The sequence below is a fragment of the Phasianus colchicus genome, chromosome 3 (assembly GCF_987193195.1).
Source record: "Phasianus colchicus chromosome 3, bPhaCol1.hap1.1, whole genome shotgun sequence".
NCBI classification, from domain to species: Eukaryota; Metazoa; Chordata; class Aves; order Galliformes; family Phasianidae; genus Phasianus; species Phasianus colchicus.
In genome coordinates, this window is record NC_143438.1 from 41175521 (window position 1) to 41247609 (window position 72089).

A 72089-nucleotide genomic window follows, 5' to 3' on the forward strand; every position below is an offset into this window, starting at 1 on the left:
TTCATGAATATTGAATTGAGCTGTGTTCATTCTCTATCTGATTAGCAAGGAATTCACTTGTAAAGGTCTGATTGTACTGCTTGTTTCATGTTTGCTTATCTAGTTCTTGAATGGGTATAACATGATGATAATGATTTACTTTAATATGGAACTAATCAGCAAGAAGAAAGAAAAAGGAATGCCTCCGGGAAAAAAAAAAAAAAAAAAAAAAGTATATATATATATATATATATATATATATATATATACACATATATATATGGGTTCCTAATATAGAAACAATATTTTTTTTGCTCATTTCTTGCTGAACCAAGTGGAATGTCCAAGAGAAAAAGAAGTAACAATGACATAAGGGATAAAAAGTCTTTAAAAGATAAAAAAAAATATTTAGAACTCTAGAGAGTTTTTATGGGAATCAACCTGATTGTAGAGGAGAACAGTGTTATGAACTTTGTGTAGAATTCCTATTTGCTGCATTAAAAAGTAATTCCTTTCTCCAGTTTCTCCTTCCTAGATTTTAAGAATGTTGACTGTGTATCTGTCACATATAAAGCATGAGTCCAAATCCTTTACTTTCAATAAGAAATACCTCCTTCACAAAACAAGATCTATTTGTAAAAAGAACGCAGTGAGCTAGATTTCCCAGCTTATCAGCTTATTTATTTTGATGTATTTTACTCTGTTATTTTTGTAAATAATATTGATTTATACTATTTACCTAGTTCATCTCTAAAATTTTATAGTTCTGGATTACTTTTTTAAATTGAAGATGGATGATAAATAATTTGTTGTGTGTGTATGTTTTAAATGATTTTCATGATTTTAATTTTTTTTTTTTTTTTTAATGATAGCAGGAAAACAGCTCACAATTCTTCTTCAGACTCTGAATTCTCCAACTCTCCATTCTCAATAAATGAAAATATCGCTTTGTATTTTGAATGACCTTTTTTATTTCTATTTTTTTGTAAATATTAAGTGTTGTTTCTTTTTTTTTTTCAAATGGGCACTTTCTGAATTTTTTTGAGAGATTATATAGCAGCATAGTGAAGTCTTGGAAGTAGAAATTAAAGCTTGTAATAAGAAATTCTAAGCATTTAATATGTTGATATTTCCCAGAGGAATGTGAATGTATATCCATTATACCATGAATATATAGCATTTCGCTGATCAAAAGCCAGCTTCTTGTGTCTACATAAAAGAAAGCATTTTCTCTCTAGCCAGAGGCAAAAGAATCACTGTGAATTTCTGACTTTCTCTTCTAGCACGTTAATCTGTTTATTAGGAGTATTCAGCTGTTTGTTCTTAAGAAATTACTTGATATTCTGAAAATGGGCCCTCACTGCTATTATTTCCTTCTCACAGAGTATATTCTGTCTTAATAATGAACTTGCCCTGGCTATGAGATTTGAGAAATGCTTTCAGAGTATCGAGTATAGGCAAGAATACAGAGTAGTCTTCTGAAATCTGCTTAATTTAGTGTGCTTTACATGGCTGCCTACAAAGTTGCATGGTGAGTCCCACTGTTAGTGCTCATTAAATGTTGTGTTTAACCCCATTAAACAACAAAAAATATATAATTACAAACAATAAGATAAACAAAATACAAGTTTGTTTACAGTCTTAATCAAAACTGATGAAAAACTATTTAATTATAGGCATATATTTTGGATGTTTGCTTTGAGCCATATGGATAAATTATTTCACTTGTACATACAGAGAAATAACCTCAGGTACCTGCAAAATTTTGAAGGTATGGAAATAAGGATTGAGCAGAACTTTGTAGAGGCTATTAGATATATCTTTCTCACAAAATTGCTCATGAGCGGCTTATATTTTCACTTGCAAACTGCTGAAGAGGATATATCCTCTTCAGTAGCAATGTCTGCATGATTCAGACACTGAATGTGAAATATTAACAGGCACATGATGCATAAGTTTGATTCCATTTTGTAATTTTTTTTTTTGAAGCTTTTATACAGAATAATGTTCTGAGTCCCACCTAAAATTCTTCAGCTTACGTGCGTTTTGACGTGGACTATATAAAGATAGGAGAGTTTTCCCTATTTGTAGCGATGTGTATACAAGAACTGATGTATTTCCTTACAGTTATCTTCAGTGAGAAGAAATACCTGGCTTTTCAGAGAGAATCAGTGTAGCTGGAACCCTAGGCAGATGCTGAGAGCAGAATTTGACAAAGTGCAATCTGCACACTTAGCTGTCTGTCCTGCTTGAACTTAAACTGTGGGTGCCTGACAGACATGACACAGCTGACATAAGTCCAGCACTTAAATGATGCTAGACCTTCAATTATGTGAGCAAGCTCTCTAGAGAGCTCTTTTGCCAGCTTAGTCAGCTTGAAATGAAGCAGGTGAGTTAATGCTTTCTGTCCCAAAGCTCTCTACTACGGCGGAGCTGATTAAGACTTTGGTCCTTATCATTCCCAAGCAGGATTATCTTTTCTTTTAAATTAAGAGACTCTTAGAAGAGTTTTTTTCTAAGCAAATGGTTTCACAGGCCAACCAGATTATAATTATCCCTAATACTTAAAATAGTCTTAATTCCTGCAAAACTCCTCCCAGAATGCCTAGAGCTGGAAATTACCTGTACAGGGCAGCTCTGGCTTTGTCGTATCTCTGCCCTGCTCCTGCTTCTCTTCCCTGCACATGAGAAGTGCAGGGTCTCCCTCAGCTTGAATCATGGAAGGCTTGCAGGCTCAGGGAGTGGACAAAGCTGGTCCCAGACTTCTGGGATAATGAAGTATTATTAAAGTTACACAGGAGAGTGAGGCATATGCTGATTTCTCCTAACAACTCTTATCCTAAATAGCAAACACAGCTTTTATGTGGCACTTTCTTGTCTCTTCCATGAGGATGCTCAAAGGTTTCACGTGTCTTTAGCTTGGGCTTTTATGTCTTTTATCCCAGCTACGTGACCCAGTCTGTTTTAACTGATAAAAAAAGTTTTTGTTACGTGAAAATATTAAGACTAGTTTTGGGGAAAAATGTCACACAACAACCTTTTAGCTTTACAGTTCTAAATAATAGGTATAAATGTGTTTTACATGTACAGAATATATCCAAAAGGTAAATTTTACACTTTTGATCACACATCTAAAAATAATTCTTTTTATATAAACTCTTTTATATAAACATTTTTAATAAGCCTAGGTTTAAAATTTCTGGTATGAGAAAATATCCAGAGAAATTCTCCATCTTGTATGGTACTTTTATATAGCACTGTGAACATAAAACTTTTTCTTCAGCTCATGAAACTTTTCAGTGGTTTCTAGTAACTGAAAAGGTATGTGTTAGGCTATGATGAGAAAAGTATTTGAGGACAATGGTTTCCTGAATACTGTGTTCTAAAGGTGGCAGAAAGACCAGAGAAAGAAGAATGCCAGTGATATTGCCTGGAAAACAGATGGACTACAGACAACATTACTTGGTGAGCCATAAGCAACCTGATATAGCATCAGTATCTTTATATCCATAAAAATAACAATCATCTGAAACAAGGCCATAGACTGCAAGGAACAGTAAGAAAGAAAACTTTTAAATCAAAGTATTTTTGAGCCTTTTAACAGATGAGAATGGAGGCATTCTTTTAGTTTCTTGTATCACGTGATATCTGTTTTTATAGTTCAAAAATATCTTTTAGGAAATATTTCATGTTGCATATATTAGGAACAGATTGTAGCTCCAGGGTACCGTATGAAATGTGCCAACTGCAGCTTCTAGAGTCATTTAGATTGTAAAAAACTTGAAGTTAGTATGAATTTTATGTAAGCAAGAATGAAAAACTGGACATTATATGGTATTCTGATGTATTAAGGCAGCAAAGAAATTAATAGACCCTCTAATAAAAATTTAAATTGATTTATCATCACTCCCAGTAAAATTGCCTTCTGGATTAAAAACCTGTTCTGAAATATGTAGCAGCTGGTGATAGCATAAAATTCATTGCAAAAAACATCATTATTTTCAATATAATTAGCTATACAAATGAGTCAAATTCAGTTGACAATTTTATGTAGAATCTCTAAGAAGTCAAAAGCAAGAGAAAAAGTTAATCAGATCCATTGTTTTTCTAAAGATATAGCATATTATCCTTATTGTGTAGACTATAATTCTTACTCAGAACTAATTTTTGGTAGACTAACTCCAGTTTCCATCTTAGCTGTGGCAACAGTTCCTTTTAGATTTTGGGTTGTTAAGTTTAGATTAATTAAAGCACACTGAAATGTAATTAGGTAGAAGTAAAATATCAGGAACTCAAGAACACCTCAAAATTCTCAGCATGTTAAATAATAATGTCTGATGTATAAAAAATGATATTCTCACATTTTTATAATGTGTCCACATGCACATATACAAGCTTATGCAAAAATATATGCACGTACATGTAATATAAAAAGTAAAACTTTCATCCAATGTAGATATTTTAAAATACTTATTATTATTAAAATGTTTAACTAAAATGTAAAAGTTGCTTCCCTGTATAATGCAGTGTTAAATGGTGTCATTATATAATGTGATTAATAGATGTTTTCACAGACTTGTAGAAAAATTCAGTTTGAGTGAAAGGTCTTGACACTGTCTCTAAATTGGACAGTAGTGGATTTAACAGATGGACTACTTGGTGGATAAGGAATTGGCTGTATGGTTGCACTCAAACAGATGTGGTGATTCTCCCCCTCTACTCTGCTCTCATGAGATATTTCTTGCTGTACTGTATTCAGCACTGGGGCCTCCAGCATAAGAATGTGGATCTGTTAGAACAAATCCAGAAGTCCATGAGGATAATCAGAGGTCTGGAAAAAGTCTCCCATCAAGATAGAATACTCAGCCTAGAAAAGAGAAGTCTCTAGACTTCCATGAATAGATCCTGCAAAAAAGCTAGAGATACACTAGCAGTTGATAAGAGCAAAAGGAGATAAAGGAGTGTAGTCATAGGATAAAGTGTAATGTCTTTAAACTATGAGGGGTAAGATTTAGATTAGATATTAGGAAGAAATTCTTTATTATTAGAGTGGTGAGGCAATAGATTAGGTTGCCTGGAGAAGTTGTACATTCCCCTATCCCTGGAGAAGTTCAAGGTCAGGTTGGATGGGGCTTTGAATAACTTTGTGCGGTGGGAGATGTCCCTGCCCATAACAAGGAGAGCTGGAACTAGATGATCTTAAAGGTCCTTTCCAACATAAAACATTCTAAGATTCTATGATCTTGCTGAATTCATCTCTAGGTTGAAAGCAGGGATGGCTCCATTGCTGGGGTGGGTTACTCAGGACTGTGTCCATCCAAGTTTTGAATAACCCCATGGACAGAAACACTGCAACCTCTGTGCAATCTGTCAGTGTTTAACAACTTACCCATGGAGTTTACACTTCGAGGCAGTTAATTGAAAATGCATTGTTAGAGAGGTATTTGGAGCATTGAGGGATTCTAGGGGGGTAGTTTGTTTATTTTCTTCAATAATTGGATAAATTTTAAAAATAAATTTATCTTGAAATTAAGAGAGATTGCTGAGAAATTAACTATGCAAGTAAAATCTTTTCTCTTTTAGAAGTGAGATGTAAATTATTATAATGTGCTGGGATCGTTACCACAAACTGAAATGAATACCCAAGCTGTTATTAAAAATAAAAATGTTAAACTGATTATGGTTCAGCAACAATATATTCCATCTTTGTAATCAGACCTGAAGGAGAATAAACACTACAGAGTGACTTATGTAACTTGGAAACCAAGCATTTCTGATCCCCCAATTTGTTTTTATTATTGAATGTTTTATGTTTTAGTCATTAAATGCTCATTACAGTAAATTAGATACACAGATGTTTATCCTAGTAATGTCTTATGTCAAAACCAAATTCTTTTCTTTAGGACTGAATGTTGTAGCTTATTATTGCATATCCACAATATAGTTTAATTAAAAAAAAAAAAAAAAAAAAAAAACAACTGGACTTTATTTTCCTTAACAAGTTCTCAGCAATTCTTCATTTATGGAGAATTCACCCATGTGTTTGGAATAATCTCCTCACAGAATGTCTAATAAATGCCTTGCATCATTTTTATGACACCATTTAATTAACTCTAAGGCCTCCTTTTAATGCAACCAGGTGGTAATTGTTGAACAAAGGAAAATTCCTGCTATTTTTTTCTCAGGGCTCACCTAGACACAGAGAAGTCTTAGACATATGAAATGGACACTGTAGCTCCTCTGTAGAAGCAATACTTTGATATTTACTTTTTCTGACCAACAGATTTCTCCAGCTACTCAGCAGGTTAGTATGGAATGATCCTTTCAGAAACATCTAATAGTCAAGATACCATGAAATGGTGAAGATAGAACAGACAGAATCTAACGCCTCCCAGCAGTTTTGAAAGTAAACTTTTAACAATGTTTTGAGAAATAAGTGCTCAGTCCTTCCCTGGAGTTTAAACAAGTGTACCTTTCCAATTAAGAAACTACTCCAATGACATCAGTTAGATGTATGAATCTGTGTGCAATAACTCACTGTGATCACCAAATCCCCAATGCATATGCAATAGAAAAACAGCATGAGGAAGCTCCAAGTGGAATGAAAACTCCACATTCAGGTATTTGCATTAGGATTTGTAATACATGCTCTGCAGCTGACTTTTTAGAGAATTTTGGCAAAAAAAAAAAAAAAAAAAAAAAAAAGGTGAGAAGTTTGGGCAGGGTTGTACTTTCTTTTGGAATTTTTAAAGAACTATGTGATTCACTACCCTCACATAATAATACCTAGCCAGAGTCATAGTTATATTCTTCAGTTTATGTATCCCTTTTTGAAATACATGATTGGCATACCTAGGAAATAGGCCCATGAGATCAAATTATTCTTCACTTCAGAGTTTCATACTGTTTGCAAAAGTTTATTCAGTGAATGTAATATATTTTCCTAGTTAACATACCATTTCCAGCCAACCGAAAGAGATGGAGATTGGTGTCACTTAGTAAATAGCAGCTCATATATTTGTAGTGCTTATTAAGATATGACATATGACTGGAAATGATCTGGGCAAACTAGCTCAATCTCCTGCTATTCTTTAATTCTTTTCACAAACTTTTTTAGATCCTTCTTAAAAATATCAGATATTTTTCTCTCTAAGCCCTATGGGAGTTTGTTCCACACTTCAGCTCTTCTAATAGTTAGAAATCTTCTAATTTCCAGTCTAAATTTATTCATAGCCTTTTACTAACATTGTCCTTTAGCTTAAATAGCTTTTCTCCTCCTGGGTATTTTCCTGTCCATGTCACTCCTGAGGTATTTATAGACAGCAGTCATGTCTGTTCCCATTATTTTTTTCAGTATTTGCATATTTTTATTATGCTGTAAATCACATAGTGTTACTGCTACTCCCTTTCTAAATGTAGGAGGTGGGCTGCTTGATCCAGTTAAAAATTTCTATATTGATGTTTGGGGAATGATCCTGTAGGCAAATATCTATTTGCATGAAGTGCTTTGAGACTGAATTCTGTGTTATTCATTTTATAGGTTTTGCTCTTATCAACAGCTGCTTCATTCTAGGAATGAAGCACCTGCTCTGTTGCAACAACTGGAATTGAAAATCATCTTGTAGCAAACAGCCCTCCTTGGCATCTTTCTTTGCTGGCAAAGAAGTAATGTGGGGAGAGAAAAGGAAAGATAAAGGATAATATTTCCTGGGTGTTAAATACTCTTCATTAGGATGATCAACTTCAGTGCATTTTAGTGACTTTTAATCCTTTTAACTCTTTTTTGAGCATGTTTCCCTACTATGCATTTCAGTGCTGTCTGTAAAAAGTTGTTTGATTGATGTGTAAAGAAATCTTACCTAAATCCTTAAAGTAAAGTATTGATTGAACAATTATACTTCATTTATACTGAAGTGTTATTTCTTCCTTCATTCAGTCCTCTCTTCCTTGATCTGAGATTCTATAAATCCTTGTTATGACTCTATTTATAAGAACTAACACCGTTAAACTGTAAATCAAATTTTCCATTTTCATTGTATTGGAGAAATTGAGTTTCAATATGATTCAGCTCCCTCAAAGGGCAGGTTCAGTGCATCACTTATGCGTAATTGATCCACTATGTTTACTTTTGAAGAACTTGCCAAGGTGCACAGATGGAGTACTCCGTCATATTCATACTGCTGAAAAAGCTATTTCAATTTAATATTTATGTTGAACTTTTTTACCAAGAAAATGAACAGCTATTAGGTTGGTTTGTGTGATAGTGGAATCATTTCCCTGTTCAATACCATGTTGTTCTTGTACATCCTAGTTTGTATTGTTTGTTCAATTGTTATTACTTTGTATTTCCACTCTGTAAAACAATTGGGACCAGCCACCATCCTGCAGCCAAGAAACATTTCTACTGCAGATTAAACAATTAATATGAATAAGTATATTTGTTAAAGGAAAAGTCACAGTCACCTGGCTGTTGAAACAAATGAAAGACGTATTTTTAAATTGTAATTCTTCTGGCTGGTTTAGGTAGTGTGTATCTATCCTGAGTACCAACTTCAGCAAAGCTCTAATGGAGCACTAGAATTCATTCATGCTGTGCTCTGTACTTAACTTGTCAACTTTGTTTTCATCCTGCTAACTTTATTTTAATTATTTATTTGGAAGTCAACAGATATGATAAAAAAATCTAACAAAACCAAATGAACTAACAGGGAAACAAACTAAAAACCACTTTCTACAATGAACAGGGTCACCTATTGATAGATCAGGTTGCTCAGAGCCTATCAAGCACCTGAACTTGAGTGTCTCCAGGAATGGGGCAACCAGTACATCTCAGGGTAACCTGTGGAAATGCTTTACCACTTTATCATAAAAAAAAAATTCTTTATATCCAATATAAATCTCCCCTCATTTAGTCTGAAACCATTTCCCCTTGTTCTGCCCCTGCAGACCCTGCTAAAGAGTCTGTCTCCTTTCTTCTAAGCCCCCATTTAAATACTGAATGGCTGCTCTCAAGTTTCCTTGGAGCCTTTTCTTCTACAGGCTGAACAGCCCCATCTCTCTCAGCCTTTCCTTGTAAGGGAGATGTTCCATCCCTTACATCATTTTTGTACTACTTCCAGACAAGAATTTTTCTTACAACCAATAAATAACCTCAGCTTAGAAATTTCCATGTATCCCTGCTAGGATGCACAGAACACAGATAAACTTGAACTCATTCACACTTAAAAAGATGCATTTGCAAATTGGGAACGTGTACTACAGTGAGTACTGGAATATAGAATATCTCTTTTCCTTGCATGCATATAAATGGGTAGCAGTGCTGTTCATGAGGTGAAACAGGCTTGCTGTTGCCACAAAAAAGGTAGCAAGACATTATATTAGAAACTATAACTCAACAAGAGGATTTTAAAATTCCCATGAGTTAACACTTAAACATAGGTCCTCAACACCTTCTTTACATTTGCCTTTAATAGCCAGACCAGTTATCCTCCGGGCATTTTATGCCCTGATCTGGAAGTCTGGGATGATACTCAGAATATAACCCCAGCGATTCAGGTGGAGACGGTTAGAGAGCTCCTCCTCCATCTGGACTGTCACAAGTCCATGGGACCAGACAGCCTACACCCTCAGGTGCTGAGGGAGCTGGCAGGGGTGATTGCCGAGCCGCTCTCAGCCATCTATCAGTGCTCCTGGTTAACTGGAGAGGTCCCAGAGGATTGGAGGCTTGCTGATGTGACTCCCATCTACAAGAAGGGCCATAAGGAGGATCCAGGGAACTACAGGCCTGTCAGCCTGACCTTGGTACTGGGGAAAGTCATGGAGCAAATCATCTTGGGTGAGATCACACGACACATGCATGGCGTCCAAGGCATCAGGCCCAGCCAGCATGGATTCATGAAAGGCAGATCGTGTTTGACCAACCTCATCTCCTTCTACGACTGGGTGACCAGACTGGTAGATGAAGGAAATGCTGTTGATGTAGTCTACCTAGATTTCAGCAAAGCCTTTGGCATGGTCTCTCACAGGATTCTTCTGGGGAAACTGGCTGCCCGTGGCCTGGACAGGTATACCCTTCTTTGGGTAAGAAACTGGCTAGAGGGCTGTGCCCAACGGGTAGTGGTTAATGGAGTGAAGTCCAGCAGGGGTTGGACAAAAATAATAAAAGGGAACAATATACATGATACAGCTTAGAAGGTTAACTGTAATTGTTACAATATTTATTCTTCTTCTGGCAGATAGACAGGAAGGAGATGGCTTCCCCGTATGCCTCATGCCCTCATAGAAAACAGTTTAAAAGATACATCAATAAGCAGATTCAACAAAGTAATAGGGTAGATAAGCTACAAAAGATATTCAGACAATATTCTCAAACAATCTAGAACTACAATTTTTTCCCACATTTCTTTCACAAATCCTAAATCCTGCTTGCTGCAGTCATGTCTCATTATCTGTTCTAGCTCTCAAGGATCTTCTTCTGTGCAAATAATTTACAATGTCAGCTTAAATAAAACAAACTAAACTAAACCAAAATAAATACAGGGGATATCTGCCCACATGCAATCTTAGAACTTGATGGCAAATTGTGGCAGATATAAAAATTTAACATTGGGAAAGTAATACATGGTAATTTTAAGTACATAAAAGCCTGCTGAGGTTTACTAGAAAAATACAGAGATTATACATTAAAAAAAAAAAATCCCTTTACTTGAAAGTTTTTGGATAATAAAAGAATACTGAGGAATAACAGTATTATTCTGTTAATATTCTTTCCTCAACATTTGCCTATAGAGAGTTTCACAAATAGCATACTGAATTTTGCCTAGACCCAGTATGCTGTTTCATATGTTCAACACGGCTATTCTATTTATATTTTCTTCGTACAAAATGGGCCTACTGATGAAAGACAAGAAAAATGATAAGAAAGAAACTAAAACAAGCTGATAAACTTGAGTGCAAGACAGGTGAGAAGCATTAGAAATGAGACAGATGTGCTCTCTGAGTGAATAGAGGCAAGAACTAGGAGGAAGATGTGGTAAGAATGTTAAGAAGTCATAGGTTGATTAAATATTTCAAAAATAATGGCTGTAAGGATTGACTAAGCAGCCATACTATCTTTCCCAATATACCCATACAGTGATAGACTATCCACTAGATTTCAGAGATGTTGTCTTTCCCTCCCTTTCACAGAAGACACGGGCATATGAAGACATTTAATCAATTATAAAAGTAAGGCTCTTCATCTGATATTATGGTACAATATTTCAATTGCTTTCCTTTCCACATCTGATCAAGACTACCATTTTATGTATTGAGTGGTGAGCCATCCCTCCATGTTTTTTTGTTTATGCCTGTGAGCTTAAAGAAGAACAAATAATTGTCCGTCCTATGACACATTGAGGAAAAAACCTAACCTTTTCAGATTAAGCACTGTGGTTGCTTTTATCTTGGCAATATTCAGTGCTATTGTTTTATTACACACTGAAATCTATGCTTAGTCATATGTACCTATTATTCTCCTAAATTTGAAGAATACTTGAAGCTTTCTCTGTAGTTCTTGAAATTAATCCTTGAAACAATAATAAGACAGATATTCTGATGTCAGCTAGATGTCATTATGATTCAGTAAAGAGGAAGAAGTTGAATTACAGACATATCAAGCTTAGATGGCATTAGAGGGAGAATGCTAATGGAGAGAAGCCTGTAAGAAATGTAATATAAATAAGACCTTGACTACATCTGCTTCTCTGTCTCAGTCATTTGATGGAAATCCTAAAAAAGCACAGCTAGTTATTATACAGGAGGCTTACCCTAAAGATACAGACTTTATCTGTGATACGAACTTTATCTCTCCCTAAAGATACAGACTTTATCGGTGAGGGGAATCAACTCTTTGAAAGGGTAGACAACTGCAGGAAGAGGGAAGATGGTTTTAAGTTGAGGGAGGGAAGATTTAGGTTGGACGTGAGGGGGAAATTCTTTACAGAGAGAGTGGTGAGGTACTGGAACAGGCTGCCCAGAGAGGTTGTGGATGCCCCATCCCTGGAAGTGTTCAAGGCCAGATTGGATGGGGCCCTGGGCAGCCTGGTCTAGCATTAAATGAGGAGATTGGTGGCCCTACATGTGGCAGGGGGGTTGGAGATTCATGATCCTTGAGGTCCCTTCCAACCCTGGCCATTCTGTGATTCTGTGATTCTCTAATGGTTTAGGTATACGTGGGAAAGAAAGAAAAATGAGCAGGTCAACTGTTGACAATTTTTCATCCATGTCATACATCTAGTGCAAGTGAACAAGAGATGATTGTAAATTAGGTAATAAGTGCTGACTGACTTTGGATATGGAGAAGTTAGAGATTGCCTTGGGGTGATGTAGCCAAGATCTCTGGTGGTTTGTGCAGAACTTGTAGGATAGAAAGCATTAAATAATGAAGTCAGTAGCACCTTTAGACTCACTGTGGGTGTGTTCAGCACTGCCAGTGGCTGAAGTCAATTTCCATGCATGGCTTGGATACCGCAACCAGATACAGCAGTTGCCGAGTCTATGATGCTGATCAAAGCTAGATTGCATGCCTTGTCTGACGTGGGCATCCTGTGCAGATTGTATGTTTGCATTTCTGAGGTAATTCAGAGAAACTGCCATCCACCTGCTAAACCTATCCCACTTTGTAAACAAATTGTAGATTATATGTCACTGAGTAGCTTGGTTCCATCACCCCTAGTTTTCCTGTGATTGAGGAATTAAGAAAAAATAGAAAAAAAAGGAAGCTACTAGTTTTGCAAAAGGTGTGGATATTTTTCTCTATTGTTGGATCTTTTGGTCACAAAGTGGGAATCTGTGCAGATCTTGATGCCTTAAATATGGATGATCTGAATTCCAGAATAAAGAGTGAGAAATGTTATGAAAATTACAGAAAAAGTTAAAGACATTCAACATAATTAAAAAGAAAAAAAGAAAAAAATACCCAGGAAGATAGAAATGGAGTTGCTAGGTTGGTAATAATAACTCAAGAAATTTAGAGAAAAAAATGCTAATTTTGTTTATTTTACTGTTTAAAAATTCCATGCTGGAAGACAGCAACTCAGCAAGGTGGAGGATATGTCTGTACCATGGAATAATACAAATCTGTAACCTTACAACTGGTCTGACCTCAGAGATACATTGGATGCCTTCACTGAAAGAGGTGAGCTTAATTGTGATTGGCTTTGCAGTATGATAGTCTTAACTGTATGTTACATCTTTTAGCCTGTGATTAAATGATGTGTTCATGTAAATTGTGTATAATTCTGCTTACAGTCTTTGAGTTCAGCTAAAGGTTCCCAAATGAAAATGGTTTAATAGAAGATTACACCCCCTAGCACTAACAGCATTAACCACAAAATCATTCCCATTCACACTAAATGAAGCCGCCCCGCAATGATGTAGTTTCTCTCCTTCCTATCCAGCCCTAAGGTTATGGACTACAATATTAACAAACACAAATTTAACAGTGGTTTTTAATTTAGTTTGGAAATAGATCATCAGCCAGCACTTGAAAAAATTCCAATACTGTATACCTCAGATTAGCTTTATATATACATATGTTTAGAGGAGTTTTATTATTCAATCATATTAACCTGCAGTATCTCATAGCTCTGAGTTTAATTTCTTTTGAACTTCAGCTATCTTCCTAGTTTTCTTTAAATTCTTTCTCTCAGGCTCATTATAGATGAAAGAAATATTTCCTTGTGCTTTCTTCAGACAGTATTCAGAAATCAAAAATGGTGTTTTCAGCATTATATATTAGTATTAACTTTTTGATCTCTTCTGAAATTGCAGCATGATATTTATTCTTTTTTTTTTTTTTTTTTTTGTACCATCTGTGAGATTTTCATAGAAGAAATACTGTTATTGCTGACATAAATGAATTAGTTGATTAAGAAAAGAAAGAACTGTTTGTGTTCAGAAGATTATATCAGATTACAGGTTTCTTTTCTGCATGCAAAGTAAAGAATGATGTGTATAAACCCATTTTCTCTAAAACCAGAAATATTAACCTCTGGCTTTTAAATTAAACTTGACTCGCACTGCTCTTGCCAGGAAGCCCTAACTCTTTGAATCCATTGAAAGCAGGTTTTCATTTAAACAGTTTTTAAGAAAAGTAAATCAGCCTCAGTATAATGATAATACAGTGATTTTGCACTTCTAAAGGGACTTTTTACTTCAGGCATTCAAAGCTGCTTAAAAGCATTAATGATGAGATTTTTAAAAGGAAGCATTATTAGCTTACTGATGCTCCTATTGAACTCTGGAAAATTCTCACTAACGTATGTCAGAGTGAAACCAAGCCAATTCAGAATGGTTTGAAACACTCCCCACACCTTCTATACCCCTCAAGTAATTTGCATAGCTGATGATTTCAGAAAGAAAATCTTAGTTATTCATACTTTGTACTGAGACATGAAGGCTTGATGCATTTCATCAAGCATAAGGCTGTAGTCACCTTGCTTGGAGGTCTGGGCTCAGGTTTTGAATAGTACCATAAATGAAGTGTGATACTTGTCTGTTGCATGGTTCATCCAATAGTTGTATGGCCTCTGTTTTGCACTGAGGGTAACCCTCTGTTAAGCACTGAGGGTACTTTTCAAAGTTCATTTTTAGACTCCCAGATAAATACCAGTATACTGCAGTTGAGCAGAACTGAGTAGGACTCTTAATTGCTTACCTTTGGGGTTCTGTTATGCTGTTCTGTCTTTTTTTTTTTTTTTTTCTTGTTTACTTTCTGTCTCGCTCCAATTTATAGGAGGGAGAGGAGGTTCTTTTAATATCTGTATACCTGGCGTGAGATTAAGAAACAATGGTTCAAATGTTGGTCCATCCAGTTTATTACAGATCTAAATCAGGGAGATGGGGAAGGGGAGGACGGACACTATTACGAATTAGGGTAATGGGGAAGGGACAGAGGGCAATAGAAAAGATAGGAAAGAAGAAACAAGGAGTCTTTATAGGAAGCAAGAGGGAGATAGTCACCACCATGGATCCAGCGTGGTTCGTAGTTTAGTCACTGATCTTCAGTAGTGGTGGGTTGTCAGGCATTGTTCTGTTGAGGACGACGATGACCACGGTGACAGTGGCCCCTTTTCAATGGTTCCACTTTGGAACCATTGAGCTGTCAGCTCTCTTTGGAGTGACAGCTCAAATCCAAAGTGGTTGAGTCAGCTTTCCTTGGAGTGGCAGCTTCTGGCTTTGGGATCTCAGCAGAAAGTCCTTTATTCCTATCTTTCTGGCCTTGCCAGCAGATAAGAGGGAACAGGGAAGTGCCAACTTGTATCTTGCTTTCACAGGATACAATGGCATCATCCCCCAGTCTCCCATAGCAAACAGGAGTTATTTGGTCACAGGCTAGATCTTCCGCCAGTAAACAGTCCTGAGCACTATCTTCCGAAGGCAAACAGCTAAAATTGTCCACAGAGTGATGTTGATTGCCACACAGCAACACCCATCATTCATCTTCTAGACAAGTCAGTCTTATCACAAGAAATACCTCAGGAAGCAAGCTTTGAGACAAAAAACGAAGGATTCTCACACTTTCCCTGGGGAAAAAAACAGGTAAAGAGTAAAGCTTTAAAGAGTAAACTTGCTCCAGGAAAATAGAAATAATTTCAAATTCAATAGGATCAGAAGCTTGTGACTTCAAAAACTGTATTTTGGATGTATTGAAAATTTCCAATGAAAATTTCACAGCCATTTGCCCAAGGGCTTCAGAGGAGAAAAGAGAAACAAATGATTTCTCACCCTTCCCAGCAGATGCTGATTAAAACTTCCCGGTAACTCAGATCTGCTCTGTTTGGGTCAGGGGATACAAACAGAGCAGCAGTATGAGTAGCATCCTGGTGTAACCTTCCTTTCTTCTGTCTCTTACAGAGCAGTACATGGGGATGCTGAAGAGTCCTGATGCAGCATGTGGTCCTCCAGCTCCTGAGCAAGAACAAAGCAGGTCCAGTGAGAATGGCCTCAATATGGTTATGCAAGGCACTTTAAATGCCAAGCTGGGAAAGGTAAGGGGCAGTGAGGAAGTGGTATGACGCAGGAAATGTTATGTGAAGGCTATCCCATATTTCATCCCAGGTCACTGCCATCCATCAGAGCCAGCTCTACCGCCTGCACCACAGCCCTGGGAGAGGAAGGGAAATGGTTGCATGAACCATAGTTTTGCTCAGAGCCCTGGCAATCTTATTATGAAAATTTGTGTTAAAAAATCAGTGTTTGTGTACATCATTGCCTTTCCTCTCTCAAACAGAGAGGAAAAACTTTTATACAACTTGTTATGCTTCTTGTGACTGTGCTCAAATCCATGTGTGTGTGTTATCTAAGCATTACATACAATCTTAGACATTCATTCATGGCAGTTAAAATTTGGTATCATTACACATATACAAGCATTATTTAAGTGAAGTTTAAGTTTGTTGTATTCTATATTCTCCTGTCTTTTCCCTAACATTTTTGTTAACTGTGATACTCAGCTCCAAATGTCAGAAGAATCTTTTTCAGTCATTGCCAATTAGAACCCTCTGATCATTGACTTATGTGCAGATGGCTTAATGGATGTAGTTAGGTAATTAACTTAACTATCCGAAGTACATTTCTTGATCATAATAATTTGCACTTCTTGACCAATTATACTTTGTTTCAGATACTTCATGGGACCGTGGGTTATACAGACTACTCACCATATGTGTAAGATGTCAGTCCTTTGCAATACTCCCATCTCTCCAGAAGTATTTTCTAGTATATTATCCCAAATTAGCACATTGAAGATACTGCATCTGGTGAATATTGCTTTGGTGATTAACTAGAGCGCTGGCTAGTGTTCTGATGAGTTACTGAGGAAAAAAAAAGATAGCATAATCTAGCTGTCAGATTTTTTTTCTGCATCTCAATAAATCATTTGCCTGTTGACGCCAGAAGCATCACTAATTGTCAAGGAGAATGATGGCACAAAAATGGAGCTCTTAATATCTTAATACAATTAGAGGATGAATTTTTTTTCATTACCAGAGCCAAAGAGGAACCAGTGAAAATCTTAGTGTGGCAAGAATATTTTTTTCCTCAATTACACTAATAGTGAAATATCGGGGGAAAAAAAGCTAGATATGGATTTTTATGAATTGTAGATTATCATTGACTATTTTTCAGGTTCACATTTTGAAAACAACTTTTGATGCATTTTATCTAACAACTCCAGCATTTTGAAAATCTGACAATCAGAGGAAAAATTGGAAGAAATAATCTTGTTAGAAACTTGTACAATGAAATGTGAAAATGAACCTTGGAACAACAATGGACAATTACATTTTTTGCAATAGGAATATCCCAAATGAAAATAATAAAAAAATAATAACTTACAAATTGTTTTATTATATTATTTTTATTCATTATTTTTATTTATTTCCATTATCTATTTTATTTTTAATCATTTTATTTCAAGTTTTCCAAACTTGAAAATATTCAAATCTCTTCCCATTTTTCCTGTTATTTAAAACAACAACAACAAAAACAGTAATTTCCATAATTCCCCAGTATTTCACTACAGGTTGTAAAGTTTTTTTCTCTCCATTTTCATCCATTTTGTTTCCTATAATTTTATATTCAACATTGCAAAACTTAAAAAAAAAAAAAAAAAAAAAAAAGTTTACCTGAGAGCAGAAAAGATAATTAATGAAATTAATATTCTTTCATATTCATATCCTTATCAGTATCTGCTTATCTTCATAAGTGAAGAATTAAAGATGTAGCTTTCATTACTCAATACATGTAAAGGAGCCAATTGTAACAAATCATGTGTATATGTTCCACCTCTCTATTTCTTTTTCTCCTTGATTATAGCAAATATTTCATTGCCTTTTTTTTTTTTTTAATCAGTACACATATTTTTATTCTAACATAAAGACTTATTATATATATAAATATATATTCCCCTTCTGTAATGTATGCGAGAGGTTTATTATAATTAGATGTCCCATGATATTTCCTACCTTGAAACAAAGTCAGAAGAACACCCTGCATCAGCTCTGTTTGGTTGTCAGTGAGCTACATATGGAAAACGTGCAACCTCTGAAGTCCACAAAAGAACGTTCACATTCTTTCACATAGCTGCAAACAATACAAGTAAATATTGACTTGAAGACAGACAGCAATTTCATAAAACACTAATTTGAAGCAGTATATCCACATATGTTTTCATCTTCACAAAATAAGGATACATATATCATCTGTCTATGATTTGTGTAAATATTTAGTAACACAAAGTAAAAGACTCAAACAGAGTTTGTGCACCTGGAAGGCACTTTACAGTCTGTGTTTTCTGTCTCCAGAAGAAGAAAAGAACAGACAACACATGGTAGATCTTTGTCATTCCTTTTAATGAATGCAGGGAAGATTTTCAGGTATTTTGGTGATAAAATATTTTATGGATGATAAACATAGTAAGTGAACAATGAGTAATACAAAATAAGTACTTTTTGTGAAGCAAAAAAAACTTGCTTCTATACTGAAATGTATTGCTTCTGTGTTGCATTCTCAGCAGTGATACATGTTAGCTTGAGTGAAAAATTTAGATTGCAAACAGAGGTGTAAAAGTTTGTAGGGTTCTTTCCTGTCACCGTCTAACTACATGTAGTTTGTTGAAGTGGGGCCTGGGGTTAGTAATAAAACTCACCTCTGCTCTTCCTTGCAGTCACTGAGAGCATGTAAAATTCATATCCCTTCACTTGGTCATGACGTTCATAGTCCTTGTGCCACTAGATGTCCTTCTATAACAAATTTTTGAAGGTCTGTTGCCGGGTACCAGCTACTTGGAGAGGCAGAGTAGCGCTGACAGAGTATGTAAGGACAGTAATAAAATCGGATTGGATAGAACTTATCCCTGTTTTTAAAGATAATTTCAATAACAAGCAAAAACACTGAAGATTACCCTCCCTGCAACAAATGTTATTATTCATTGACACAAGAGTAAGGTCTGTGGCACATTACTGACAGTCAGGATCTTGGCTATGAACTGTCTTCTCCTGCAAGAGTAAAAGTGAGGTATCAAAACCAGCTCATAATGCCTAGCTAACCTACCTATTTACCCAATAAACCTGAAATGCCCTCAGTGCTCCTGAAATAAGACAAATTTGAAGTAACAGCGGTCACACCTATTTCAAAAAATAGCCATGGTACTACTTTCATTAAAGAAAACGTTAGCTTATAATGATTTGAACATAAGAAAATAATTATTCTAATTATTCTTAAAAAATTGGAATGGCATATTTATGAAAAGCACCTTTTTAAAATTACATTCACTTCAAGCCAAAAATATTTCTCCTTTGATAAATTAGAGTTGTTTAAGGATTAGAAATATGTCAAATGTTTGCAAAATAATTTGGACAGTAGTATGCTGCAGGGATACTCCTGTTTGAGCAGCACTAGAAAGCTGATGTGCAAAATTATTTTTTTGTCTCCTGGAGGAACAAAACTTGGCATGAAAATCACTACATGAAACCAAACATATTAGATGTCTGCTTGTTGCGGATACAATTTTATTTGTTTTCTTGAAGAAGGGATTTAGGTTTGGTTCTTTTCTCTCAGAAACACTAGAATATCACTTAGTACAACGTGTTTCATGTAGATTCCTGAAGCAGGAATCCAGCATCAGGAAAAATAGCAGATCACATTCAGAGGCAATTTTAAAACACTGTTTATTGCACTGAAAATCAAAGTTAATTTTGTTTTGAAGACAAAATATTAGATCAAGATTCTGATGCAAGTTCGTTTTACATCTAAAAAAAAAATATATATATATATAGGAAGTTTTCTAGTTATTTACACCCATCAGACCACTTTGCATCCTCTGTACTTGTTTGCTATTTCCTTCCTTCCTCCACCTCCACCTGCAAAGGATATGTATATAAGGAGATGCATTCACCCTCAGTCACTATGTCTTCCTTTAGGTACTAGAAGCATCATATAATTCCAATAGTTTCTAAGATACCTTCCACAAAGCATGCACCAAAAAACGTGTCTTGAGTGGACTCATCTGTCAGAGGTCATCTGCAAATAAACACTTGCTGTGTGTGCATTATTTGCTTTTTTTTTTTTTTTTTTTTTTTGAGTGTAAAAAAAAAATAAATGAATAATTGTCTAGACTATTTTTCCTCGCATATCTCTAATGATCTCCAGTAAGGCATTGGCAAATATAGAAATAGAAACATCCATAGATTCCTCTCATGACTTTGAAAATGTTTACCGTTGTGTACATCATGAAATCATGAAAAGCAACTTACAAAGACTCAGCAGACCAAAGGTCAGAACAACATTAAGTGATGGTTTAAATCTGGTCTGTCACTCTGCCTATATAATAGCAATCAAAACAATGCCAAGAAATGTTCCCGGACACTGGTACTTGATCCTTCCTATAATTATTTGCGTATTTCTGGGCATCACTTTAATATGGGTAATTATAGATATCAAAAATTGAGTTTTAGAAACAATTTCTAGCTCCATGAGAATCAGCATGAAAGGGACCACTCTTCATAAGCAGTTGTAGGATATAATAGACTGTACTAGTATGGATACAATTCAATCTGTCCAGAAGACCCATCCATTCTGGTGTGCATTAAAAAGAACTTGGCCAGCAGGTCGAGGGAGGTGATCCTCCCCCTCTACTCTGCCCTGGTAAGGCCTCATCTGGAGTACTGTGTCCAGTTCTGGGTTCCCCAGTACAAAAAAGACAGGAATCTCTTGGAAAGAGTCCAGCAGAGGGCCATAAAGATGGTGAAGGGCCTGGAGCATCACCCCTATGAAGAAAGGCTGAGTGAACTGGGTCTGTTCAGCCTTGAGAAAAGAAGACTGATCCAGGTCTATAAATATCTAAGGTGTGGGGGGCAGAGTGGTGAGGCCAGTCTGTTTTCAGCAGTGCGTGGAGACAGCACAAGGGGAAATGGCCAGAAACTGCAGCATAGGAAGTTCCGCACAAATGTGCACAAGATCTTCTTTACGGTGAGGGTGACGGAGCACTGGAACAGGCTGCCCAGGGAGGTTGTGGAGTCTCCTTCTCTGGAGATATTCAAGGCCCGTCTGGACACCTACTTGTGCGACCTGGTATAAGGAACCTGCTTTGGCAGGGGGGTTGGACTCGATGATCTCAGGAGGTCATAGAATTGTTCAGGTTGCAAAAGACCTTAAGGATCATCGAGTCCAACCATGACCTAACCATACTGCCCTAACAACCCTCTGCTAAATCATGTCCCTAAAGGTCCCTTCCAACCCCTATGATTCTGTGATTCTGTGATTCTGTGAAATGTTGTGATACTTAGATTTATACTGACCCTGCCCTGTTTCCTTTTGATTACATACTCTTTTTTTTTTTTTTTTTTTTTTTTCCACTTTTATTTCCCTCTGGTAAGAATTCATTTTAGTTACTGTAGTTACTGTATAGAAAATAGTTATTGTAGTTACTATCCCTTTTCCCTTCAGGAATGGAAGAGATGGAAGGGCACTAGGATTTCAGCAAAGTTTTTTTGAGTCCGAATCAGCAAAGCATAAAACTGACCTCTAGAGTCTGAAAACACTGCGGAAGCATCACAGCATATTTGTTTGGATTCTTTCCTAAGTAATTGTTTTCTATTGGTAGAAAATAAGGGGTAAATATAGATCTAGACAGACCTTGCATAATTCTTCCTATGTAATGCTATATATACAACTTTATTTTTTTAGCTCAGAGAACACTTTTTTTTCCCCCTCATATCTAATCTACTTGAAATATTTTTATATTGCAGATGTGAAAGTTGTGTAGGTATCACAAATGGCTCATTTGACTTTCTGATGCACACTGAACAAACCATGCACTTAGGATTTTGGGGTTAAGCTCAGATTGGAGGTCAGTGTGAGCTTTCATTTGAAATGCTTCAGGAAACCAGGGCAAAGTCTTATATGCTCCAAGGGAAAAACGTACAGTGAAAGTGGGAGAGTCTACAGAGAGAAAAAAAATAAGAATAATATTTTCTTTTAATGAAATTCCCTACTCAGATTTAGAAGAAATCATTAGTTTTGTTCCCTCCTATTGCCACATGACACATGCATGGATCTTCAGTGTAGCAACAAAATTCAGTGTTACTAGACTGCCAAGCTGTCTACTCAGTTTTGTTTTAGGGAAGTTATACACAGCCAGAGTGCTATATTTATAGTTAATACTGAATGCACTGTTTTTGTAAGGTTTTCTTCTAGTTACTACATCCTGTGTGAGCAGCAGGAATTGTGGAGAGATCAAATGAACACATGACTCTGGGTTAGGTTCCCCACTGACATGTGTATGCCACTAACTCAAGCAATTGAGTAAGTGACAACACTCCTGTATATTAGGCAGGAGGGAGTGAGAATAAACGACAGTTCTTTCTCCCTTATTCCTTTTCTCAAACAGCAGAAACTGTGTTACAGGTATGTATACAGATTTATACAACAACTAAATTGTCTGAGAACATTTAATTACCATTCTTGAAGGACTGGGAATATGTAATTTTTTCTTATTGCTTACTCCAATAATTTATATTTATTCTAATTCCATTTTTTGACTGATTTTAATGTTTAGTTTGATAACATAGGAAATTTGCTGGAGTTACACTGGTGAAATGTTAAAGCTAAGAATCTTTGAAGCAAAATAATATAAGGCTTTAAAAATTATGTTTGAAATAGAGATTGAAATCTATAATTGATATTATCTTAAGTATATCTTGTAAGTGCAAAGATTTTAAGTAAAACTACCATGGAATTACATAAAGTATCAATTTGCTGCTGCTGTCATACCATAGTTTCTGGAGGGGAACACAATAACTGCTCAGTGGATTACAGCAGCACTAAGCAGATCAGAAAGTCAAAGTATATAGATGGAACACAAGGATGAATTTTATATTGGAAAGGTAAAATTATCTACCCCCAATCTGGACAGCCACTAGGTACTAATATTGCTAATTTTGTGAAAGTGCCTGGAGATGTTTAATACCAAAGTGATGAAGACATTAATTTCCCATCTCATACAGAATATGTCACTTCCAGCAGCATAGCATACAGTGATTGATGATAACTTGCTAAATAGAAATATTCCCACATGCTGAATCTCCCAGAAGTTTCACAATTACTCTGAAAGCAAATACCTGAACTTCCCTACAGAAGAGAAAGATGCTCCTCAGGCTGACTGAAAATCAGCTATTTAAGAAGTTAAAAGATGTCACAAACAATACCCTTCTCTCTTAACTTCCATCCTGATTACCAAGGGAACAAGAAAGTCTAAAATAGATCTAACTGAGGTCACAGGTCATTGCAGCAATGACCGTAGCTGCAGGAACAGAGCTTTAGAAAGAATATTTAGAAATGGAATTCTCTGTGCTGTCATATCGCCATAAAAGAGAAGCTCTAGTCAAGTCATGGCACTATATTGAAAACTGTTGAAGGGAGCAAGAAACCACTAAACCAGGAAATAGCCTGGGGGAAAAAAATCTTCTTTTCTCCCTCAAACACTTTGGTCTGCTGAGTGAGTCTTGGCCTGATTTAATTTTTAAACAGAACACATTAAAACGGAAGATGCAAGTTTCTTTCTTTGAATAATCTATCATGAAGTTCCACTTTGTGGCCTCCCAGAGGGCAACTAGCTCTTGAGGTTAAGACTTGTCAGTGATCAGCTGTACCAGCAAATGGAATCATAGCTCCTTTTCTTCCTTTCATTTTATTCTTCTCATTTTTACACTGTCCTTTACAATGAGATAGAAGCAAACACTGATTTTTGAGGGACACCTTGCCTAAGATAACTATGTCCGCAAAATATCATACTTTCTAAAGATTTTTACACACTGAACATATGCAAAGAATATTCTGGGGAAAGAACAGGGAGAAAACATCTAAAAGCATGATTTTATTTTTTCTTCTTTATCAGTGGGATGGTAAAAGCATTAGGTATTACAAAAATAGTTCATGACAGATAACTTATAAAAATGCAGACACATGGGAAGTTAGGAGCTTCAAAGCTTGCAAAGTTTAATGCTTTACTTTCCTAAATTGGAGACTTTTGTGGATCTCATCTCAAGAAAGGGCATTCAAGGTCTTTATATTTTCTTTGTCATAGAATATGAAGCCCTTGGATTGCTTTTAGAAAATAGGAACAGCAAAGATTTTTTTATTTACTTGTGTCAGACTCCTTCAGAGGAACACAAAATATGTCCAGATCCTTTACTCCAGTGCCAGCCAGAGACATAGGCCAATCCTCCCCCCATATTCTTACTACTCTTCTGAACCGTTTTATCATACTGCTGCTTTCCTTTATTGAACAGAGAGAGAGAGAAAGAGACTGAGTGAAAAATCATGAGTTATAGTTTTATTGAATGTTAAGATGAGGATATATGTCTCTTGCCACTCCTCAGCTATCCATCTGAATATCAAGGATATGTAAAAGGCACGTGCTCTATATTTTTCAAAGAGAAAATGTGTTTAGATATCTTTGGATGTCAGCTTTAAATTTATTAATATTTTTTTGTGTGTTTTCAGCTCCCTTGTTATTCTGCTTTGTCATTAAAATGTAAACCAACAAAAGCAGTCACAGCTATCTCAGAGCCATTTACTTCTGCATGCCGCTTCTCTAATTTCTTTTTAAATAAATAAATAAATAATAAAAATCAGAAGTCTAAACTGAGACCTCTCCATTCTTGATTATGGTAAAATAATGTTCCCGTTTTCTTTAAACATTCTATGGCTAAAAAGGCCATTAAAATGTTACTGAATATCTAGAAAATATATTTTTCTGTAAGAGATTCCATCAGATTTCCTTCCTTCCTCTTCAGTAGATTATTCAACAATATCCTCATGGTGACATGAAAATGATATGTTGTGTTGATATGTAATCAGCATGGTATTTCTTCAGCAATGTATTATATCAAATGATCAACATAGTGGCATTACAGTGATATGACTTTGACAATGATTTAAACTAGCGTATCATCAGTCCTACTGTACATCACTTTAGTGATAGAGTATGTTAATGCATCGTCAGATTGATGTTGCTGTAGCATGAAGTATTAGCATAATGCAGGGGTGATGTAAGTTAAGCTTTCTGCTACTGTTGTAATATTATGTATTAGCATAATGCAGGAGTGATGTAAGCATGGCAAGTACATTTTCCCTGTTAATCATTTTTCCAATTAATTTATCTGTGCAAAGCCCATATGCATTTACTTTACACATGTAGGTCAGATTGTGCTACTCTGGCACTTGCAATTAATTTAATTAGGAAAAGAGAGCATTATATTTGCACAGCCCAAGTGAAAGAGAATTTTGCTGTTGATTTAAAAGCAGTTAGATAAAATTCTACTTGAGAAACAATGTCTTGCTCATTATAGGGAATCTTGAGACTGAGAGAAAATCTAATCAAATACATTGGATGGAAACTCAAGGAGGTATCTTCTGCTTGTGGTAGTTTTGCTGTGTTATAACTGTGTTTATTATTTGGTGCAACAATAAACTCATTTAAGTGTAATCTTAAGTGTGGCACTTCTAGCAAAACAGAAGACTTCCTTTCATATTACATCTGTTTTCCTTGTTTTCTGAAAGCTTTATGTTATGATTTTTTTGTCACTAGCATTAACAAAACACCTAGCACACCAGAATTGCTATCTAGCTTCTATCCTCTTCTAAATAATACCTTTATTACTCTTGATAAAAACTTAATTAAGTTGTTAGAAAATAAATGCTTGCTTTTTACAGTATTTTGCTTTTTACAAAAGAAAATTACTGTAAACTATGCGTTATCCTAATCCTTTCTTCTCCGACTAATTTTGTCTTTACAACAGCAAAGTTGTTTCTACAATAACAAGAAGGAATTTTTAAGTTAAAGGAAGATGTGCACACAAAGATATCTTTTGGATTTTTATGGAGAGAAGAAATCTTACCTCATGCTCCAGAGAAAGGGACGTAAAAGTGACCCTTCTTAAGAATGGGAAAGTGTGAAACTGAGTTAATAGAGTACTGCTACGAGTCAACTGGGAGCAGGACCAGGGATTGAGGTGGAAAGACTAAAAGAAATAAATCTTGATTAAAGGAGGAAAGAGCATCTCTTGACCCAAGGAAAAATAAGAGAATTGGAAAGAGGAAGACTTGAATATGCAGCAACAATGAGATCAAGATAATTATCAGCAGCAAGATCAACAACATCAGGATTTTGAAAAGTGACAAAAAAACTTCAGAGTTTTACCACTCCAGCAATTTATTTTAGACTCTTTAAAACATTTGACCACCTTGACCTTCTTGTTGCCCTAAGGTAGAAGCCAGGAGCACACGGCAAAGCAGAAGGGTTTTGTGTTTATCCCTAACCAGAGTTTACAATTTATTACAGCTTTCTTCTGATGTGATCCATCTCTTCTCATCATTGGCATCTGAGACCAACTGTGCTCTGAGTTGTTACTTAACCAGAAATGTAAGATGGCAATACAATAAGGCAATGTGGTGATTCTGAATAAGTTGATAACAAAAATTAGCCCTAAGAGTTTGTTAGAATAAGATAGGAATGAATTAATTATTTGCACACCATCAATAATATCTTCAATTTGAACTTTTATGCCTCATTTACAGTACATTACATCCCACAAGGTTTGCAGAAGATAATTCAATTTCTTTACAACCATTTTATACAGTAGAGTTAGTGCTTGATATTTATAAGAAGCTTACGTAACTTAAACATGTCTATATGAGCAGACAAAGGTGTATCAGTAACAGATACCCTAGAGAGTTCTGGTTCTTCTACATGTCAGAAGACAATTCTGAATAGAGAATTATGTTTGTTCCTTCCGTTTTGAGATTTAGAGTATGGGAACAGGTTTGGAGGCAAGGTATGACAGAACCAAAGTAGAGAGGGCAGAGATACCTGATAAATATGCTTTAGAACTAGCCTCTGTGACTCCTCACATCTGCTTGCTATGTGATAAATATTACACATGTAGCTCAGTGTACTCATTCTCCTTCTCCTCTTGCCATGGAGGGAAACAATTTTAGAACAACATTTCAACAGACTGAAATCAGGTCTGCACTGGGAAACAGCTCTCGAAAATTCATTAGCATTCCAAGCCACCAAGCAACAGGGCAATTCTCAGCCTCCTAGCAAAACACGGACAAGTGATTTAATGTTAACACTGAGAGGCTTTATTGTGGCTAAGCAGCTCCATGAGTGCCATGTCACCTACCCCACTACCCCCAGATGATTTAAAACAAAGCTCCTCTCTCTGGTCCATAAGCAAGCAGGCCTGCTTGCAATTTGACCTGCTAAATGATTATACTCAGCCTTCTGTATTTGCTGCAGACAGGCAGGCTGTAGGATTTAACATTTTACCTCTCACTCAGTTTCCTGTTAAGGCTGTTACCAGGCATGACTCAAGTGCCTGGCTGCTGTGACCATCACAGTGAGATGACACTAGCATTTGTATGTGAACTGCAATATTGCCAGTGTGAGCTAATGGGAGCCTGTCAGTGCATGCAAAGTATAGGAGAGCAGGGATGTTCATTTCTACATTTTTCTCTTTTACTGTAACAGTACATGAGTTTCAAAAATCAAAGAGTGATAGAATCATAGAATGGCTTGTGTTGGAAAGGATGTTAAAGATCATCTGGTTCCAGCACTGCCCCCATTATCTGGGACATCATTATACCAAGTTACACAAATTCCCATTCAGTCTGGCTTCTGTTCCTTTCATCCAAATACCTTTCAGTTGGATGATGATGAATAAAGTATCAACCTTCTTTTCATCAGAGACTATGAAAAAATTAGAATATCCATTAAAGATCTTAGCAGGACCTAAGTCAAACAACAGGTCCTAGCAGCCATCATCTAAACAAGATCCGTATTAGTGGGTATCCATTCTCTGAAGTTATTCAAGACTAGAATTCAGTCTCCCATATCAGAAAGGCTTGGGAAGGCTTATTTTACAGTCTGACAGGCACCATACCCTCCTATAACAGAAAGAGATCATGTAGTGCTATCATAAGAGCAAATGTTAGATAGATGTTTGTCATATTAGCTATCAAACCCCAGTGATTAGTAAGTCAGAAGTTAATGTCTCACCTGACTCAACTGACTCCAATTCACAAGTTCTGAAGTTAGAGGAAAATCATTTATAAATCTATCTATTTGTCTATCTATCTATCTATACTACATATATACACAGACATCATATTTAAATCTACCTCACCTGAGACAATGAGCAGTGGAAGGTCAGGTAGACAACTTCATTCTTTTGCTTTCCCTTCTATGCTGTGATTGGTAATGTATATAGCTTACATGGGAACGGTGTCCTTTATTCTTCTTATGTGACATTACACCGTGTTGTCTGAAAGAACCATATTGATCAGTGCCTCTGAAATTTCTCTTGTCAGCTGATTACAAGAACAGAAGATTCTTTGACATGCAAGAACTTCAGAACACCTCTTCATTTCAGAAAGCATTTCCAAACCAATTTTTTAGGTAGAGCAAGGAAGAAGAAGTAAGCAAAATAACTGTTGGGATTTTAATAAGATGAATCCTAGCCACACTTAAGTGTTCAAATATAGCATGTCTGCTATCATTTAAAATGAAAAGTTTAAGTTTGATTCTTCGTTTTACATGCTAGCAAGCCTGTAGGGCTCTAGAGGAAAAGGTAACTTTCGTACTCTTCATTTATTAAGGATGTTTCTCTGTGTCTGGATTGATTAATAAAGCTCACTTTGACAAGGAAGTTTGTACTGAGGAAAAGTAGTTACAGGGGAATTTATAAAGAGCTTCTCTCATATGCCTACTTTCTTTTTTCATTGTTTTATCTACTACCATTTACAACCAATCTGAAGTAGCAAATACACTGAAAGACTGTATCTTAATTTAACAAAAACAATTAAAATAATTCACCACTCTAGAAAATATATGCAGCCTGTGTATACCATCCTGTAGATGAGGAGATTCTATTACCTTTTAGTTACAATTTTGAACTAAATGCATTCACTCTTTGCACTCTAGTCAAATAAAGTTACAAGACGTATAAATTCAATGTTCAGGCTGCACAAACACCTGAAAAACCATACTTATGTGCTCCATCTGACAGTATCAATAAAATGAATTATAGATTTGCAACAGATCAACTGAGAAGCTTTATGAAATGTTCTACTTTTGTTTACTGTTTCACTTCCTCTAGTTGTGTAGGGGATTGGGCTTTGCTTGAATTTGCATTTTTTTTTGCTCTGTTTAACCACCATCACCAGCACTTCAAGTGCACTGGACAGTCCTTCTATCCATTAGCTTAAATTCCTTGTACATCATAAGAGTTATGCTAAAGATAGCAGAAGGACTAGGTGGCAACTAAAACTCTACTACAATAAATATATAAATAAAAACTTAGTTTTAAAAATGTGAGACAGAATATTTTTAAGTTACTCTAAAAGTTGTTCAGAGAAATCTTGTAAAATGTAAAGCTCTTTGGACTGTCATCAATTCTAATAATTAGAAATTTTAAAAATATTTTTTTTTTCCGAAAGGCTATATTATTATTTTAGTTATACTTCGACTGAAAATATTCAAATGCTTTTATGTTCCTGATATGAATTTATTTCAGAGCGAAAGGCATGGTACTAGTATTTTCCACTTAATTAATCAGAGCACAGTCTCATTTGCATCTCTCACTATTTAAAAAAAAATTGATATGGGGTTCATGACTGAAGTAATTACATCAAAGGAAAGATGGACATAAAGCTGCAGAAATATTTGTACAGAACAAAGTACTAGAATAAATGGATAACAGATTTCTAACTATCATTTGTATCCTTGACTATCATTGTAAAAATAATACAACATAGAAAAGTTTAGAAACATAGAAAGGAAAATGAACAGTTCAGTCCAGTTCAGACTCTATATTGTATTCCAGAGTGCATTCAGAGAAGAGCAACGAAGATCCTGAAGGGACCTGTTAGGAAGCAAAACATAAGAGTAGCTGCTAGTGTAAGTAGAACTATTTAATCTGGAGAAGAGATCACATCATCACTCTCCATCACAACCTGAAATGAAGTTGTTGCAAGGTGGGTGTTGCTCACTTTTCTGAAGTGTCAAGTGATAGAAAGTGAAGAAAAGGCCTCAAGTTGTACAGGGAAGCTTTAGATTAAATATCAGGAGGAATTTCATTATGGAAATGGTGGCTCAGCATTGGAATAGGCTGCCCATAATAGAGTTGCTTATTCACGGCATTTAGGAGAAGTGTGCATGTGGCACGTAAGGACACAGTATAATGGTAGACTTGATGATCTCAAGAATTTTTTTCCAACCTGAATGATTCTATTATTGTTCTAATCTGTGAAACTATTGCACTCGTATTTATGATCATATTAGTAACTTTGTTCTGTATGCATTTGTATTAGAAAAAAGTCAATTTCCTTTGAATGGCTTTTGATATATATTTTTTTCTTTTTATGTTCACTAGTAATGTAAGTAATGTTTAGCTATTCACTGAACACTAATTATTTCATTTCCTTGTAGACCTCAATTTATGACAAAAATAAGTTATATCTTTAATTAGGGGAATTTCTAGTGACAGTGAAGATCAGACATGTCATGTCATCTTTATAACAAATTATCAAATTGTCAAAAAAAGTAAGGCTGAACACAACATTTTTAGCTTGGTTACAGCAATTTAGCAGAAATAATTCTCACATCACTACAGTATATCTTTAATGAAAATATAGCATTTCATTAACTAAATAAATTTTTTCACTCCACATGAACATTGATATTGTGAAAACAGACACATCTCACGAGGAAGCAATATCAATTCCAATAGGAAATGAATAGAATAAATGGATATGGATTTGAATATATTGTTTAACTAAGAGTGGCAATATATTAAGATTTTTTTTTTTCTTCTTTTTAATCTCTGTGGAAAATCTAAGCATTTTTAAAATCTGATGCTGGTCAAATCACAGACTATTTTGGTGTAACTTTTTGCCTCCTAATTTAGGATTAATTATCACTTTTCAGATAATATAACAGTATATAACATATACTATAATATATCATATCATATCATATCATATCATAGTGGTGAATATAATATAACATTCAGTAGTGTTTGGCAAATTATAGAATTTGAAGATGCTAAATAATTTAATGTACCTTATTAATATTTGTGAGAAATAGTTAATGCTGAACGATTTCTATACATAAACATAAAATTTAAAACTAAGTAGAACTGTTTGCCACAAGAGCTGCTGAGTAATGGCTGCATTTTTCACTCTTTACTGTTTTTTTCTAACATATCCATATTCAAAATTTCATAGTTCAGCGAAGTGCATAAATAAATATAGAACATGAAGTTATTTCGTCTTTGCAGGCAGAAGTGATACGCAAAGATGGAAGTAATGAAGCACTGTCTACAGATGTCCAAAACATCAAAAACAAAACAAAAAAACAACCCCACCACAACAATCTCTGTTATAAATATAACCTTTTTTTTTTTTTTTTTTTTTTTTTTTCATCAAGTTTGCACTGCAATTATTTGTATTGTCACTTCTCAAAAAAAAACCCCAAGTTTTTGTAAAGTTATCTGGCATACAGTCAAGCCTGCACCAATTACATTGGCAAATAGTCATTATACAGGATGCCTCTATGAAGACTAGAAATCTATGTTGACCTCACTCATCTATTAGTAAGCATGGTTATTTCTCTTTTTCCACAGGTATGATATTATTAATTTATTGATTTTGGTTAGCTTTATTTATTGAATAATTTCAAAGAATGAATTGCAAGCAGTTAGCTTTCTGTATGATATTATCTAACAATATTCTTCATGACTCTATCTAGTGTACACCCTCATTTAAAAGTTGGGCTCCTGGAGAAGAAGCACACTGGGGGCACCCAAAAGTTTGTCTCTATTTAATCTGATTAACAGCTTGACCACTGGCCTTGAAGGTGAACTCATGTAATTGAAAATCATTTCCTGAATCTTCCATAAAAAAAACTGTTATACATGGAAAACTATTAACAGAAGATTTCTTCCATTAAAATATTGTAATTATGTACTGTTGTCCTATGAAATTATACAAGATGTGTATATGAACAGGAAAATAAGCAATTAAAAAAATGTCTTGACTTATACTGAGCAAAACCATCTTTCAAATTTATTTTTTTGCTGAAGTCTATTCCACTATCATTCTGCAAATGATTTCACACTATTTTATGAGTTTTGTCACTCATCACTTATCATCATGTATGCGATCAATACTGATTTCTGTTACTACAGATGAAGAATATTCAGAATAATTTAAAATCTAACTTCCAACATATTTAATGTTTTGTGCATGACTTTTACTATGATTAGCCTTTTGTTGGTTAATTAAAACATTAGCTGTTTTAAATAGACAGTTACAAATTGTGGAGATTAGCAGAAGATATTCTTCCATTCATGTGCATAAAGCCTTTGCTCTGACCTTATAAGTTATGGATTTGTCACAGCTAATAGTCTTTAGGGTCCACACACGAGACCAGTTGGCCTGTCCATTGAGCAAAAGGCTTCATCAAAAAAAAGATAAATTTTTCCTTCAGTCACTTAGAGTGCTTTTACATGGACTCATTAATTAATGACATACTTTAATGTATCCTTTAGTCCTCTGCTGTGACAGTTATCCAACTGAGTTATGGTTCTCAGATACCAGGGGATGGCAATTGAAGGTCTCTGCCAGGAAGTGAGTCTACAGAGTCCTGAAAATCAGTGAAGCTTTCCTGAAGAGGTATGTCATCTAGAAAAGTTAAGCTGTTTTTTTTCATTTATCAGTGAAGTGAAATTAAAGCATATCTATCATTCTTAATATTAGTTTGTCATTCCCCCCCTAAATATTTGCACAATGTTTTGCTGATACAAAAGAATTGTTAGAAGATGATAGGCTTTCTCTCATTACTATTTTGTCTTTTTGTCTGTGCCCACAATCAGATATTTGACTCAAGAGCTCACTTCTTTAGTCAGAGAAGCCTCTTTGCTGTCTTTGACTCTTCTACAGGATAATGAAATCATACATCCTGCATTAGAGATAAGAAATGAAAATACATAATTTCATTACCTTTTAGATATTTTATCACTAAGTGATCCCATTAATTTCCTTGAACGAATAAATACAACACATGTGAAAGATGTTTTTTTTGGATATCTCTTCAGTAGTGGGCTCTGAAAAAGATATGGGCCAGATACACTGGTGTCAATGGTTTACAGGGTGGTTCGGCCCAGTTCTGTGACTAGCGGGGTGGAGGGATCTGCAAATCCACGCCTCGGAAAAAGGGAACAGGGGACCCCAAAATAATTGAAAACAGCGGTAACGATCTGAGGTGAAACAAACTAATTTACTAAATATAGCATCAGCAAAATATAATGAGAGAGAGAGAGAGAGAGAGAATGTGTGCAAAAGGTGGATAGGCCTCACCACAATACTGAGGTGAGATGTGCAATCCAGTTGAGCCAATGAAGAAAAGCAGATGGAGAAGAGGAGACGGAGAAGCACGGGTGAAGAAGAGCAGGCAAAGAAGAGAACATCAGGTGACCTTGCCAGGAGTTGCATCTCCTCGCTGACTGCAAAGCCTCCTGGGAAAGGTAGTAGTTCTTCTCCTCTGGACAGGCACCCAGAACTTGAGCATCGACAGTCAAACCCCCATTGCATTACATGATGTTATGATGTGGAATAAACAAAAATCATAAAACCGTGACAACTGGGTAATCTGTCAAAGCCCTGTTGCGGCATTGTTCCTGTTGAATCTAACTTTCAATAAAGACACTGTTAAGGTACTTCAGGTCTGATCCATGAATGATTTTCCTTCTTTAGAATAGGATGTAGCCGGCATACATAAAATGTATTCCTTTTACTTTTTTTGTAAGTCTTAAAGATCTAGACACCAGAATTGTATGGTAATTTATTTCTTTGTTCTGAAATGCTGTATATAGCAGTTGGGATTTACAGCAAATCTTAAAACTGAGTATATGCTCAATGTATTGAAGTTAGACTTAAGACCAAATATAAATGATGCTTTTGTCTGTAGCATCATCAAGCACAGACCATGTTCCAGATGTTCATGAAGATTTTCATGATCTCAGCATTCAGGCTCTTGTTTGTCAGTGGCAGAAATACTGGTGACTATGTTTAAAAATAGTGTTTTATAGCTAAAAAATCACTGTGTCAAATAGTGTTGTCTTGCTATTTGTATTTATAGTAGTTTCCATGGAAAGAAATGGGAGACATTACTTTCAGAGGAAAGAATCACAGAATTACAAAATGGCCCGGGTTGGAAGGAACCTCAAGGATCATGAATCTCCAACCCCCCCAACACAGGCAGGGCCACCAATATTCACATTTAATACTAGACCAGGTTGCCCAGGGCTCCATTCAACCTGGCCTTGAACACCTCCAGGGAGGGAGCATCCACAACCTCTCTAGGCAGCCTCACCACTTTCATAGTAAAGAATTTCTCCCTGACATCCAACCTAAATCTTCCCGTCCTCAACTTAAGACCATTTCCCCTTGTCCTGCAGTTATCTACCCTTTCAAAAGAGTTGACTCCCCTCCTGTTTGTAGACTCCCTTTAGGTACTGAAAGGCTGCAACGAGGTCACCCCGCAGCCTTCTTTTCTCCAGGCTGAACTAGCCCAGCTTCCTCAGCCTGACTTCATAGGGGAGGTGCTCCAACCTTCTGATCATCCTCTGGACCCTCTCCAGCAGCTCCCTGTCTTTCTTGTACTGGGGGCCCCAGACCTGGACACAGTACTCCATATGGGGCCTCACAAGAGCAGAGTAGAAAGGGACAATCACCTCCCTGTCCCTGCTGGGCACCCCTCTTCTGATGGAGCCCAGGATACCATTTGCTTTCCAAGCTGCAAGAGCACACTGCTGGCTCATGTTAAGTTTTTCATCAACCAGGACCCCCAGGTCCCTCTCTGCAGAGCTACTCTCAAGGGCTGTTCCTTCCAGTCTGCCTGGGATTCCTCTGGCCAAATGCAAAATCTTGTACTTTGCTGTGCTGAACCTCATTAGATTCACCCGGGCTCACCTTTCAAGCCTGTTGAGGTCCCTCTGAATGACATCCATTCCTTCCACCATGTCAACTGCCCCACTCAGCTTGGTGTCATCAGCAAACTCGCTGAGGGTGCACTCAATTCCATCATCGATGTCATTGATAAAGATGTTAAAGAGCACTGGTCCAAAGACAGACCCCAGGGGGACACTGATCGTTACCAGTCTCCACCTGGACATAAAGCCATTAATCACCACCCTTTGTCCGCAGCATTTCATCCAATTTCTTGTCCATCGGGTGGTCCACCCTTCAAATCCGTATCTCTCCAATTTAGAGACAAGGATTTGATGGGGGACCATGTCAAAGGCCTTTCAGAAGTCTGGATAGACGACATCGGTTGCATTCTCTTTGTCCACCAGTGCTGTCACTCCATCATAGAAGGCCACCAGGTTGGTTAGGCTTGACCTTCCCCTGGTGAAGCTGTGCTGACTGTCTCGGATCACACGCTCATTCCTCATGTGATCAAGTATGTCATCCAGGAGGATCTGTTCCATGATCTTCCCAAGTACAGAGGTGAGACTCACCGGCTGTAGTTCCCTGAGTCCTCCTTGCTTCCTTTCTTATAAATGGGAATGACGTGATCCTTCCTCCTATCATTTGGGACCCCGCCTGACAATCACAAAGATAGCATTATACTATTATCTTTCACTTCTCCAAGACCTTTTCACTCTGGCATTTCTATACATTGGATACTGAAAAGAGAAATTACAAGGCCTTTAATTTGCTTATTTCGCTGTTTTTGACAGTTGTTTTTTTTTTTTTTTTTCCCCCCAGTGTTTTCTGAACTGAACAACAGTCTTTCATCAGTTTTGGCCATTATAACATTTTGTCTAACTACATATTTGAAAAAGCTGCAATGCAGGTTAACTCACTTATATTATTCTATGTGCTCCTTAAGAAAATCCCAGAACACTTATCTTTCAGTATATGATGCAGAATTACAACTTCATATATTTCATAATGGATCCTTTCTCATAATTGAAGCATCTTTTCAAAACTGTAAAGATTTTTTAATACTTCCATCATAACATTGATGCAACTACCATTGTACCCTTTTTTTTTTGGCAAAAGACAAACAAGCATATACATCAGTATTTTTTGAACTACTGTAATATAACCTTGTGCACTCAAAAATTTTAAGCATATTATCTATATTTTTAATTTGAGTAATATTATTGAGGAATTGATGATTCCTAAATCTTTAAGGATTTAGCAATTTAAAACAGAAAATGAATGCTCCTCCATTCAGCTCTCTTTTCTTCTCCACTTCTGGCTTTTTTAACAAAGAGAATTTATAATATTTTGTAACAAATTTTGCTTGCATATGTATGTACACCAAAGTATAATCTCTAAGAAAAGTCAGTCTCTTCCAAAAAAGTCACCCAAATTGAACATTAGAGCAACATCCTTTGCTTGTGAACAGTGAGGATAGTAGGAAATTTCTACAAAATGGCCCTAAGAAAATTGTATAGAAAGAAATTGACAGATTTATCTATCTGTAACATTCATGTCTGTGCATAGAATGAATAAAGTCAACCTACTTAATTTCTGAATTCAGAATGCTTATACAAGGACTTCCTATATATATAAGGTCATCATAATATTTTATATTTAAATTAAAATTGTTGGTATTAATAAATTAAGACTTGGATTCTGCTAACATTACTCCATGTGAAGATGTTCCTGTATAAGAAGTTTTTTTTCTACAAGACTTACCTCTGAGCAAATAGTTAAGGGGGGAAAAAAATCTAAACAGTAATATGTACTGAAAGCAGCTCTCTACTTTTCCTGTTGCCTTCATTTTATTACTTATTTTTGTCTTAAAAAATATCATATTTCCAGATGTCTCGATTCTGCTGCTTAATTTTTCTTTATTAAAATTAAAATTCTTTATTAAAAATTCGTCATTACTGTGTTAGCAAATTAAGTTTAAAACCTACTGAGATGAGGTTTCGTTGCCATTATGTTCAATAGTCTGCTTGATAAGGTCAGATCTGATCTTCTAGTATGCCTCTTCACAGCTCTGCCAATTTAAATGCAGTACATGCTGATTGTGATAACTGACATCCACAGCAGACAACTCTGTGAACATTTCATAGACTTGTTTCTGTCCCACAGTTCCCACCTCACACTCAGAAAAAAGCTCAGAGTTACTCCTAATTAAAATCAATACAAGTTAATATCATTAGAGTTTATTTGAGCCTCAAAGCGTGAAAATCTGGAATGTACTTCTAAGAACATAACACTGCTAAATATTTCTCCCATATCTGTGGTTTGTCTTCCAACCAAGACCAAGCACTGAGAGGAAAATTTACTTGGGATGGTGCAATATATATATATTTTCAATTATGCATTGTTGATAAACTTTAAGCTTTAAAACGGAAAAGGATATAATGCTTTTATTGAACTATATTATGCTAACATTTTTAAATGCTTTCTGCATTTTATCTGTACACCTACGCTTTTTTAGAAACCGAGGCAAAGTATGGCCACACCAGTTTCACTTTGGTAAGGAAACAGGACTTCAAAAAATGATTCTATCTACATTTGAGAGCTTAAGAGTATTCTGAACTATACATTATAGTTCATAGAGTTCCTTGCTCCACCCCCAAGTCCTGTGTCTCTAAGTGGCTGACACTTCTGTCTCTGTAATTAATTTAGTTTATGATAGGATAAAGTGGGTGACAAAAATGAATTGTCTTTTTGTTCCCTATGGATACAAAAGAGCACAAGGCATTTGTGATCTAGCCCATCTGTAAACTTTCATCTTACTCTTGTAAATGTATTTATTTCTTAAATAGAAGTAATTATTTTTCTTCTCCTGCTGGAAGCTTCAAATTGAGCCAAATGTTTTTAGCATTCTGCTAACAGATATAACATTTTATAATAATGCACATATGTTCAATTGTTTTTATGGAAGAAATGGCAGGTAGTAACAATCAGTTGTTTAAATATGTAGATTCAGCTTTTAGAGAAAGAAATTCTATCCAGTAGTATGGTGATAATATGAGCAAACACTCAATGAAGACTCTCTTTAGAAATACAACTACTGTTGCACTGTGTCATGCTATCATTTTGAATTGCTTTTATCACTGTTTCATTGATACACTGTTGTTTCTATGACTGTCATATATGAAGTCGTGTGATTACAGTGGACCTTTAGTTTTTTACTGAGTTCTATGAAAATCATACTTAAATTCAAGAGGAGAGAATACACTAATAGATTATGCAAAAATTCTGAATAGATGAATATGTTTTCTTCTCATACCTGGGCTAATTATCAACAAAACCATTCTGCCTTTAATAACTAACAGGATATATTCTACAGAAGGATCTAAATACTTCAGAATATACCTGCAATTGGTTCCCTGTTGAACCTGGTTCTAACTTGGTTTCAAACTTAGAGGAAAAGCCAAGCTTTCATTAAGTGACTTTCTTGTTCCTTTTTTAAAATAACTGTTTATTTCATTTCCGTTATAAACTGGTTCAGATTCTGGACATGAAATATGTTGTGCAGTAAATTAAGTTATAACATACGTTCCTATCTGCTAAGCTTGGTCAATAGCATCACATCTGCAGACTACCCATTGGAAAAGACAGGATGGAGCTGGCTTGAAATTTTAGATCAGACACTTAATCATAGATGAATAATTGGAAAGGTTGCAATGTTGACAGGAGGTAAGTATAGTTGCTTGGAGAGACAAGTAACTTTAGGGACCGATCTGCAGCATTATGAGGTGAGCACTGATTTCAGTGTATCTACTGTTTTTAGCAATTGATCCTCCAGGGACCTAATCTTCCCTATATATCAGATAAAGCATGATGGCAGTTGCTAAAATGGTAGCTGCATATGTTTGACTTCTTTTATTACCTTTCTACCTGTCTTTTCAAGAGTGAAGATTAAACTGTGTTAATATACAGGGGATTTTAAAGTTGATTTAAGCAAGACCAAGATTTTATTGCTTGAATATTTTTTTCTTTTTTATTCTTTCCTGTGCTTGATTTTATAAGAGCTGCCTTTTGAATGTCTTCAGCTTGAATATCTTTCATTATGGAGGCTTTAGTTTGAGTGATTTTACTGAGAAAGTCTTCTGGGCTTGAATCTTGTGTCATTTTTTTATTTGTTTGTTTGTTTTTGTTTCAAATTGTGTTTTCATAAGAAATAGGATCTCCTAATTTTCTCGACTAATCTGGTTGATATCCATAGATAATCTAAACTACAAAGCTGATCCTGATATTACTTCCTACCTCTCTGCTTCGGTTTATCAAAGGACTAAACTGCCCAATTACTTGTTATTTTAGGCATGCTTAAAAAGTGGAAAAGCAAAGGATATTCCATTTTTTATTGAACTTTCCTGGCATGAATTAAAACCTTGATAACAGTATACAGTGCTATATTGTGGTTTAACCCAACAGACAGGCATGTGCCGCAGCCATTTCCTCACTCCCCTGAATTGGGATGGGGGAGAAAATAAATAAATAAATAAATAAATAAATAGATAAATAAATAAATAAAGGTAAAATGCACTGGTTGAGACAAAGACAGTTTAATAGAACAGAAAAGGGAGAGAAAATAATAACAACAATAATAAAAAAAAAGAGTATGTAAAACAAGTGGCACACAATGCAATTGCTCACCACTTATTGACTTGTGACTGGCTTCACCCTGAGCAGCATCCCCCAGTTTTATTGTTCCACATGATGCCATGTGGCATTAAATGTTTCTTTGGCCACTCTGGGTCCTGATTCTGCCCCCTCCAGGCTCCTTCTGCATGCAACCCCAGCTCCTCACTGTCAGGACAGCATCAGAAGCTGAAAAATTCATGACTCAGTGTAAGTGCTGCTCAGCAACAACAAAACATTGGTGTGTTATCAACATTCTCATCCTAAATGCAAAACACAGCACCAAATGCAAACCAGTTACAAGGAAAATAATTAAATCCATCTAAAATTAAGTCTGTCTAAAAATAGGACAACCAATAAAGTTGTCTCAGAGTCTTTCCCTTGTGCACACACTCATGAGCAAGGTCCTCTACTCTCTTTGTGCCTCTGGAAAATAAATCTACCGTATGATTGAAAAGAACTACCTTTCTTCAGGATATGCTTTATTACACTACCCATGGTAGTGTAATAGCAATGGTACTGTAACAGCAAGTTTCACAGTCAGGACTTTATTCCACTGTGTAAAATTAGAATCTACAGGTCATTTTCACCTTGCTGAGGTTGATAAAAGTCATTGTTTTTGTCTAAAAGTTTTCAAGTGGTTATTATATTGTGTAAAACTGTAAAGTCCCTGTAGACAGAAAGCCTCGAAGCTGTAAAGGTTACTATCTCTCATGGTAGTTTCTCAGTAAACATAAGTAATTTTTAAAAGATAGCAGAAATTACAGTTCAGAATCTCTAGGGGCTTTTCTGCAAAGAAAATGATGATTTGGAGCTTTTTCCACAGTCTTCATTATTTAAAATACTACTGAAATCAGAGTCATGTCTGCTCAGGTTTCTCCAAGCAGAAGACCCATTTTAACTAGTTTTAACTGGGATCTCTTGAGAATTATATTCTCTCCTTTCACTCTCACCATTCATTTAAGATATGTCCCATCTGTTTAATTTTGCCTTCATAGTAAGTGGAGACAAAAATTACTCCCTTCACAGGAAATTAAATTTCATGTCTTTGGAAGACTTTACAGACCATAAGAGATCCTGGAGGAATACTAGAAAGAGGAGGAAAAAAAAAGAAAAAGAAAAAGAAAAAGAAAAAGAAAAAGAAAAAGAAAAAGAAAAAGAAAAAGAAAAAGAAAAAGAAAAAGAAAAAGAAAAAGAAAAAGAAAAAGAAAAAGAAAAAGAAAAAGAAAAGGAAAAGGAAAAGGAAAAGGAAAAGGAAAAGGAAAAGGAAAAGGAAAAGGAAAAGGAAAAGGAAAAGGAAAAGGAAAAGGAAAAGGAAAAGGAAAAGGAAAAAGAAAAAGAAAAAGAAAGAGAAAAAGAAAAAGAAAGAGAAAAAGAAAGAGAAAGAAAGAGAAAAAGAAAGAGAAGAGGAAGATATCCTTGCCTTACCCTCCATCTTTATGGAGTCTGTAGCAGAAAGATTGTTGGCAGTTTCAATGCTGCAAAACAGTGGGTTATTAAAAATCTTTAAATGAGAGAAACTATAGGTAATTTTCCCCACATCTTTCATTAGTGTTCTTCTTTACTGTTACCTTCTCCTTCTTCACTCTTTTCTGTTACTTTTTTAGATGACTTCATTAATTCTGAAGATTAAATTATTATTTAAATTACTATTTTTTGCTTGTTAAGAAGATTCTAATCATTTAAAGGTGTGACTTCACTAGTGCAGTCCTCTGTATTCATCACTAGTGAGGCCACACTTGAGTACTGTGTTCAGCTTTAAACTCCTCAGTAGAAGAAAGACATTAAGGCACTGGCATGTGTTCAGACAAGGGCAACGAAGCAGATGAAGGGTCTACGTTTTGTGCGGAGTGGCTGAAGGAACTGGAATTGTTTGGTGTGGAGAAGTGGAGGCTCAAGGGAGACCTTATAGCTCTCTACAACTCCCTGATGGGAGGTTGTGGCCATGTGGGAGTTGACCTCTTTTCCCATGTATCTAGCAATAGGACTAGAGGGAATGGTCTCAGGTTGCGCCAGGGGAGATTCAGGTAGAACGTTAGAAATTTCTTCTGAGAAAGGGCAGTTAAGTGCTGGAATGGACTTCTCAGTTAGGTGGTTGTGTCACTGTCCCTAGAAGTGTTCAAGAAACGTTTAGATGTTGTTCTGAGGGACATGGTTTAGTGGGGAAATATTGGTGATAGCTGGATGGCTGGACTGGATGACTTGGAGGTATTTTCCAATCTCAGCAATTCTCTGATTCTGTATTTCATTCTTTATACATTCCTTGTGGAAATGAGCAATAATAAAGATATATTTTATACATGTATGTATGACTATTCATTTGGATATATCAGATAAATAGACTAAGACAATCATAACCACCAACTCATATTCTCTCAGACATTCATTACATAGAATCCAGAAGGTACCTTTAGAAATCCAAAGTAAGTAATAAAGTGATTTGTCATATTTATCATTTTGTCACTGATGAAACATGACCCATTTCTCTAGTTTTCCAAGAGGAGAAGATCTTTATCTGAAAGGGTGTGTTTCTGTTTTTCTTCTGCAGCTATTCCTTCTGTTGGCTACTTATAACATGAGGAAGAGGGTGAAAACATCTATCTTTTCCTGTTCTTTCTCCTCTGAAAGCAGCTGAATAGCAGCCCTACATTCCATGTGGCCTCCAAGCAAAAGTTCTTAGAAATCCTGACATCCTACAGTAGCCTTCAAAGAAGTAGTAAGAGATTATTATTTTACATCATCATTGTCTCAGAGCTTGCTGGGGGACATAGATGAACAAATCCAGGCAAGTCCTGGGCAGGTGTTGAGAAATCCTTTGTCTGGAGAACTTTGGTGGACAAGTCCTGGGCAAGGGCTGTGAAATCCTTTGTCTGAGGGACACAGATGGACAAGGCCAGCGGCAACGAGAGAGATAAGCTGCAGCTTAATGGACATGAAGCGGTCTTTTGTGTGGGCTTATCTCGAGGATGATGGCCATCTCAGGGGGTACTCACATGACTCCTGCTCAAGCACCCACGAATGTCACATAGGCAGGAAAGAGAAGGATAAAAGGAGACCTACAATCATAAATTAGTACGTGAGGTTTTCTGGCAACAGATTCCTCAGGAAGAAGAGGAGGTTTCTGCCATGAAGAAGCCTCACGACCTGCCTCTCTCCCTCCCGGATTTGCTCTGCACTCTCCCTCCTGGACTTGCTTTGCGCTCTACCTGCATGCTGAAGAAGAACAAAGGTGTCTGCCATCAGATTCCTCGCTACGGAATTCCTGCATGCTGACGGACTCTCCTGAGCCTGTTACCTGAGTCCTGCTGCTTCCTCCTGGATTGGCTCTGTGACTTCTTCCTGCTACCTGCTTGTTGCCCAAGGCCAGCCATGCTGCTGCTCTCCCCTCCTGCTGCTTCTGCCTCGGACCTTCGAAACGTCGTGCAACGGGACCGCTGCTGAATCTGGTGGTGACTCTCCCCACTTTACATGATTCTTCCTTCCTATCTTTTCTATCGCCCTCCTTCCCTTCCCTGTCTCCTTAATTAGGATTTATAATAAACTGGTTGGACTAATATACGAACTGTTGTTTCTTAGTCGCACGCCGGGTATACAGATATTAAAAGAACCTCATCTCCCTCCCATAAATTGGAGCGAGACATTTATTTAATAGTGTAGTCGGCAGGATACCCGCTGTGAGAGTGTTGTCCTTCCAGATATAGTTTGAAACTTTTCCGTGTGTATCTCCTGGAGTTGCAAGGAGTGACATTTTTGACAATTTAGATGTGAGTCCTTCTCCAGGAAGACCTCTCCGTATTCTGAAACCTTGCTGTGTACCTCTCGGGGACGTATTTTGACTATTTGCATGTTGTTTAATATGCGTGTGTCTCCTCGGGAAGACCTCTTTGTAGTTATCTTGTAACTGAAGTACGAAATTTGAACCTTTTATGTGTGCCTCCTGGGGAAGTGAGGAAGTGATATTTTATGACTTAAACGTGTGTGCCTCTCCAATAAGTTTTTATTTACTTTACTGAAACCTAGAAAGTGTTGCTTTAGCTTCTTCGCATTTTTGTTCTCCCTCCAAAGAAAGTGAGGAGTGGTTTGAGCTGCGTGCACCTCCTGGAGTTCCAAGGAGCGAACTGTAACTTAGGTGTGGTGTTTACGGTTTTTTCCTCACACTGAAAGCTAATAGGTGTCGTTTTAGCCTCTTGTCTTTGTGTGCTCCCCTCAACAAAAGGGAGGCGTGATTGGAGCATTTGCATTTGTTTAGGTATTGTGTACCCCTTTTTGGGAGGAGCGGTAAGGAGTAAGTGAGCTTTTGAACACGTGTACCTCCTCCTCCCTTAGTGTAGATCTTTCATTGTATTAAGAAATGAGTGACAATATTGCCAGTATGAAAAGTGAAGATGTGTTATTTGACCTTTTAGAAAAGCATGGTGCTTGTCTCTCTTTATCAGGGGTGGACTGGGCACGCCAAAATTGGCATAATTTGCAGTGTTTTGGACCGCATTAGTGTTTTACAGAATGAGGCTCGTACACGAGCTGGAAAAGGAAAGTTGTTTATTTGTGCCGTACTCGGGGCTACTTTAAAAGCTGCCGTGGAGTTCCAAAATGAAAAGCATTCGGCAGAACTCCAAACCATACAATCACTACGGGAATTGGTTAGAGTTACACAAGAATTGATAAAAACTCTGCAGAATCAAATAGTTAATCTCGAAGAACAATTAGAAAAAGAGAAATGTAATTTGGCTTTGATGCAGTTGTCTTTCAAGGAACTGTTAACATGTAAGGATACTACCAATACTGTCAACCGTAGTTTGCCTCAAGGAAAAAAAAAAAAAAAACTTTTCTTCAAGAGGGACTACAAGAAATAAAGGAAAGACTCGACAATTTAGAAGTCCCAATAGCCCCAGTGCGTCCTTTGATAAAAACCGAATATACTTTTGATAACGGCGAGGATCTAGATCCTCAAATGAAGGTTAAGGAAATTCCGTTCTCAGCCACCGAGCTAGCAAAATTGAAAAAAGACTTTAGCTGCTCTCCAAAGGAATCAGAAACAGAATATGCATGAAGGGTTAGTCTCACTGGTGGCGACCAGATTCGATTGATAGAAAAGGAAGCAGAAGGTTATTGGGGACCAGGAGTATTTCTAACTACCGATAACAATCGTGCTCCCTGGTCATTAACACAGAGGGCTACCTATTGGGCAGGTGGTCTCAACCCTTTAGAAAGGGGAGACCCTCTTGCCATTACTGGAACAACTGACCAATTAGTAGAGAGCGTTCAAAAGGCTGCTTGTCTCCAACTGATGTATGATAGAAAGTTGCAGCCACATCATGAATCACCCATGATGATGCCCGTTGATCCTGAGAGGATGACCCCTTTAAGTAGAGGGCTTCCGTAATCATGAATCACCCATGATGATGCCCGTTGATCCTGAGAGGATGACCCCTTTAAGTAGAGGGCTTCCGTAATCACTGAAACCCATAGGCATACAATTTCAAGCAAGGATACAAGCTGTGTCTCAGGGAGAAAGAACCCGGGCAGTGTCAGAAGAAATTGTAGACCCAACCATCTGCAGTCAGGATGCAAAGTATGGACGTGGGGGGAGATAGCCCAAGAGTTAATTAACTATGGGAGAAAATATGGGCTGGTGGTTTCTTCTTCCCCTAGTAAATTTGAACCAAGAGAAGTAAGACTCGCAGCGATCAGCCTTGCTCCCAGGCCACCTAGCCCAAAGCTCAGTGGGTCTGGAAGGGTCTCAATGCCAGTAAAAACTGGTAGGTGGAATATCATTCATAAATGTAAGTGTCTCTGGACAGTCAGGTTAAAGAAATTAGTTAAGTGGTGGCCAGAACAAAAGCTCAAGAATCTTGAGGAAAGCAAAACGCCAGGTCCTAGGGCCTCTCCCAGGGAACCTGAATGTCTGTCCAAGCCAGAAACCTGATGTCTTTGCCCCTCCCAAGTGAGCGGGGTTGGGGGGGGGGGGTGAAGGGTGGATGCATTAGAAAACTCACAACAAAGGGAAACACTTATCTCCCGGGCCAGCCTGTGTCGATTGGCTCAGCTAACCTGAGGCCAATTTCCCTAACCTTAATGGAATCCCTTAACAAATATCCTTAGAAGGCTAAGGACACCCCGAAAAAGGAATATAAAATTAACACTTGCTGAATTGTTCCCTCATTTTTTAACCATATTAACAAAGCCCCCCAAAAAGGGCAAGTCGGTGTCTTGCTTTATTTTTACGGAACACTCCTGTGGATCTTTACTGAACACAGAGAGGACTCCTAATAATTTGTGTTTTGTGACAGAAATATTGAAAATTTGATCATGCTAGAATGCTGAATATACCTCTTGATTACATTTCGTATTTTTGTTGCAAAGGCACTATGTTTTGTGTTGTTGTGGGTGTTAATGTTGTACCTCTATTTGTTATATTTATTTATTGTTGTGTGTTATTGGTTATTGTTAAATGTATGGTTATTGTCAAATGTCTCTTTTCACTTTCTACCTTTTATTCATTATATAATATTCGTGTCATCAGTCCTGTAGAGTCACGGGATGGTGTCTGTAGCAAGTTGATATTGTGTGCTGTTGCAACTCTTATGTTTGTTTCTTGTATGGTTCCATGTTTTATACAGTCTGTAGTATCATCTATGTACTTTGTAACTTCCTCTACTGATGGGGAAGTCAAGCACATCAGGGCCAAGCCTGAAAAAAACAGGGATGTAACTTTAACTGCACATCTTCATATTGCCTCCAGGCTTTTCACTATTTTATACTGAAGTACATAAATCTATAAAATGTTTTCAATCCTTAAAGAATGAATACTAATAAAATAATTATTATGTGTTCAGCAACTTGAGTTTAGAGGCTAAAAGTGACAAGTTCACAGTACTTTTTATTATGAAATCACCAATTCCAACTCCAGGAAATAGTGCAAATGAGAATTATTATAAAATATTAGATGTATGCAATGATATAACCTCATTTCTCTCAGTATGAAAATAAACATTTTCTAAAAGAGGGATTCCTTTTCCAGCAAAGTGAACATGTAAAAAAAGCTAAAAGTCTGTGGCATTTATTGACAATCTTTTGAAATGAAGTAACTTATTTAGCTAATGACACAAAAGCCTCTCTTGGTCTCTGTCCCATCTTTAAATTGTTTTAGTTTTTCATTCTCTCCGTACAGAAGATTATATTTTACTCTGTGTCAAAAAAAAGGTTTTAGGTGAGTCCAGACTAGAAGAAAATGAACTCATGTGCTCTGTGTAGAGAGAGCTTCCAAAAATGACAGAGAAACTAAGAGGAACAGAGAGGAGGTAGCAGGGATAAAAAAAAAAAAAAAAAAAAAAAATCTGATGGAAGAAATGCACAAAATACAAAGTGTGGGAAAGATAGGAAATATGAAGAAAAGGAACCATGAAAATAGGAGAAAAGAAGAAAGAAATGCAGATTTTAATGGAAATTTTGATGAAAGAAACCCGAAGCATATCCTTTCTTAGGTCTTCTATTATAGTTCTATGAGTAGGCACTGAGGACAGAATTACTTTGATATTAGTATTTCATGTTTCGCCTTTATCAGGGAAAAATAAAAATATTCCTAGAAGTACTGAATTTTATGAGCAATGAAGCCTAAGTACATTGGCTTTATTATTTAAAAAATCCCTGAAGCACACTCTGGATCCAGTGCTGAGGCCACACTACTTTGTATGACCCTACCTTCTTCTCCAATTTCTTTAGTATTACTATTTCATCTACACTATGAACAGTAAGATTTTATATACATTTTTGTTTCAGAGACACTTTATGGGGTTTGTTATGCTTGCTTTTAAACCCCAGGCCAGCAGCTGTTAAGATGAGAAGCAAATTTCCTTTTGTTTCTGTGGAGTAGGACTCCATTCCCATAAGGCTTCCCCTACTCCCAGTCAAGGCATGCTGTAGCCATCACATTTTAGGCTGCTGTATAGCATCTCAACCACACACACGCACAAAAAGAAACTGAACATATGTGACAGATTTTTTGGGGCTAAGTGACAACTTGAGTCAGTTCATTATCCAAGCTTAAGGGAAATTTGAGTTTACTTTTTATTTCAGTGTTTTCATTTTCTGGAACTTGATCAAAAAACAGATTATAAATATGAAGGCAATTTATCATGCAGATCATCATCTTATAGCACAGTGTAGCATTTGTTCAAGTAGTTGATTCTTACTTATTTACAATCTTTCTGTAGAGCCAGCTTACACCTTGGGACTGGCAAAGCCTTCCATTGTAATGTTCAAATTTAATTATGGAAAGCAATGGTAAGACACTATCATACACTAAAAATCAAGATCACCAATGGCAACTAAGAAAAGACTGAAAGAATTACCAGCTCAAATGTCAGGAAAATATAACTATAGAACTTCGAACCAGCAAACATACCTATAGTGTTATCTATTTTTAATTCTATTTTAATGAGGGATGTAATAGAAAACTCATCAGTGCTTAAAGCAGCATCTTTTTCATTGTCTTATGCTAGCTAAGCTTGATGGCTGAAGAAAAATTGTGCTGAAATGGACCGGATTAGAAAAATACATGTGCATATATAACTACTCAAAGTAAACTTAAGTTTGAATTATAATGACTGAAGGAAAATAGCCGTAGGCTGAAAAGATTAAAACAAACTGAAATCTCATTCCCCAAAAGTGATTAGTTCAGCAAGAAAACAATGCAGTTATTGTTTACTGGCTAGGAAGCATGGATTTATAGTGATGATAGAAATTAAAACCCTGTAGGGAGATCAATATGAACTAAAAAGCACATTTTAATTGCTAAGTAATGCAGACAGCTTACCATGAAACTTTGCTGATATAGAAACAAAAAATTTCTGTGGAGATGTGCATTCAGAAACAATTTTCTAACCTTTTGAAGTGATGTTTTGCTAAATATGTATGTTAGAAGGCTGAGAGTTTTTGAAAAGTAATAAAGGAGAAGTGGTTTTGATCATTTGACTAGTCAGATGTTAACACTATGTCATGGATGGCAATCCTGATTACCAGCACCAGTTCACTTTGATCCTCTCATGCCACAAAATATTAGTAAATTATGTGTCAATAAACAAGAATTGAATTTACTAATTATCTATGTTTGCTTGATATTGCACTGATATTTCATTAGACCTTATGAAGGACTTAACCCTTACCTCTCTGTATGTGGCTTTAGTATAAGACATCACTTATGTACATACGGTAGAAAACTATGCAGACTACACAGTGCTATTAATATGCCTACTGATCCAAAGTGTTCAATTCACCTCTAATGGCTTCATGTTGCAAGACTAGAAAGCAAATACACTCTGTATTATGCAATCTGTGCATCATTACTCTAAATTTCTGGTAGTTGAGAGTTCTGAATTCTAATATTTCCTTTGATATTTTCAAAACTGAACTTTCATTGAACAAATTTTCAAAAGTGAATTTTAACAACTGGAACTCCTCAATCATGAGGGAAGGAGGGAGGGAGGGAGACAGGGAAGGAAGGAAGGAAGGAAGGAAGGAAGGAACGAAGGAAGGAAGGAAGGAAGGAAGGAAACACAGGCCAGGAGGGAGAAGATGAAGAAAAAAAACCGAAACCTCTCTGGTAGATAAAATAAATATATTTTAAGAAGAGACAGCAACAGTAGTTCTTTGAATAGATTTAATGATTCTAAACTGCACAGGCAACTCAGAGATATTACTGTTAATAGGTACTTTAGAAATGATATTGTTAATATACTAGTTTAGGCAATGACAATTTTCTGATCATTACTAGTTCCCTGTTTAAGGTAATTACTACAAGTGACCCTAATCCCTGTAAGGACTTACTTTGTTAATATGAATCATCCAGCACCATCAGCAAACATGTCCCATATTCCTGTTGGTGTAATCCCATTTATTTGTCCAAAAAAAAGGAAGAAAGAAAACAAAAAAGTGAGAAAAAATCGTTAGCTGACATAAATTACCTCAGCCGGAATTACTTTTTTAAGTTGATTTACCCAGTTCATTGAAAGTCAATATTCACTTATTTATAAATTGGAAAATGCACTTGCTGTGGGAAAGAATAAATCATGTCTTTGGTTCTTACTTGAACAGATAAAAAAAAATGAACTAGATTCTTCCATGTAAGGGTATTGAGTCATGTTGCAGTGTCATTTGCAAAAGAATCCTAAGGCTGTGGCAGGCCAGCTTATCTTACTGTTGCCAGGTTTATTACTGCATAGTTTTGAATGTTTGACACTTTCTGAAGGATTTTAGAATGTCAGATCCTGACTGACAGATTTACTTGGTGACTTCTTTGCTTGTGAGTATATGACAGTTTGACAGGCATCCTTGGGGTTCATTTAATTATCTTATGCAAGTCTCCATACTGAATAATATTAATAACCATTTTACTTCATATGCACTGCAGCAGCAAACTTAAGCTGCCACATTGCATTCTATCCTACCTCCTCTGCTCACTAGCTCCGGGCACTTTTGTACTTTTCCCATCCCACATCCTTCAGCTAAAAAAAAATATTGGAAATAAAATATAGACATATATAGGCATAAAAAAAGTAACAGAGACAAGACAAATATTTGCATGATTCCTAAAGAAATTAAAATATCACCAAGTTTTGCAAAAAAAAAAAAAAAAAAAAAAAAGTGAGCAGAAATTCATAATGATGTTGAAATATTATTATAGAAACCCATTTTTAAAGGAAAGTAAAAGAAGCAACGTCACAAGGACAGACATTTTATTTCTAAATAAAAATTTTTTATTTTTAATTTTTATAAAAATATTTTATTTCTAAATAAAATGTGCATAAAACCATTGCTATTATTATGATTATTATTGTGTTATTATTGTTATTGTTAGTTACTGTTTGCTACTATGAGTTCTGCAGCAAGTTAAAAGAGTATACCTTTGCCCAAATTTAGGCAAATGCAGACTTTTTCCAATTATGGCAGGTGTGTTACCTTTTGTAGTGTTAACACACTTAGAACAACTACTGTTGATGAAGTGTGGAAGATGTGATTTATAGAGCCATTACGTAGTTAACATGCTTTTGAAACATGTAATAACAATTCTGAAGTACAGAATGCGGAAACCTTGCACCCACTTTTGCTGGATGAGAGTTACGTTTTGTCTTTTCCAGCAACTCACTTATTTCTCCCTTCTGCAAAATCCTTGCTGTATTTATAGCAACACTTCAGAAAGCAAGGGAGGCTTTAGTTTAAAGACTCAAAGGTACTCAAACACCAAGCACATCACATGAGCTTTCCTAGCTAGTGTGGTGGGAAGTGAAGATGAGAATAGTTAATAATTCAACATTCAATTTTTTTCAATCACTCTGAGAAAACATTGTCAATAAAGAAGAATTTGAGAGGAAAAACAATTCTGTTCTCATAAGCTATAAATACTTGTCTTGGGAAGAAACTGTATTGAAATGGTTATAACTGCTACTCTTCTTCAGAATACCTAACATAAAAAAAACTAACATAGGATGTCCTAGTAACAACCTCCTGTTCTTGTTTTTTTTTTTTTTTTTGGCTTAAGAACAAAGCACTTAGGATTGGATGTTTGCCAATGCTCTTTTAAAAACAAAAGGATATTTTTCTTGTCGTGATAAGGACCTATCTTTTTTTTTTTTTTTCCTTTTCAGAAGTGTGATCCAGTTCCCACGTCCTGATCCACAGAACTTCTATTTCTGTGATTTACTAGAGTGGTGTGCTGCTACGCCAAAGCCCATAGAATGAACCACCACCCAGGAAATGTCACAGTTGTGCATGAAATAAGGTATTAGCAAATCTATTGGGACATAAGGAAAAAACAAACAAACAAGAAAAAAAAAAAAAATAGAGGGAAAAAAAAAAAAAGTGACTTTCAGTTTTACTGGCTAAGAAGTAACTAGAAAAATTGGATGGTAAATGGCAATTTTGCCAGCTAACTTCATGATTTAGTAGTCATTTATGGGGAATTACTGAAGCATTTCTAGATGTCAAGGTCAGCGTGTTAGCATTCAATATTCATCACCTTCACTTCTATCTACATTTCTTTTCTCTAAAAGACCATAATTTAAAAACAAAACAAAACAAAAAAAACCCCACACAATTAATACAGCTTATAATTTTATGATTTGGATCCACTCACTTTAAAATAATCTAAATATTTGTCGTAACAAAATGGATTCATTTGCAGTCTATAGGTAGTGCTTTAAGTGGGAGGCCATTGCTAGTAGTTCTCAGTAAAAATTCAGTGAATGCATTTTGTGGTGAAAGCAGGTAACATGATACTGAATGTCACTGTTTAATCAGAAATTGATGTCAGAGTTTGGGATGAAGAAGACTATTTTCATGCCAACATTCTTGAAAGAGATCTTCTACCCTTTGTTCTGTCCCTTGTCCTCTTTCATGGAGAAAATAAATCATTTGTGTGAAAATAATGGGTTATGCAGACTATTCATTACTAACATAACACTTTCAGGACTTCACTGACAACTCCCATCTTGTGATTATGTTGTGTGGAGGTAAAAACGTCTGCTGAATTAATGATAAATCTGTCAGTGCCTTTATCTGCTTCCCTGTTTGAAATGATTAAACTCATCGAGTGTTTGCTTAATCTATTTTCCTTTTTCATATACCATGCTCTATGCCTGGGGCAAACCCATCTAATAATTTTCAATTGAATAAAACCATAAGTCATGACCCAATAAATTATTAAAAAACCCTGAGTTGCATCAGATTCATCATTCATCTTACCACAGTGGCAGAAAGCCTACAGAATTCCTTAAATGTTTTACTGTGATAAATAGTTCTATTAAAATTTATGAATAGTGTAGTATATATTAACACACATTTTGTTACTGAATTATCTGTCATACTATTTTTTTTCATGCATCAACATGTTACATTAATAATTTCATTGGTCTGAAAAACTCACAGTCAGCTATCGTTTTTTTGTTGTTTTTTTTTTTTAATTTTTTTTAATCTTAGCTCTGAAAACGCCTCAAAATGTAGCAACATTGCTGTTTTGCATTGATTTTCTCATGCTTTCAGTTTGTCTCTGACAACTACTACTACATCCATCTAAGTAATTAGTTGTACAATAGAAAGAATAAATAATGATTTAGTAAGTAGCTGTAATAAGACTTCCTGATAGCATAGATTAGGAGATATCTTTTTCAGCAGACAAATACATCAGAAATCTATTAATTCCAAATTTAAGTGCTGTTTGTTAACATTTTTTTAAGCTGGGCAATTAAATAGTGGCTATTGCACATAGATGGCACATATTTCTTCATTCACTATTTTTTTTTCTGATAGAAAATCAAAGTTTTTAGTAAAAAGTAAACATAATGGCATCCATATTTTTTAATCAATGAAGTGAAGACATCAGACTTCTTCAGAATAGAGATGAAAGGATAAAAAGGAATAGTGAGGGATGTGGAGAAAAAGTCTGTTCCTGCAGAAATGAACAGACGCAATTAGCCAATAAAGTGGATCCACACCTGTGCTAAAGCACACTGATGAGGATTTAATGAATCCTTCGCTATTGCTTCCACTATTCAAGGCATCAGATGACAACTGTGTACAAACAAATGTGAATTTCTTTCTTCCATGAAGAAGAAATGAAATCCATCTCTTCAAGTGATACTCTCTGTAATGTACTGTTTTCAAATATGAGACTTCCACAGTAGATTTTGAAATAGGAAATTTACAGATTGGAAAAATTTTTTGAATTGAGCACAGAGTTGTTCAAAAGGACTGATGGATGGCAAGTGGGACAAGAGCCTGCAATGTGCCTAGGCCACACCAGAAGTGTGGTCAGAAGGTTAAGGGAGGTGATCCTGCCCCTCTACTCTGCACTGGTGAGACCTCACCTGGAGTTCTGCATCCAGATGAATAGTCCTCAGTACAGGAGAGACATAAAGCTGTTGAAGTGCATCCAGAGGAGGGCCACAAAAATGATCCATGGGATGGAACACCTTTCCTATGAGGACAGGATGGAGAGCTGGGGCAGTTCAACCTGGAGAAGAGAAGACTCTGGGGAGACCTGATTTCAGCTTTTCAATATCTAAAGGGGGGTATAAGAAAGAAGAAAACAGACACTTCAGCAGGATCTGTTGTGACAGGTCAAGGGGAAATGGTTTCACACTAAAAGAGGGAAGATTTAGATTAGATATAAGGGAGAATTATTTTTTATGATAAGGCTGGTGAGGCACTGGTACGGGTTGCCCAGATTGCTGATGGACACCCTGTCCCTGGAGACATTCAAGGTGAGGCTGGATGGGACTCTGAGCATCCTGATCTAGCTGTTGGGAGTTGGATTAGATGACCTTTAAATGTCCCTTCCAACTCAAATGAATCTATGAATCTCTGATTCTCTGAATCTATGATTCTATGTACAGTGCTATCTTCTTACTTCTTTCTGCACTTATTTATTCCTAGGAGGTATTTTCATAGCATAATGAATGAAAGGTTTAGTCCAAAGACATTAATTTATTAGTACATATTTCAGTCAATTACATATTTTTAATGTAGATCATCTTATTTTATGAATAAATTACCCTGCAACTAGTAACTGGTTTTTGACTGATCCTATAACTTAAGACAAAAAAATTACTTTTAAAATTTGTTTTATACTAACAGTAAAGATATATGCTTCTAAACAATACTTTTAAGATCACAGCAACTAAATATTCATAAATACATGTCATTCCCTAGAGTGCAAAACAATAAATGAAAATGGCTTGGCCCACCACACTTTTACCGTTCAAAATATGAATGTCAGACTGTTCAGCATTTTTCTGAAAACAGCTAAAATGAGTACAGGCACTGCTGGCTACCTGGACTTAGGACCAAGTTGTCAGGAAAAAAAAAACATTTTACATATTCATTATTAAGAAAAACATTAGTGTCAGTGCCAGACTTGCTGGTAGAAGGTCTGTGTGTGAACTCAGTCCTTTTGGATGTCTGTATCCGGTTGCTCACATCAGTCCCAAAGAGATAACTGCCGATCTTCAGAGGCTGCACCTTTACAGGGTCTGAAAGCCTGTAAGCAGTCAGTGTGGGCAGAGGAACAATCTTTGTTGCTTCAGCACAGGGTGTGGGGAGCCAAGCCACTTCTGCTTGGCTTAAACTCTCACCGTTTTTAATCTACATCCTTGTTTTAATCTGTGTAGTTGTAAAGACCACCTGCTGGTGCTCTGTGCCCTCCCAGAGGAAACATTGCTCGTTTGCCTGTGGTCAGGAAGACTTGGCAGCTGCAGCACAGCACCGGGGGGGAGTGTTCAAAATTCACAGTTTATATGTGATGGCACGTTTAAGCCAGATGTCTTTTCTCAGGGGGTGTAGGCAGACAAAACCACAAGAAATAATTGCTTGTTCGTGACTGGATGTTCCCTGAACCCAATTACCTGATCAAAAAGCAACTTTTACCTGCAGTTGCACCTCAGCAGGAGTAGAAAATTATAGTAGCAGTACAGAGGAGCTCTGCTTAGAAATTTATCAATCTGTATTTCTTTTCCACTTCTTTTTTCCATCTTCCAAAGATTACTTACATTTTTCCCTATATACTATCAATTCTTAACTATTTCCGTCTCTGCTCCCAGAAGGATGCTTCCCCTTCTTAGAAAATAGTTCATAGGAGAATGATAAATGTAGTAAGTTGATGCTTTGACTTAGAAAAAACATATAGAGGTAAAAATACTCAAGTGGGTATGCAGGCATTCAGATGGCTTCTTCTATATAAGGAGGACCTAGATTGCCCATACATGCTCTATTCTGAATATTTGCTATTGCCTACAAGCAGAAGGCTATCACCAAAAGCCCAAGAAATGAACAGCTATATCCTGTCCCCCCAGGGATGACTCTGCTAATAAGAGAGCTATAAGCTCAGCCTGGATTGCAGCTCTCTGAGCTGCAAAAAATCTGAACTCTCTGCTGAGGCAACACATGCAAACAATATGGATTAATTGGTTTGTTATTTTTGCCACAGTGCCTGCAAAAAGCACTGGTCTTGCAGAGAGGTGGTAGAATGAGTCTGTTCTTTAATGTGCTTCCTTTAATCACACTTTACCTTTCTTTTACCACTTACAGATGAGTACTATCATTTTGTGTGTTCTCTACAAGTCGTGTGAAAAGAGAATCTGCCTAACTGAGAGGTTCATTTGAGCAGCATCTAGCACAACAGTTCCGATATGTGTGGAATTTTGTGGTGCTACTTCTGTGGAAATTGGAAAACCAAAGTCTGTGGCATCCTCTGCACATTTGGTGTGCCAGTTTAAACAAAAGTGCTGATTTTACGGACAGGCAAAGTCAGAACAAGCTTTTTCTGATTGCTGCCTTCAGACCATGATAGTAACACTAGCATATATGCTGCCTCCTCAAGCACAACCTTTGCATGATTTAAGCTTTAAAAAATTAAGGAGCATTGCCCTTATGCCTACAAATTATTCACTGATGTAAGTGGGCAGGTGTATTTCAGGGACACATATCAATAATATGTAAACTTTGGTGGCAAACATATTTAGTAAAATATTTATCTCAATTATTATTATTATTATTTTCACTAAATGTTTTGTAGGAAAGAAAAAGATTACAAAAAAAAAAAAAAAAAAAAAAAAGAATGAGCCTTTATTTGAAAGACATTGTGACGTGGCATTAAACCAATGAACAGGTATAATCACATTTTAGGTCAGATCCTAATCTTGTATGAATTGACAGAATTCCTGCAACTTCAGGAGTTTCTACTTCAATGACATTCTGACAGCTTTACATCCAAGCCTTGGTTTCAGCATGTGAAATAGCCACAGAATAAAAGCCTTCTACATGTTTAGTGGCAACCCAGGATAAAGAGCGGAAAAGGAATTTCGAAATAGCTCTGGATTTGAACCTGTCCATATTGTAGTTATAAGTTAAGAAAATTGTAGCATGAATTTTGGCAAAGTTGAGAATTTTTGTGTGACATAAGTAAAACAGCTATCCAAGAAAAAAACATAAGCCTGATTTCTTTTCCATATTATTCTGTGTGCTTCCTTCTGAAACGCTATGTCACTTCTAACGATATCAGATTAACATTAACAATGTGATTGTTGAAAGACTAGATTGTTCTTTAACTTGATAATCCTAAACAAAAGCAACTTTAATTTTATTATGGGAAGGAAGCTGACTGAATGTTTCCACAAGATAACTGAACATATCCACAAGATACAAGATGTTATGACATACATATAAAAGCAATGTAAGAGTGGGACTAAAACTGGCATCCTTAAAATGTGCATTTGAAATATAGTAAGTATAGTTCTAGAAATATTCCATAATCTCCTATTTGTGATATTTCAGAAAACTGAAATATTACACGAAAAGTTAAAAGACATAAAAGCCCTCCTATCATGGTAGACTTAACTTCTTACGGACATATTCCAGAAGAAATGCCACAATTAGAACTAGTGCTGAATGTGAGAGCAGGCAAACTTGATCTCTAAATTTAAATAAATTCAAAGAAGAGGGTGTCACAAGGGAAAGTAAGTTGGAAAAATGATTTATTTGAGGCATTAGGGAAAGGACAGGGAATTGATTAAAAAAGAAACATCAGTGTTTCTTGGATATGCTGGAAAAAGAAATAATCAGAAGGTAGAAAGATTAAAAGACGGGCTTTCCCAACAATTTCTATAAAGCTAGGGCTTGTTTAATATTTTAGTCAGTGAGCTGAATGCATAAAATACGAGTTTGCCAATAAAAGTAGTTGATGTTATGTATTTTGGGAAAATTGCTGAAACAAAAAATAATTAATACATAAAAAATTGGGTGAAAGTTCAGTAGTAAAAATGTATGGTTATGTATTTAGAACGAAAAACATAAATCTCTGCTTTGAGTTTATTTCTGAGAACAGTCTGTAATTTAAGTATATTGCTTGACTATGGGGGAGCCTTTGCATAGTTCAGTCTAATAGTGGAACAAGATGTACAGTCTGGTCAGGCATAGGAAGAAGAATATGGTAAACTGTAATATCTTTTCTATTCAGGAAAGCAAACTGCCTTGCTGCTATCTTCATGACATAACCTTCATTTATCTCTTTTCTTCTGGCTGCCAGTAAGCTGAGTTGATTTTAGGGACATGTCAGTAAACCAGTACACAATTCCTTTCTCTATAGCTGAACTGTCAGGACTACATTGTCCTAATACATCTCTGTCATACTGATTGGATTCATCTGGTTTTGCCAGTTAGGATCTCCATTGCTGACCCCTTATACACATTACACCATTTTCTTGTCTTCCTTCTACAGTAATAAGAATGGTGTGTAATCCAAATATAAACTTATTCAGGAATAGCCACCTTCTCAGTGCTGTTTGTCCCATTACTCGCTTTCTTAGATTTCACTTCGGCTCAATGATTTTATATTCTTGCAAGAACAACAAAACCAGGAATCTTGAGTGCAATGCTCTTGTGCATATGATTGCACACACACATATACACAACATACACAATAGCACTTTGTGTATCCAGTGGAAATTATTTACAGTGAAATGTCAGGTAGTATGAAGCTGACTTGCTGCATTGGTTTATCAAGGCCAAGTACTTTAGGGGTCTTGCTTTCCTATATAATGCAATATGCAACGGTAATTAACGGAATAAGCATGTGACTTACTTCATCCTTATCTGCTCCCACTTCCAAAGATGTTGAGAGGAAACAAAATGCTACTGAGGAAATGAGAAACTGGAAATCTTCAAGTAATATGACTCTCTTTTAATCTGAATAATTAAAATGCAATTTTTTCTCTCTGTTTTCATAATCTTACGTCATGTCCCAATTTATATTCACTCATTGAAATACAAGAAATATAAGTATGAAAACAGATATGGCATCACTTAAGTTTACAAGAAGCCAGAATCATTTTGGTGTTGACCACTGCCAAGAAAAGAGGCGAGCACAAACTGAAATATGGGAAATTCTGCTTAATCGTAAGAAAAAAGCTTTTTCACTGTAAAGGTGGTCTAACACAGGAGCATGCTGCCCCAGAATGTGCATTCTCCATTCTAGGAGACCTTCAAAGCCTGACTAGACTTGACCCTGTGCACTTGTAATAGCTGACCTTACTCAGAGCCATGAGGGCTCGAACAAGACAATCTCCGATGGTAATTTCCAGCTTTTTCTCATTCTGTGATGCTATGCTCAGAGCTAGTTTCCTGAAAATGTGAAAATTGCCAACTTCTACTTCTGTATTTTATGCTTTCCTAATATTTTTCCTTGCTGCTACTTCTTCTAATTAAGCACAATGCAATGAGATTTTGAAAATAAATATAAATCTTGTGGCATGTTGATATTATATCCATAATTGTATTTTAAGGGGAAACTGACATAATATAAATAATCTATAGCTCACTGGTTAGTTTCTAACTGCATTTATGCAGCATCCTGACAGACTTTAAGTCATAATTTGTGGCTTGGAAATAAATAAAAATGTGAAATTGCAGTGTCATAAATAAGTCTGTGAAACACTGAGTTATTTATAACAAATACAGAAAAAAAAATTGCAATACTTAATAATAAGTATTGCAGTTTAATAAATGTTCCAGTCCCAAACTAGATAAAATAAGGCTTCTGTTGCTTTCTGAGATTCCACATAGAGCAATATTTTGACTGCATTTAATTTACAAGCACAGACTGTCATGAAGTGTCTCATTTTGCATGTCATTGAGGCTGATTTTCCATGCACACATCATTACTTCTGCCATACAATGTCATTTTTATGATTTTGCTTAAAGTAATAGCTATGATCAGATAACAACAGAAAATGGTGCTTTCCACCTTGGCTAATTACATTTTAGCTTTGAAATAGTCACAAATATTTTATTGTAATGTTTAGCTCAATAACTTTTGTATAAAAATACATATAAATTCCAAGCAAGATTCTAGATATAAATAGTAAGTGCATATTATTTATTTTTATTGCTAACTTCTTTTTAAAATCAAGGGAGATGATCATTTCCAGACTACATTAGTCTCATTTATCTCCATGATGTTCTTAATGTTATAAGATATTACAACAACATTACGGGCTCCTGCAGGCTTGTATCAACCATTCAGGAGCATTCTGAGATTGTCAACATAATTCAGACATCTTATATAAAAACAGCCAAATAAATGGCTTCAATCCTTTGTATATATATTTCCTTTATTTATTGATAAATAAATTATTTATAAATTATAAATTTATTAATTATAAATTATTTAATAAATTATTAAATTTATTGAATATTGTTTTTTTCCTTTTTCTTTCTTTCTTTCTTTCTCTTTTTCTTTCATTCTTTATTTATTTATTTTGGATATACATACTCTGCTTTAGTACTTGAGAGTACTAAAACAAACAAACAAAAAAACGGAGTGAATTCAGATTCCTCCTGATATGTACAATTTAGCTCTGTATAGGGTATTTTTGAATTTTTAGGAAAGTTGCCCACGTTTCTCAGAATTTAATCTCATATGAGTTTTTGGTATATACCAATGATTTTGTCTTTTATAAAGTTAAGATATATATGAGAAAAATCTAGAAAAAATCTGGATGTGACCAGCTGTGGGAGAAAGGGAGGATTATTTCCAAAGTACGTTGTCAGATACAATGACAGTATTTTCATATGAACCACTCTAACACATGCTCTGCAAAAATAGTACAAGTGCTCAGCTATTCTGATAGTTATTTCATTTATGCACCAAAGAATAAAATGAACAAATCAGCAAATCCAAGACAAAAAGATTATCATTAGAACCTCACACTTAAATACATGTAGCTGATCAGGCAGTCTCTGGGGCAAAGAAATATAATTTCTCATTGGAAATCAGGCATTTTCCTCTCTCAAGTCTTCCTAAACCAAATCAGATAATGCTATAGAAAGAAAACAGTAAGTCAGCAAACCTCACTTCGCTAAGGAAAAACTGAATACATTTTCAAATATATTGTAGGGATTTGCTGTGCTTATACTCACACATACCCATAAGTTCACATTCACAACTGCATATATCATACATAAGGCATATGAAATATTACTGTTACTTTTGCTCAAAAAATATATTAACTTTTTTACAGTCATTGTAACAGCTTTTGGAAACAAGTTATTGAAAGTGAGTAAGGGGTGGATGAATTATTTTGTATTTTGCCTAATTTATGCAAACTTACTAATAAAAGGCAGAACTATATACAAATAATCATATACCGAAGTACTTATTCACTTTCTAAACCTCATCTCATTCCAGCAAGCAAAATGATGAACGGATCTATTATGGAACAGAACTGAGTAGATACTCAAAATCCATCTAGTTTCAGCATCTGGAACAGAAGTCAGTGAGTTAATAAACGATCTAGTTTCAGGAGAGGATGAATGTGCCCAGAATTCTAAAAACAGTGAGGGAGCTAAGTGCAAGTGGATAAGACAAAGCAAAACCCTGTGTCAAAGACTGAAATATTTTCTGGGCATTAGTACAATTCTTTGCATTTTTATAATCTCATGCAATCTAGATGAAAAACATACTAAAAAATGAAAAAGCATGAAAATTTCTCAAATAATAATGCAAATGTTTTGGTTAGATTTCTGTCCCGTGGGTACTTTGTCTATATATGTATATTTCAACCTTCCCTTCCCTTCCTTTCCCTTCCCTCCCTTTTTATGAACCTGTCTTCATAGGAGAAGTGATCCAGACCTTAGATCATCTTCATGGCCATCTCCTGGACTCCCTCTAAAAGCTCCACATCTTTCTGGTGCTGAGAGTCCCAGACTTGGATGCAGTACTCCAACTGGGGCCTCACAATGGTGGAACAGAGGGGGACAATCACCTCCCTTGCCCCTCTGGCCACTCCTCTTGTAATGGAGCCTAGGATACCACAGGCCTTCTGAGCTTCAAGCGGACACTGCTGGCTCACATTAGGTTTTTCATCAACCAGGACCTCTAAGACCTTCTCAGCTGAGTTGATCTCAAGGATTTCTTCTCCCATTTTGTATACATATCTGGGCTTACTTCAGCCTAAGTTTAAAATCTTGCACTTTGCTTCGTTGAACCTCATAAGATTCACGAGGGTCCACCTTTTGAGTTTATTGATGTCCTACTAAATGGCCTCTCTTCCTTCTGCTGTATCAATTCCACCAGTCAGCTTTGTGCCATCAGCAAACCTGTTGAGGGTGCACTCAGTTCCATCTTTTTTATCCATTCATTGATAAAGATGTTAAAGAGCATCGGACCCAAGACAGACCCCTGGGGGATGCTGCTCATTACCAACCTCCACCTGGACATACAGTCATTGACCACAACTCTCTGGCTGTAACCTTCGAACCAGTTCGTTATCCACTGCTGGCTCATGTTAAGTTTTTCATCAACCAGGACCCCCAGGTCCCTCTCTGCAGATCTACTCTCAAGGGCTGTTCCTTCCAGTCTGCCTGGGATTCCTCTGGCCAAATGCAAAATCTTGTACTTTGCTGTGCTGAACCTCATTAGATTCACCCGGGCTCACCTTTCAAGCCTGTTGAGGTCCCTCTGAATGACATCCATTCCTTCCACCATGTCAACTGCCCCACTCAGCTTGGTGTCATCAGCAAACTCGCTGAGGGTGCACTCAATTCCATCATCGATGTCATTGATAAAGATGTTAAAGAGCACTGGTCCAAAGACAGACCCCAGGGGGACACTGCTCATTATGTCTCCACCTGGACATAAAGCCATTAATCACCACCCTTTGTCCGCAGCATTTCATCCAATTTCTTGTCCATCGGGTGGCCCACCCTTCAAATCCATATCTCTCCAATTTAGAGACAAGGATTTGATAGGGGACCATGTCAAAGGCCTTTCAGAAGTCCGGATAGACGACTTTGTCCACCAGTGCTATCACTCCGTCATAGAAAGCCCACTTGTGCCTTATGTGCCTTAACATATCTTTCTGGAGGATCTGTTCCATGATCTTCCCAAGTACAGAGGTGAGGCTCACCAGCCTGTATATCCCAATGTCTTCCTTCCTCCCTTTCTTGTAAATGGCAATGATATTTCCCTTTATCCACTTGCCGGAGACTTCCCCCAACAGCCACAGTGCTTCAAATATGATGGAGAGTAGCTTGATAACTATGTCACTCTCTTTGTCTACATCTATGAAATAGCGACAGTAAACATAAGTATGCTGCAACTATTCAAGTAGCAAAGTGTTTAGGAATATGGTTTTGCAAAAAATCCGTTTTACTTAAGTCCTTAAACACGGTATTATATTTTAAATATCACAAACTTTTACCTTCAATGGAGTAATAGGCAGATAGGTAGGCAGAAAGAAGGGAAAGAAGGGAAGAAGGAGAAATGAAATAGATCATATTCAAATGTCTACAGTAGCGTAATATGCAAATTGTTTAGCTTCTTTGTTAACCAGTTAGCTGACTCTGGTTTTATTGGTGATATTTATTACTAAAGGATAGGTTTAACAAATGTTAGTTGGTCAATGGCTCCTAAATAAGAGTGAATAATTTGTAGAGAATAACACACTTGAAGTTTCTGTCACTCATGATACCTACAGGCAAGTGTAGAATTACCTGTGCATCCATTTTCAAACATAATTTAAGTATGTCAGGATTTTTGCTTCTGTTTTGTTTATTAATATTGCAAATGAAGACTATAAAAACACATCAATGTTAATCTGCATGTGATCATTTATATAATTACATAAAATGTTGCAGATTCAAAGGCAAACCCATACATAACAGCAAATCCTAAGAGATGAATGTAGCAAAATCAAACCTGTGTTGTGGAGATGTGCCATGCAAATAAAAACAAAAACAAAAACAAACAAAACAAAAAACAAACACACAAACAAACAAATTCACATAACTGATGTGCATCCAAGCCAGAAAGCAACTATCTATAAAGTGGTATAAACTGGAAGTAATGTAATCTGCAATGCAGACTTATCCTTGCTTTTGCAGCAGCTGATTTTTCTACTGCTGCAGAGGTAAATGCCTCTGAGGTCTCTGCCCCTGGCTGCTTAGGAGCTCTGAAGTGATACAGTTTTAACAGAACAGAATATGTCCATCACAATGAATGGGGAAGATTTCATTCACTGTGAAACCACCTTACACAGCTGAAAAAACCCCCAAGCTGTATTTATTTGCAATCTAACACTGCAATTTAGAGGAGTGTTTCAACTTCCAATCTGAATTATTTTCCTTAAAGGTAATGATGGAGGATATAACTGGGAGATTTTTGAGTAAAATAGAAACAGGTATAAACAGTGTACTCCTTCATAGCATTGTATTTCAAAGATTGGAAAATAGCAGGCTAGAAAGACAATAGCTGAAAAAATGTAGAAAAAAGCTACATATCAGTGATAGAAGTATGTGTGATGAAAGGCTTTCTCTACATAATATGAAATTATTGCAAAAAGATATCCACCTGACTTGTTGCTAATTGCACTTTTAAAATATCAATTATAAATAAAAGATTGACTTTCACACTTTCGCAAAATTATTTAGAATTTTTCCATGGACAGAAAAATTCTGAATGTAAAAAGAGGGTATTATAGCTTTTTTGTGGTATTGAAAACTATATATGAGATCGAACATACTTCTTTTTAGAGAGAAGATGACTGGTCATTTGAATAAAATATAAGAGAAAGCAGGAGATTCATGACACTTTCAGGATTTTCAGTGCCTTTCTGAAAGAAGTGCTTTATTCAAGCAAGATAAACTATTAACATATATGGGTCACTCCAAAAGAAAGGTCTCCTTATTTCCATGGAAACTACAACAGATACAAAGAACACAATAGGGCTATCGAGTAGAACAAATTCTCAGCTACAAAACACTCTTTTTCAACATAGTAACCACCATTAGCTATGTATTTTCACAAGCAATGAACAAGAGCTTGTATGCTGAGTTTGTAAATTCTGCACAAGTATACGTGACCCTTTGTCACTGTTGCCATTGCTGAAAAGCATCACTGTGCTCACATCCATACCTTGGTGTCCATAAACATTCAACAAATGCTGATAAATGTCAACAGGAGCAATTTTTTCTGCATAGAAGAATTCAGTTACACACCTTTGCTTCATAAGTATTTCCATGTCAGACAGCATTCTGCCACACTGCCCCTCTGCTGCCATCTGTCACATGGCAACAAAACATAACAAAAATTTGATGAAAGGTTCAACCTCTGAAACCATAACATCAACATCCACTTTTGATGTCGTGGACCAGTATAATAGGAGGTATTAGTTTTGGAGAAGCCCTTGTAATTTAGCTAATGCTACAAAAGGGGCAATTTGAAATATCTAATGGTATCTTCTGCCCCTAGTATTTAAGTACCAGCTAATGAATGACATAAAAAGTCATAAAAGTAAAAGAAGAGTAACTTATCAACTATAGATGGATAAATAGGTACAAAGGCCATTATACTTTTGATTAGTCTAAAAATGGATTGATATTTGTTTCTGATTATTTTTAGTGCAAATTCTTCCTGGGTTGCCCAGTCTGATGTTGTGCATCATCATACTGTAGTGGATCTTTGAAGTAAGATCTGAAATATAAAAAAAATATCAGTTAGATAGAAGACGGTCACAGCCAATCCTTCTGTACCATCAGATAAAAGTTTGTGCAACCTTGATTTCAAAAGCAATGGCATTTAAGTTGGGAAATCATTAATATCTTATTACTGAAACTAGAAGTGAGGCTCATAAAGCTGCTGGGTCAGTTTCTCTTCTTCATTAAATTTCTGCATTGATTTACTTGGATAATTATTAATGTCTCAATGCACTCCAAAATGATCAGCATTTTAGTTAACATGCTTATTACAGACTTTTACTTCATCGGATCTTTCATCTGTATTTCAGTATCACATTTATATAGACTGGTTTTTAAAGGTTATTTAACTCAGTTTCTTCCAGTATTCAGACATACCTACACAGGTTTTAGGAAAAATGGTAGATATTTAAGATTTTCCAAATTTTTATATAGAAAGAACTTCAATTAAGAATGTTTAATTGTAGGATTTATTATCATTAGCCAATAGAAGTGTGAATATCTGTTTCTTAAGTGTGAGAACAAATTTAATCAAAGAGCATATGCAACATAAATAAGAGACTTAGCAAGATTTAACATGAGAAGGACTCTTGACTCAAATGGCAAAATAGCTCTCTTCAAATGGCAAAATAGCTTGACTGTTGTTGTAGTTGAATTTCCCATTTTTGGACTCTTGGTTCTCTAACTTGAATGGGGTTTAGATATCAGACTATAGAATGGTGTGAACTAAATTTCTTCTAAATGCTTTGTTGTAAACTTGAAGTAGGAATGCCTTTAAACGATACTCAATTATCTAAAAAATTTCAGTGAACAAAGTGAATATATGATGTAAGCATTTACTTGGTGGAAAAAATATTCAGTTGCTACAAATTATTGAGCTGCAAGGAAAAGGAATTCTGAACTAGCAGCAAAACATCCTATAAAATATGATCATTTATACCAATTCCTAATATATTTGTTATTTATTTATTTATCCATTGTTTCATTAAAATTCAGAAAATATATTTTAATATTTGTTTCTTGACTCTAACATGTGCTTCAACACTGATCAGGACAATAATGTTTAGAAGAAGTTGGAAAACAACTTACATAATTACTCCTTTACTTCTCTACAGAGACTTAAGTAGTTATGGCTACTTTAATTGTATGTATAATTTATCTGCCTACTTGGGTTCTTACATAATTGAAGATTAATGCTCTTTCATATGAATCTGTTATTGGGGGGGGGGAAAGAAAAAAGCAAAAGAAAAAAAAGTAGTATTCCATGGGAATTAACTGTTCTATAATCAACACCTAAGCAAAAGATGATAAACAAAGAAAATTTAGATCAGATGCTTTATACAAAGAATTTAAACATACTCTGTTCTGGAGAAACCATGAAATCAGCTATACAAGCTAAGCTAACCACTAAGAAAAATCACTTTTTTTAGTTCTTTTCATTGTATTTGTATGGAGGCTAAGGCAACTTGGTTGTTTAGATTAGATATCTAACTTTAGGTGATGTTAATGTTCAATGTATATCATTTTAATGAAATCTCAGTTCAGGATCCCCTAGAAATGAATTAAGTTAAATATAGGATTGCTGCTAACATCAAGAGGGATTTCAGTTTTATTTTATGTTTTATGGAATCATGGAATAACGCAGATTAGAAGCTATATCTGGAGACTGTCTAGTCCAAATCATCATTCAAAAAGTAACATAACACAAATTACTATGGCTTGTCAACTTTTGAGTATCTCCAAAAATGGAAACTCCACAGCATGCCTGGGCTCTTGCTCAGGTTTTTGACCATCTTCATGGTTAAAAAAAATATTATTATATTAATAATAATAAATCCTATTTGAACTTCCTCTCCTTCAATACATGCCTAGTCTTTTTACTATGTACTTTTAAGTTTGGCTCATTCTCTCTATAACCTTCCATTAGATGTTTACCATTAATGATAAACAGAAGTATGATTCTGCTTCACCTTCAGGTACAAAAAAAAAAAAAAAAACCAATAATTCAGCCTCTACTTGTCCTTGGTGTGCTTCAGTTCCTGCAGTATTCCTGTCTTTCATTTACTGTGGACCTCAAAACCAGACAAAGTACTCTAGATGCAGTTTCTCAAAAGTGACAAATAGAAGGGAAGAGTCACTCACTGGCTACCCTTGCTAACAATCCAGTGTGCAGTTGACCTTCTTTGCCATAAGGAACACAATCAGCTCACGGATTGACAGGTCCTTTCCTGCAAAGCTGCTTTCTACCTAGTCTGTTACCAGCTGGTACTGTCATATGGAGTTATTTCATTCCAGATGCAGGAGATTGCTTTTCTGTTGTTGTTGAACTTAACTCCCTGTCAACTTATTCCTCTTGCCTTTTGAGAGTTCCCTCTGAACTCAGCCCTGAAGCCCTGCCATCCACTACACTAACTGTTCTCCTTGGTTTTTAATTTACTGAGAGCATCAAAAATTATCAGGTTTGTCAGACACAAATGCCGTCGTTAAATCATGCTGGTTGTCTTCAAGCTACTTTGTCGTACATGTGCTGGATTTACTGGGAGGAAGATTTACTCATTAAATTGTTGGAACGGGACTTGACCAGCCCCTAGATCCCCTTTCTGGAAGACAAACACGAGATTTGCCAGCAGTCATTAGGAATCTTTTCTGACTGTCATGATCTTTCAAAGAGAATTGAGAGCCTTGCAATGAGCATTGATTAACTTAATTATCACCCTCATATGTATCCCATCTTGCATATGTGAAATTTCCTCATATGATTGGTAACTCCATCTTCCTCTACTGTGACTAAATTCTTCACTCTAACACATTCTACCAATTGTCCCAGGGACCTAAAGGCAGAAATTAGTAGTAAAAATGGAGAAAAGTAAGCCACACTGGCTTACCAGGCTTTTCCATATTTTTGTCATTACATATCAGACTACACTGAACAATTTTCCCTCTGCATTAAAGAAATCCTTATTGCCCATCACAACCCATGCCATTTCCAACTCCAGATTTAGCTTTTCTAATTCTATCCTTGCACACTCAGGAAATATCTTTGTTTTCTTCCCTGGTAATTTGTCCCTTTTTCCACCTGCATACTTCCTTTTCGTATTTGAGCTCAGTCAGGAACTTCTTCATCCATTCTGGCCTTATGCTGTGAGTGTAACACTCTGTAAGTTGAAACTGACTTTTCATGTGCCATGTGACCATTTAAGAGGTCATTTTGAAGCTGTCTTGGCCTCTTTCCTCTTTGGGGCAGTGTCCTAGACCCTGCTAAGCAGATCTCTTCTCAAGTACAGGTATATAATTTTACTATTAGTCTTCCTCACCCCTCTCAGGGTTTTAAACTCCAAAATCTCAAGGTTTTCTTTTTTGTTTGTTTTTTTCCCGGCCAAGGCTCTGCTCAGCCTTTGCATCCCTGACCTAGCTCTTAAATAACCAGCAGGACACTTGTCTTAGTTGGTTTGATAATTCCCATGTCATCAACGAACTCCAAAAGTCTGAATTACACAAACATGTTGCCTTTCCAAAAATTATGGTTAAATTCACCACCAGTACCACTGCTTATCATCATGAGGCTTCTTCCCTCTGTAGAATGGTTGGTTTACTTCCTCTTCTTGATCATTCAGTCCATAATAGACACAATGCCATCTGTTTCCATCTGTTTTTTGATCTTTAGCAATAAGATCTTAACAGAGTCTTCAGCTGTCTGCATACATTCAAACCATTCCTTTGCCTAGTGTAGGTCTTCCTTCCCACCTTCTTTGGCTTTTCTGAAAAGCCTGAATCCAGCTGTGTAATACTGTTCTATCATCTCTTTTTAGTATTGAAAGATCATAGCTTTGCAGCTGTGAACAGACTGCTACTTTCTTATGTTTTTTATTTTTCCGCGGGCTGCATTTGCATGCAGACACTTGTGATGGTCTCTTAGTCATGCTATTTTAACAACAGCACTAGGTGAATTTTACATTATGCTAAACACTGGGGAACATTTTCTTACTTGTCTCCACATGTGCTTATGTACCATTCTCAGCTGAACCCATTTTAAAGCACTCCTCACCAGATTAGCAAGCCTGATGGCAAGCAAGTTTTGTCCTTTCCATCTTGCCAGTCCCTTTTTCTCCCCTGAAGTCTTTATTATTAATAAATCATAGAATTCTTAGAGTAGGAGGGGACTTCTAAAGGTCACCTAGTCCAACCTTCCTGCAATGAACAGGGACACCACAGCTAGATCAGGTTGCCCAGGGCCTGATCCAGTCTCACTTTTAAAGTCTCGAGGGGTAGGGTACCCACTACATCTCTGGGCAATCTGTTCCAGTGCCTCACTGTAAAAGGCTTTTTCTTTATATCCAATCTAAATCTATCCTCTTTAACCTTGAAATCATTTCCCCTTGTTCTATAACAACAGACTCTGCTAAAGAGTCTGCTCCCTTCTTTCCTTTAGCTCCCCTTTAGATATTGAAAGGCTGCTATCAGTTTACCTTGGAGCCTTCTCTTCTCCAGGCTGAACAGCCCCACCTCTTTCAGTCTGTTCTTATATGATAGGTGCTCTATCCCTTGGATCATTTTTGTGGCCTTGTCTTCTGCTCTTAAAAGACAAATTCCTGCTTCAGCGGCAGTCAGCTGCTGGGATTTTCCTGTAGGATCCCACCAGCTAATCTTTTCCCTTCTACCAACAAGATCAAGAACACCACCTACATTCTAATGCTCTTTATCCTCATCCCAGGAGCCATATTATCAATCAGGACACAGCCTCCCCAGTAGTATCATTTGTCTCCATGTGAAGGAATGACAAGGAGACTGAATGAGCCTCAGCATTGTCTCTGCAGCATTCTAGACACTGGCAAGCCACAAATATGCCAGGACAGCAAGTCAGCTGTGTTTCCTCTTTCTACTGACCACCATCAGCCACCGCTTATCCTTGAGGGGAGTTGATTACATATGGATGCTGTTGTTATATAGACAGAGATACAGGAATGCATTGCTTCTAGCCACAGCAACATTCTTGCCAAGCAGAATAGGACATTGGGAGTCATGGCTCATTTCTTAGACCTTAGAGCTCCAGCATTCAGAGCTTTTTGTTTTACTGAATATTTCTGATACAGGGAATTTCAGAGGACTGTGAGAACACTTGACTTAATTGATTGCTTTTGGACAGCTGCTAGCTCTGCTAGCTCCTCTTAGAGAACTGAATTGATTGCTGCATCTCCTGGTAGGTAGGCACAAGATAAGTTTGCACTTCACAGAAAACACTACAATAATTTGACTCTTTTACTGGATGTCCCTGCAGAGAGGCTACAGAATGAAAGGACTCACAGGAAGATTTATTTTCTCATCCTGCCTTGAAAAAATCCTGCAGGTCAAGGAAGTAGGTTGGAAGTAGCACAGGGATTTTTTATGTTTAGGCATATGCTGCATCTGTTCAGTCAGAGAAATAACTTTTATGTAGTCCTTTAATTCTTCCAACAGGGAATTAAACATTGTTGAAAGTAGCATATTACAGCACATTTTACTGTTGTTCAGTAGATATGTCCCAACTGAGAAAAATGTTCTTCGTTGCGTGGCTGACAAATTCCTTCTTGCATTTGTCCAGATTTCTGTTAAATTGGTGTGTATTTCTTAAGTCTTCTTGTATTTTAGGAGATACAGAAACTGAAGAACTTATCTGAACTAACGTCATGCAAAAAGTCTATATAATCAATCCTGAATACCAAATAAAAGGACAGATATGCAACTTGTGCAGATCAAAGTACCATTGTTCTGTCAGTGGAGCTTTGCTACTTCATCTGAGGTAAGGATCTGAAACAGCATTCCTTTGAAATAATATAAAATAAAATCTTCTCTTTTATCCAGAAATTAAAATACCTTAATACAATTTGTGTCCTAACACTATAATAAAGCTATGTCAGAAATTCTGCAGTGATGTGACTGTATTTCTCTTCTTACTATGAACAGAGAGCAGTAGACATCTTTTGCATAGTTTCACCCACTAAAAAAGCTAGTTTATATGTTCTCAGAAGTGCTTTTTGAGGTAAATCATAAGTAGCTTCTCACTGTGCCAGAAGGTAAAGATTTTGAATTTGTATTTACAGCTTACAAATAAAGAGAAAATGGATGGCTGCTCTGACTGAGAAAATGGATCATAAATTAAATCTTAGCACATTTTAAATGCTGTAGTTTTTTACCTATACACCTATGTATTCCCTGTTACAGTTCTTAAAAGGGCATAATAGGAATAAAATAACATCCTCAGCATTTGTTCCAAAGATAAAACAAGAGAATCAAGGGAGCAATCATCCATACACAGAGTTAAATCTTTGGCAAATTTATGCCAAGGAGTCCTGAGACAATTTCTGTGCATTAAATCTCGTTCTGTGTTGGTTCATTACTAGTTTGAACTTGAAAATAACAGGAAAAAAAAAAAAAAAAAAAAGTAAAAATATAACTTTTAAATAGCTATAACAAAAGGATGAAACTAAATGTTTCATGTACATGCAGAGTATACCCTTGAGATTATATGTGTAGATTCTGGGCTATTGATATTGGTGGGAGTTTTGATGCAGATTGACAAACATATATGGCACATTGAATTAGTGATACAATAGGAGGATAGGAGGAGCAGACAAAATGTTATTTAACCACAGTAGGTTTTGCTTGTTATCTGAGAAGGAACAGTAAAAGTGGTATAGAGACATTGAATCTAACAAAAAAAAAAAAAAAAAAAAATTGTTACATTTAAAACTTTTCTGTCATTCTAAGAATGTATAAAACTAGTTTTTACTGACTTTTTCCCATATATAGAAAGCCCTCTATAATTTATAAATGTATGTTAAAAATAATAATGAAATAAAAGGAAGCTATTAAAAAGGCATAAGAGAATA

General features: G+C 36.1%; 1 pseudogene; it reads left to right on the top strand.

Moving 5' to 3' along the window:
* Nucleotides 1-44056: 44056 nt before the first annotated feature.
* On the top strand, nt 44057-45631 carry LOC149918533 (uncharacterized; annotated as a pseudogene).
* Nucleotides 45632-72089: the final 26458 nt, after the last annotated feature.